Source organism: Urocitellus parryii, chromosome 1 (assembly GCF_045843805.1).
Source record: "Urocitellus parryii isolate mUroPar1 chromosome 1, mUroPar1.hap1, whole genome shotgun sequence".
Classification (NCBI taxonomy): domain Eukaryota; kingdom Metazoa; phylum Chordata; class Mammalia; order Rodentia; family Sciuridae; genus Urocitellus; species Urocitellus parryii.
In genome coordinates, this window is record NC_135531.1 from 150,237,435 (window position 1) to 150,309,523 (window position 72,089).

The following is a 72,089-nucleotide window of genomic DNA, read 5'->3' on the forward strand; positions in this document are numbered from 1 at the left end:
GATTTTCCAAGGTATTTTGTCAAAATGATGAAAAGCTGACAAATACTTATCTCTCACACTATTGTTGAAAAGATACTTCTTCTCAACCTCCTAGTGTGAGTGAATAGGTCTTAAAGAGACAAGTCTTAACATTCCAATCTTCCTAAGACCTTCAATCCCTTCCTCTACATTAAATCAAGGCAGGACTAGCTTTCCAGTTTGCTCACTATGGGTGTCTTAGTCAGCTTTTTCACTGCTGTGACTAAAGGATCTGACCAGTACAATTGTAGGGGAGGAAAAGTTTATTTGAGGGCTTACGGTTTCAGATGTCTTAGTCCAGAGAGGGCCAGCTCCATTACTTGGGGCTCCAGGTAAGGCTGAACATCATGACGGCAGAGGGTGGAGGAGGAAAGCAGCTCACATCATGGCAATCAAGAAGCAAAGAGAGGGCTGGGGATGTGGCTCAAGCGGTAGCGCGCTCCTCTGGCATGCGTGCGGCCCGGGTTCGATCCTCAGCACCACATACCAACAAAGATGTTGTGTCCGCCGAAAACTAAAAAATAAATATTAAAAATTCTCTCTCTCTCTCTCTCTCTCTCTCTCTCTCTCTCTCTCTCTCTCCTCTCTCACTCTCTCTTTAAAAAAAAAAAAAAAAAAAAAAGAAGCAAAGAGAGACTCCAGCTTCAGATACAAAATATATACCCCCATAGCCATGCCCCCCCCAATTAACTACTTCCTCCAGCCACACCCAACCTGCCTCTAGTTACCACTCAATCTCTTCAGAGATTAATTCACTGATGCGGTTAAGACCCTCACAATCCAATCATTTCTCCTCTGAAACTTCCTGCATTGTCTCAAACATGAGCTTTTGGAGGATACCTCATTTCCAAACTATAACAGTAGGCCATTTTTTCTTCATGGTTCACCTATCTAAACTGTAAATTCCTAAATTCCCAAGCAGCAATATGACTGGATCCAACTTTATGTTTCTCCCATCATTTATTCACATCCTTAGTATCCTTCCCTACACATTTTCCCAGATTATTTTCATATAAATGAGAAAATTCAGGTAATTTCTTTTGGAGTATTGTGCACCTTTTCATGGGTAACACTTCCTTATCTTAGGGAGCCTATGAGGCTTGAGTCTAGTTATAGGTCTATTTATCCCAAAGATGGGTGATGAGGATAAGTCCTTCAAAGAGTCAGCATTGTCTACCTTGGCAACTGGCTGGGAGGTGGGGGGGGGAGGCCATTATAGTTTTCACAGACAATATGAGGTTAATTCCCTCAGGCAAGGTTGGAGGGTATTATAACCAAACACAGGGATGCTGCTTCCACTGGGCTTAGGGAAGCCTCTTCTACAGGCAAAGAAGACTTAACCAGAATTTAGTGGTTCTTGTATTTCCAGTTTCATGGAGGTCTTTTCATGTGTTATCACAACTTAAAGGATTCCATTCTTTCCCAATTGGTGCCTTCAGTTTAATAATAGACATCCTGGGGCTGGGGATGTGGCTCAGGCGGTAGCGAACTCACCTGGCATGCATGCGGCCCGGGTTCAATCCTCAGCACCGCATACTGCCGAGAACTAAAAAAATAAATATTAAAAATTCTCTCTCTCTCCTCTCTCACTCTCTCTTAAAAAAAAAAAATAATAGACATCCTGAAAAGTTGGGATTTCAACTTCAGCTGCAAGTCAGCCAGTGGGAAGATGAGATTCTGTGTTTAATTTTCATCAGCCTGAGCTGTGCAGTGAAGCAAAATAAGTCTCTATAAGGGCACACATAAACACTTGTAGATCATGTTTGGTCACTTGAGCTAAAAACTGGAATTCCTGAACTCATCCTTTGTTTGCATCACTTTATCAAGTGATATTAGGAACAATCAGTCTACCTCATTTTACCCAACAGTTTTCCTAAAACATTTGAAATAGTCACCTAGCTCCTTGCCTTTTATAAGTGGTTGATTAGGAATACCCAATGAAAATATTTTATGTATCTCTATTGCCAAACCATGCCATGGACTGTCTTTATTACTGGAAAGAGGATTGTTACATCTATATACATATTCCATCTGGAAAGAGGGCTATTAAGTTTAATAAGAGTGCCAACTTCAGAATCCCTGAAAAGCAATTCAGAAAATTTATCCTTAACATTTTGTTCCTTTTGAATCACTCTAGATACCAAAATCCATATTAGTCAGGGGTTTCTAAAGAAACAGAACCAGTGGGAAATAAATAGAAAAGGTAATTTATTATGAAGAATTTTGGCTCATATGATTTTGAATACTGAGAAGACCCATAATCAGCTATTTTTAGGCTGCAGGCCCGAAAGAGAGACACAATTCAGTCCAAGTTCAAGGGCTTAAGAATCAGAAGAGCAGATGGTGCAAATCTCCATCTAAGGGCAGAAAAAGTCCAATGTTGCACGTTCAAACAGGTAGAAGGGATGAATTCTCTCCACCTCTGCTTTTCTATTTGGGCCTGATTTAGAATCTGCTTTACTCAATCCAGCAATTCAAGTGTTAATCTCATCTGGAAACACAGACACACCCAGAAACAATGTTTAGCCATATATCTGGGCACCCCATGATCCTTTCAGGTTTACACATAAAATTAATCATTACACTGGACATAGGAAACCAGTGCATATCTGGCACAACTCACACCCTATGTATCTACAATATCCTTTAATATAAACATCCCTTAAAATAGGGTGGGGACTCAAGGAAGTCTGGGTTCCTATATGTGGATGGAGCTGGATATTGAGACATCTACCTTGTTACACAGGTTACTTGAGTTCAGCTCACTGAATAGTCCTTTAAATCAGAAGTCATCCAAGCTTCAATCACCAAATTTTGTTAGATTTTTAGAAGGCAGCTAGGAATATAGCTCAGGGTAGAGTTCTTGCCTACAATCTTCAAGGCTCTGAGCAATAGAGTAGCTTGTGCGATAGATAGTTGGGACTTCTTGCAGTGCTTTCTCTTATTCTAAACTGCTTCCTATTCCTAGTTCACTCCTCACTAACATGTCATATAATGGCATCGATGTAACAGACTAGTGTAATATCTTGTAGAAGGAAAAGGCAATCAAAATTAAGTTAATCCCCTTAGAACAGGCTGTATGATGCTATCACCAAGCATGGCAAAGCTGTTTCCACTGGGCTTAGGGAAGCTTCTTTAACTGGCAAAGAAGATTCATCAGAATTTAGCAGGTCATTCTCTCCAGCTTCTTCATTGAAGGCTTTCTACTCATTTCAATCCTTACCAAAGTGTCTGTGCCATGTAAAATTTGTACTTAAATACATGTATATGCTTTTTTTAAAAAACGTGTATTAAATATATATGCATATATATACAATATATTTATGGATTGCAAGGCCAGCCTAAGAAACTTAGCAAGAACCTCAGCAATTTAGTGAGAACCTGTCTCAAAGAATAAAATGGACTGGGGATGTAGCTTAGTGGTAGAGCAACTCTGGGTTCAATCCCCAGTACCAAAATTAATTAATTAAATTAAATTAAAAGAAAATGAATGAATAAACTACAGACTAAGGAAGAGCAATTCCAATACAAATTTATATTCAGAAATATTTAAACAATTCTTTCAACTCAATAATTCAAAAAAAACAATTTTTAAAATGTACAGAAGTTTTTAATAGACACTTCACTAAGGAAGATATTAGAATAGCCAACAAACACAGAAAAAGAGGCTCAACATCTAGGAATTTCAAATTAAAACCATATTGAGGGCTGGGGATGTGGCTCAAGCGGTAGCGCGCTCGCCTGGCATGCGTGCGGCCCAGGTTCGATCCTCAGCACCACATACCAACAAAGATGTTGTGTCCGCCGAGAACTAGAAAATAAATGTTGGAAAATTCTCTCTCTCTCTCTCTCTCTCCTCTCTCACTCTCTCTTTAAAATAAATAAATAAATAAATAAATAAAACCATATTGAGATACTGTTTCTCACCTAATGGAATAGATAAAATTAAAAACACTAATATGAAAGGAAAAATTTTGACTCTACATTTTAGGCTTTTTCAGTTAGACCTGAGACTTAAATTGACATAAGACAAGCATACAAAGACTGGGGATGTGGCTTAGTTGTATATTGCGAGGCCCTGGATTTGATCCTCAGCATCACCACCAAAAAAAAAAAAAAACAGGAAAAAGAAAAGATATTCATATATATATATATATATATATATATATATATATATATATATATATATATATAAAGATATTCCCCTATATTTTCTTCTAAGCTTGATAGGTTAGCTTTTGTACCTTCACAAAGTAAATTTTTAAGATACATATTTACATATAAACACCAGGGGCTGGGGTTGTAGCTCAGTGGTAGAGCACTTACCTAGCACTGTTACTGCTGTTGACCGGTGACAAGTCCTTGCTTCCCCATAACACCAGAGAAGCACACCGAGGCAAGGTCAGAGTGGAAAATAGAAGTTTATTAAAGGACAGCAGAAAAGACTTCTCCAGGAGGAAGAAGGGGATCCGAGAGATGGAATCCGTGGAAGTGCGGTTGCCTCTCCATTTTATAATTTCTTTTTTTTTTAATTTTATTTTTTTATTGGTTGTTCACAACATTACAAAACTCTTGACATATCATATTTCATACATTAGATTGAAGTGGGTTATGAACTCCCAATTTTACCCCAAATGCAGATTGCAGAATCATGTCGGTTACACATCCACAATTTTACATAATGCCCAATTAGTAACAATTTCCATTTTATAATTTCTTTCAGTGATGGAATGTAGGTGGGAAGGCCGGAGAAGTGGGACACAGGTGGGCCAAAGAAGTAATCTGGTCAGGAAGGACTTCTGAGTCAGCACCTTCAAGTTTGCTGGGGGCTGTTCACTAACACTTCTTTGGTATGGGCTATGTTTAAGTTTGCTGGGGGCTGTTCATTAACACTTCTTTGGGATGGACTATCTTCATGTTTGCTGGGGGCTGTTCATTAACACTTCTTTGGGATGGGCTCTGGCCTTGGGCTTTTTCCTGGACTTCATTAACATTCCATGAGTTGTCCTGCATTTCCCTGAATTCATTGGAAACATGGGCTCCATTTTAGGTCTTACTCGATATTAGACCCAATTTACCTAACTACACTGACTACCTAACTTTAAATCTGGCTTCAGCACCACATCCAAATAAACAAATAAAATAAAGGTAATGTGTCCATCTACAACTAAAAAATTAAATTTAAAAATTTTTTTAAAAATAAGAATTAAAATTTTTTTTAAAATGTAAACAACAAAAGTTTATGATATGTAGACACTCTGAATGCCTCCTAGAGTTTGCCATGTGCTGTAAATTCTAAAAGAGCAGAATATAAAGACTTAAGTAATTTTGTTTTCAAGCCCAGTTAAAATGGCAATTTTGGTTGCTTTTTAAATTGGCACAGAGCCATAATCCAAAACAGTTGTTCAAAACTTAACTTTTACAATATAATTATTTTGCTTAACTTCTGGAGAATGATTTTGTTGTATAGGTTTTGTGGTGAACTCAAGTGTGGGAATTTCTGGCTAGAACTCCTTAATGCTTGGCTAGATTTTTATTCTTTTTTTTTTTCTTTTAATTCTTTTTTTTTTATTTTTTATTTTATTTTATTTTTTTTTTATTTTTTATTTTTTTCCTTTTTGCTTGGCTAGATTTAAGGCCACTTCACCTACCATTTTCTCAAACAATAAGAGAGAGGGCCAAAGAATGTTAATGGAAATAACCTGCTGCACTCACACATCCGTGTGCTGTTACCACCAGTGCTTTTTATTATCCCTTGAAATAATTAATTAAAAATCACTGCGGGAAAAGCTTTGGAGAATTTTACAAAACACGTTGTTACAGTAAGATATGACGGTATAACCTATTTTAGGAAAGGAATCATTTACTGGGACTGTGCTTTCCAAAAGCTTGCTTATGCTTTCCTTCTACGAGAGAAAATTTCATCAAGCCTGGACAGGAAGTTGTAGGGTTTTGTTTTCTTTTTAATAGCTGTTTCTGCCATATGGTTTTGATAATGGATTCTAGTTTGTCTGGCAATGAAACATGAAACTTCTCATTGGGTATTTTGGAAACTACCACGGGGAATCAGCTGCCAGCTTACTGCTTTGTGGAAAACTGCACGAGATTCCGGGATTGGAATCAAAATGCTAATATAAAAGGTCAAGTGAAGCTGCGCCTCACGTTTTGAGCGTGCCTACTCTTTCTGAAGGCGGAGGAGACAAAGAGCCAGCCGGAGAAGGCAGTTGCTGAGACCTGTTCCGATTGTTTTCCCGAAATAATTTTGGAATCATGCCTGAAATGCCGGAGGACATGGAACAGGTAAGAGTTAGCAATGAGAGAAATTAAGAGTGTGTTTAAAAGCATTCTGGTGAACGCCTGGTACAAGCAGAATGGGTATGTAAAGAAAATAGAAACTGGCGTCATTCATTTCCTTAAAGCATAATCTTAGGACACTGAGTTACTAACCCAGGAAACCTGGTTATGGAGCCCTCAGCTAACATTAATTGACAAAAATAAATGCAAAACATAACAGCAATTTCATATGCCAAATTAAATGCAATGATAAGTAAAGGTTCTATGTAAACAAGGATTTTATTCATGCATTAGCTTTTGTGTGACTTGAATCTGCTAACATTAACTTTTAGTTTTAGGCTGTTCCCTTTGGGTTTGGCCTCCCTGTGAAGTTGCATATTGTCTGTAAAAGAATAGTTAATGCACACAGAACCTATTATTAAAGGAAATGATTAGAAATGGTACCCGAACATATGTCCCTAGAACTGTACCTAGTTTTCCCTTCCCCCCTCAGTACAGGGGATTGAGCTCAGGGTCTTGGGCTCAACCACTTGCTCTATACCACTGGGCTACATCCACAGGCTCTATACCCAGCTTTTACCTGGCAAACATCAAACCAGATTCTTAAATACAGATAAGTACTTTGTTCCTCACTCAAGTAGGCTCTGAGAATTAAAATGCCAATTACATATGTAAACTCTTGAAATCTCCTAGATGGACCCAGTTCCCCCCGCCCCAGGAAGATTAGATTGCATCACACATTAAAACTAACAACTTTAAACAAAACTCCCACTTTTAAGGAAAGATAATGAAGAAGAGGATCTTGAGTCAGTTGTTTCCTCAGCCGTTTTTATCATCTCCTGATTATGCTTGTTTAGTGCCTAGGCAATCCGCACTAGAATTTCCTAAATAATGCTAAATTCTTGAATTCACAAGCACTAAACTGTCTGGATTTAAAAAAAAAAAAAAAAAAAAACGGTGGGGGGAGGGTGAAGAATCTCAAGCTGCCTTTGGTTACTGTTCCACAAAAACTTTTGTGTTTACGTGAATAAGGAAGTGAGTTATTTGGGAGGTTGGGAGGAGGGAAAGTCACGGGTCTCTGAGGTAGAAAAACTTTCTTAGGGTGTTTGATCTTCAGTTCTACAATAAACCAGGAGGGATCTTAAAAATAAGACCTTTTTAGGGAAATCCAAGCCATGGTCACGTTTGTGGGCAACTTTTAAATCTTTCATTCCGGTGTATGGACTTGCACACTCACAAGGTTCATGGTTCAGTTAAAAGTGGAAGAATCCACTTCATGCTCGGTGTCGGATTCCCCCGCCCCCAACACACGCCTTCCCCTGCGTAATTTCAGAGGCTTGGCTGACAGGGGTCTTTTGAGATTTAGAGCTGGAAGGGAATTCAGTTAAGTGCTTGGTCAGTCTCAATCATGTGTGCTGTTGTTTCTGCTGATTTACTTTGTGTGTGTGTGTGTGTGTGTGTGTGTGTGTGTGTGTGTGTGTGTGTGGTGGTGCTGGGGATTGAATCCAGGGCCTTGTGCTTGCGGGACAAGCACTGACTGACTTTTAAAAAGCGATACAGGTGGGAAAACGTCCAGCTTCGCCCTCCCCATCCTTCTTCAATCTGCGTTCCCCACCAAGGCTTGGTTCCCAGAGACTATCGAGGCACTCTAAGCCAATGCTTCTTAAACATTGGCCTGGACTCCTGTTAAAGAAACTGAGAAGTCAAGTCCAGGGTCTATTACCAATTTTCATTACCAGTTTTACCAGTTATAATTACTATGGATATGGATATGTTTTGAGGAGATATCCAGATGATTCATCTCATCTCCCACACCTTATTTTAAAATTGGTGCAAAATTAATTTTTGAAATTTCACAACTATTTTTTTTCAGGATTCTAGAAAAACAAATGATTCCTAAGATGTTAATAACTCAGATGCTTGCACTTTTTATTCCAGTCTTACTGAATCTCGTAAAGACCACGCCTAATGCCCTAGAGCTATGTCCTTTCGTTGCCTCGCCGGACTTAAAATGTTTTATTCTATTATATATGTTGCATGTTGCTGATTTTGATGTACTGTGCATGTCCTGCAGACCTGAAATTTTAGGCGATTCAATTCTATCCCTGCCCAATTAAGAAGAAAAAATAAGTGGAAAGAGAAAATAGAACAATTTCGGGGCAGCGGCGGGGGGGGGGGACTTGCATTCACTGCTTAGGTCAGAGTCTTTGTTTTGTGTGTCACTTTAAGATTTGGCGCGTGGACTGGGAGCGTCCTTCACGGGCCCGCCCCCTTTCTGGAGCGTCCGCGGAGCGTGGCCAATCAGCAGGCGCGACCATGGCGGCGGAAGTCGGAAGCCGCGAGCGGGGTCGGCCTTGGCCTAGGGGAGGCGGGCCGAGGGCGGCTGAGCTGCTGCCCGCAGTAGTCAGGGGTCGGGGAGGTGGCGGCCGCTCCGGCGGCGGCGCGAAGACGGCGGGCATGGTAGGACGGGAGAAAGAGCTCTCCATCCACTTCGTTCCCGGGAGCTGCCGGCTGGTGGAGGTGAGTGGTACTGGAGTCTCCTGTGGGAACCTGGTCGGCGAGGAGTACTGCTGCCTCCGGGGGCTCGGGTACTTTTCTGGTTGCTGCCCTTTAGATTCGCAGCCTTTGGCTGGAGACGCTCCGGAGCCTCTTCCCTAGTCGCAGAGCCGCTGGAGACGCAGCCAGATTTGTTTACTTCTGCGCGAAGCAGTCACTGCCCGCTTTCCCAGCCGCTGCGGCAGGAAGCTCCGAGGTGGAGGTTTTATTTTCGCTTTTTCTGTCCTCCCCTCCTGGGGACCAGGAGGCGGGGCTTGCAGTTATTTCTGTTTTGATTCTTTATTCTTCATCTTTTGTTTGTGTTCCTTGAAGAGGGGAAGATAGCTTTTCAGAAACATCAGTGTTGGCTGTGACAACTCTGAACTCTTGCTTTTTACAGGCACTTCAGACTGCGCGCTTCGCATACGTTAATCTTTTGAGATTGTTATTCCCTCATTTTACAGAAGGGAAAACTGAGGCATGGCTGGTGGTTTTACGGTCGAGGGCTTTGAGCCACTGCATTTTGCATGGTGGAAAGTGATTAGTGATGTTTCGAAGATCTATCCCTGGCATCCCCTCATCCTCCCTTCCATTCCGTTTTAGGCACCTTAACATTTATCCATGCACAGAATATAGGCAGCACTGAGGATTGGAAGACTGCTAATCCCTGTATCAATATGTTATAGATATGAGAAAGAATATAGGATATGGCTGTTTTTATTAATGAAACATTTTTGTTTCCAAAATGTAATGTATTGTTTTCAACTCACTTTGAGACCAAGGTTTAAGTAGCCCATCTATCAAAACTTTACCAATCTTCCCATGTATCCTAAACTGCTGAGTACCTGTTACCTATTGCTTTGTATTCCTGCATTTATTTTATACATGTATTTATTTGTGTGTATATACAGCTTACTTTGTTTTTAAAGTTTAGTAAAGAAATTAAAAATGGCATTTCATGTTTTCCTCAATTAAAAATGGTACAAGATCTTGGCACCCACTTGTTGCTCTCTCAAAACCTGTAGCAGTAAAATTAACTTGTTCAGAAGGACACTTAGTTGATGTTACAGAAGCAGCTCCTAATGATTCCTATTAAGAATACTATATGTGGTCAGACCTATGTAAGTAGTCATGAGATCTTAGTTTCTAAAATTCCAGGGGTGCGTAGGTAAAGGTCCACTTCTGTAGGAACACTGGGAGAATTAATTAAAAATTCATTGTGAAAATTTGCCAAATTTAAAAATTCCTTAAAGTATTAAGATACTAAATTTCTTAACTCCTTTCAGATATTTATGATATTTCACTTTACTTTTTGAGAAATCACTGCCCCAGAGTATTCTGTTGAACCATTTGGAAAGAGCCATTCATTTCCCAATATCTATTCCTTGAAGTGTTTAGACATTCCTGTGTTTTGCAGGAAGTAAATTAATGATAGTCTAAAGTAATATTTAAAGGAATAGTTATATTCCTATAACAAAAAACAGTGTACTTTTAAAAGCTTCAGGAACAGTTTAGTTTATATAGAAACATAAACTGGAAAATGGAAGAGCTGTTTTTGGTATTTTTAATTTGTAATGTGTATTCTGTTTCTCAATTACCAGTAAACTTGCAATCCATATGGCGAGGGCTGGATTTTGCTCTTATACAGATGACAGAAGGTGCTCTTTGTGTCTTTAGAGAGACCTGAACTATTTGAAAAGGGGGAAAAAGTTACCCTAAGTAAATGAAGCTCTTTTCTCCCTCTTCAGATCCTTTGTAAGAAAGATAATTTAGAAAATGGTAGAATTATAGAACTTAAAGTTGCAAGAGCCTTAGTCCTCTAGTCCACATGCCTCATTTTGCCAAAGAGAAATCGGATCAATAGATATGTAATAATTTCTCAGAATGACAATTTGTAGCATAGCAGATGAAACTTTAATCACTGACCAAACCAAATGTAGGTTCAGAGAGTTGAAACAAGATTCATTGTATTTGGCTTGACCATAGAAACAATAAGACTCAAGTTCAGCTTACAACTTTTTTCTTTTTACCATGGATAAAATCTTTAAAAAAAATCAGGGTCCTCTTTTGGAAATTACGAAAGTGGAACAGCCTACATTTATATAACACTTGAATTATTTCAAATATAAGGTTGTATACTGTTATTCCCATTTCAATAGTGCTTGCATTTTTTCCTAACAGAAAATTCTTAAGCATTAACATTTGATTCCTGAGTAATGTATATTGATATTTTCTTCTTGGGGTCTTACATATTATTCCAAGGTATAAGGTTATAAAGTCCTGTTTTACTCATGAAACCCTTGTTCTTGTTTTTCTTTATTTTTATTCTAACTTGTTACATATGACAGCAGAATGCATTACAATTCATATTACACAATAGAGCACAGTTTTTTATATCTCTAGTTATTCACAAAGTAGAGTCACACCATTTGTGTCTTCATACATGTACTTAGAGTAATGGTGTCCATCTCATTCCACCATCTTTTCTACCCCCATTTCCCCTCCTACACCTTTGCCCAATTTAGAGTTCATCTAATTAGTCCTTGTGTTTAAAGTGTATTCTATTTCAAAGTAAACCTTTAATTTTTTCCCCCTCTGGTACTAGGAATTGAACCCAAGGCCCAATGCATGCCTGAGGCAAGAGCCCTACTACAGTTATACACCCAGCCCCATGTAATTTGCTATAGTGTTATAGTTCCATGAGAACAAAAGTTTTTTTTGTTTGATTTTTTTTTTCCCAAAGGAATGATCAATGGATTTTATACCATGATGTAGTGAGATTTATTCTTGCAATAAATTTCAACATGAGAAAATCAACTAATGGTATACATTGTATTTACAGAATACAGGTAAAAAGAAACAATGAATCAATTGATGCAGATAAACCTTTTACAAAATTCAAGTCCTGTTTGTTTATTTTTTTGTTTTCCTTCTTGGGGATTAAACTCTGGGTACTTTAACACTGAGCCACATCCCCAGCCCCCTTTTTATTTTTTATTTTGAAACAGAAACTCAATAACTTGCTGAGGCTTCACTAAGTTGCTGAGGCAGGTTTGGAATTTGCAACCCTCCTCTCTTTGCCTCCCTGGGCTTTGGGATTACAGGCATGTGCCTTCTCACCGAGCTAGCTGCCTTCTTCTTAAACTTTACCAAATTAAAGATGCTCTTAGATTCATAAGATCATCTGGGCTTTTATTTTAAGATGCTCTAAGATAACGCAAAAAAAAAAAAAAAAGCCTGCCAAACTGTAACACATTCATAAAATTCATCTTTTTCATTCACCAGAAAATGTTCTCCAAAGAAATCAGTCAAGTACCGAGATCCTAAGATTCACTGTTTCATAACCATTGTGGTTTGATTTCTATTTCCAGTTTTCCTTTTTTTGGTGGTGCTGGGGTTTGAACCCAGGGCTTTGTGCATGTGAAGCAAGCACTCTACCTACTGAGCTATATCTCCAGCTCCATCCAGTTTTCCATTTTTAAGGGAAAGATTATCATTTCTAGAAAGGTAATAGCAGTATCTTGTTTGTTTGGATAAAAGAAATGTATCTTTATGAAAAGCTTTGCACTTTCCTGGAGTTTAAGATTACAAATGTTCTCAAAATACAGGCCCCAAGCCAGAATCACCTGGAAAATGGTTAGAACTGCGGAGTATCAGACCTACAGTTCTGAAAGCTCTCCAGTTGATTCTGGACCTCACTGTAATGATGGACTGGGAACTTTGATGTGATGACAGTAGGAATGAAATTGAGTGAGTACAAATACACAGGCAAAGCTTTTACTGGGGCCTCTGTCTGGGAAGGGAGTCACAGCTCCAACAAGTGTCAGCCCTTTTTCACTAGAACAAAAGAAGGGTGGGATAAAGGCCAGGGCTGCTTTACCTCTGAGCCACACCCCCAGTTCTTTTTATTTTTTGGGACGGGGGATATCATTAAGTTCTGAGGCTGATCTCAAACTTGGGCTTCTCTTGCTTGGATTCCTGAGTTCCTAGGATTCAGTATGTGCCTTTTCTCTGAATGAAATGGTACCTGAGAACTGTTAACTATTCATTTGCTTCTCTAGAGTGAAGAAAAAAATGAGAAACTTGGAATACACTAAGTCATCTCTTTTCAGGGGAAGGGATTTAATCCACGGACAGTTTACCACTAAGCTGTATTTTCAGCCCTTTTTATTTTGTATTTTGAGACAGGAGTCTAAGTTGCTGAGAGCCTTGCTAAGCAGCTGAGGCTGGCCTTGAACTTGAAATTCTCCTGTCTCAGCCCCTGAGCTGTTGGGATTATAGGGCTGCCCCACCTATGTCTTTCATAGTATCTTCCCAGGAGTTTGGAAAATTTATTCTGCCTAAGTTGTTTTCTGAATCTTATTTTTACTAGACTTGGAATATTTTTTCCTCTTTACAGTTAAATCTTTGTAGAACTGTTTCCTTGCCAAAATTCAAAGAAAATGTTTTGCTGACTGACATCCGTTTTGCATAAATCAACTGGTTTAGAGCCAAATGTCGCAACAGAGAACATGGATGAAATTGCTTTAAACTTTTTAAATGTTTTGAAATTGGCGGAACTAAACAATAATAATGATTCTTAAGAATTTATCTCGGGGGCTGGGGATGTGGCTCAAGTGGTAGCACGCTCGTCTGGCATGCGTGCGGCCCTCAGCACCACATACAAAGATGTTGTGTCCACCGAGAACAAAAAAAATAAATATTAGGGGCTGGGGATGTGGCTCAAGCGGTAGCGCGCTCGCCTTGTATGCGTGTGACCCGGGTTCTATCCTCAGCACCACATACCAACAAAGATGTTGTGTGTGCCGAGAACTAAAGAATAAATATTAAAAATTCTCTCTCTCTCTCTCTCTCTCCTCTCTCACTCTCTCTTTAAAAAATAAATAAATAAATAAATATTAAAAAATTCTCTCTCTCTCTCTCTCTTTAAAAAAAAAAAAAGAATTTATCCTCTACTGGTTTTTCTTGTCGGCCCTTTCATTTCAGGTTCTTCGTAAGCTAGAAATATCTGACTTTTGTGTTTTTTTTTTTAAAGTGTATAAGTAATATAACTGAAGTAAGGTTTTAAAAAATGTCTTTGGTTATTGTATACATAGTTTTTGACAGCTCAGACTTAGATGTCTAAAATAACACTTGAAGTAAAAAGGCTTCAAGTTGATAAAACTTAATTAAGTCTTTAAAGTATCTTACTGTTAACTTACATGTATGTATATATATTTTTTGTTTAGTTTTTGCACTTCTGGGAATTGAGCCCACTAAGCTATATCCCCTACCCTCTTTTATTTTTTATTTTGAAACAGGGTCTTGCTAAAATTGCTGGGGCTGGCCTCAAATTTGCAGATTCTTCTGCCTCAGCCTCCTGACTTGCTGGGTTTACTGGTGTATATCACCAGTCACAGCCAATTACATCTTTTGCCAGATGGCAAAAGTTGATTTTATTCTGGAATCTCAGAGGAAATTTAATGTTACTCATCTTGAGAAGAGAGAAATTTTGAAACTTTGTCTTGGATATCCAGAATTTACATTTTATTAAATAGTGTTTCTCTTAAATGTCTGTGTATAATTGTTTTTAAATCTAGGAACATAGGTCAATTTAAAATATTTTTTTTCCATCACTGTTTACTGAAGCTATTTCATATAGGCAAATATAAAGTTAACTCGGCATTTTCCAATCCGGTAAAATTTAGGAAACATGTTGTGTTGTGAAGACTCAATTTATTTTTTCACATAAGCTCTTTTGAAATGTTGGCTAATTCTCAGAACCATCAAAATGTGATAAATAAATTGAGGTTTGAAGGAAAGTTTGGGATTAAAAACTGAAAAGTAGAAATGTCATCTTATATAAATGTATTGGTAGTTATAATCTAAATACTTAATCAGACCATAAAAAAGATTAAGACTTGTATATTTTTATAAACTGTACATAAAGTTTGTTTATTATTCATGGGGGGGGCATCATCAATCAAATGTAAAACCTGCCTTTGTTACCATGAAATCTAAATCAAATAAGATGATCATTTTCTGTTTTCCTTTAAAACTTTGAAGTGATAAAGTTGTTGATGCATTTTGATGAATTTTTATTCTTTGTATTGACTTGTAGATATGACAGAAGGTTAAAAAGCAGTCGACTTGAGGTATTTAGTGAATATGGCAACTCATTTCTTTGAGGGAATTATTTTCAAAGTGAATAATCACATTTTCTCTTTTTTAGGAGGAAGTAAACATCCCGAGTAGGCGGGTTCTAATTACTGGTGCCACTGGACTCCTTGGCAGAGCTGTATACAAAGAATTTCACCAGAATAATTGGCATGCTGTTGGTTGTGGTTTTAGAAGAGCAAGACCAAAATTTGAACAGGTTAATCTGTTGGATACTAATGCAGTTCATCACATCATTCATGAATTTCAGGTATGGTTGTCTGTTTATTTAAATACACACATGAATTATTAAGGATTTTCTAGATGACATAGAAAATGTGCTTGTCGAGAGGGAAAATAATATATTTAAAAGCACCCACAATATTCAGTACTGTTTATTGTAGCATGACAAAGGTATATGTAATCATTAAAAAGCTTAGGGTGATACAGGTTGGCAAAGACAAAAACTTAAGCTTTTCATAAAATCCTTCATATTTGTGAATGACTTCTAAGTTAAAAACATTTTTCAAAAATTACATAGTTTATCTATATATCTGAAACACCTACATCAGAATCATTTTGAAAACATGTTCTCAGGTCTCATTCCCTGAGATTGTAACTCGGGAAATCATCCCTCTTGGGGTCCAGAATGTTGCATTTTAAGAAGCACTCCAGATTATATACTTACAGTCTTGGAAGCACTCAATGATTATGTCTCCTTAATTGATTGTTGAGAAGGAGTAAACTTGGTATATGATACACTGCCTCTGTCAGTCGTCTTGTTAGATCTTAGCTATCGCTCAGCTCCTCTGGCAACTAGGTGCCTTTTGTCTAAGAGGACCTTTTATAGACCTTTATCTTGCTGTCTGTCACATCAGTGAAATTCTCTTTACATTCGTCTTTTCCACTAGATTATGAAATTCTTGGTCTTCCCAAAATAACTGTTTTATAGGTGGCAGTCTGGATGCTCAACTAGGAATATGTACTTGCGCATACTTGATTTTCATTAAGCAATTGATCAAAAAATTTTTGATTTAAATTTGCAATTGATAATACTTCCCCTTTGTCATAAATATATTAAATATTAGGTCTCCCATTCAAATCGGGAGATTAAAATTTATTTTGATACTTAAATTCTATTTCTACATAGTTGGGAGAGTTTTTTCTGATTTTTTTCTAAGGATTACAAAATTTTTCTTTGGGCGGGCTTATTATATATATTTGAGGAAATTTGAACCTTCGGGGCAATGAAGAAATGTGACAAGACTACATTAAAGATTAACAGTGATCAATTTATTCTTAGTTGAAGAAATATTGATTTAAGGAACATTTTTCTCTGAATTAATTTACTCTGGAAAAGCTGTAATTCCTCTAATTTATTCCATTTTGGATTAAAAATACATTAATGCTTACCTTCCAGCCTCATGTCATAGTACATTGTGCAGCAGAGAGAAGACCAGATGTTGTAGAGAATCAGCCAGATGCTGCTTCTCAACTTAATGTGGATGCGTCTGGGAATTTAGCTAAGGAAGCAGGTAATGATGACTTCATAAAATCTTCATAAAATATTAAATCATCCCTGAGTTTTTAAAGATTAAAGTTTTATAGATGAGTTATAAGAGATTTGTAATATTGCACAGAACACACTGTTCTAAATTCCACTGAAGAGTAATGTCTTGTAAAAGACTTAATAGATTCATTTTTTTCTTTTGTAGCTGCAATTGGAGCATTTCTCATTTATATTAGCTCAGATTATGTATTTGATGGAACAGATCCACCTTACAGTGAGGAAGACATACCAAGTCCCCTAAATTTGTATGGTAAAACAAAATTAGAAGGAGAAAAGGCAGTCCTGGAGAATAACTTGGGTAAGACATTCCTCTTTAGCCCCTGATTAAAGTTTTGCAGAAATTTTATTTAGGAGAGATATGGTTTTGTTTTGGGTTTTTTAATCAAGGAATATAAATCATTGGAGAAAAATTAGAGAATATAGTTAATAAAAAAGAAAAAACAAGGATTTTTTAAAATCCTGAAGGATTTGTACATTCTAGAGTTTTTCCCGCACTATCAATATATGCATATACATCTTTGCAACTTTCTTTTTTTTTTTTTTCCTTCTTTTGAGGTACTGGGGATTGAACCCTGGGACATTCTACATGAATTACATCCCCAGTCATCCCTCCCCCTCCACTTTTTTTTTTTTCTTTTTTTGAGCAGGGTTTCACTAAATTGTTGGGGCTGGCCTATATCTTATCTTCTTACCTTAGTCTCCCAAGTCACTGGTAATATAAGTGTGCACCATCATGCCTAACTCATCTTTATAATTGCTATGTTCTACTTTGAATAAAATGTTCTTTATTGTTTTTTCTTTTAATCTGGCATCCAATCAGCATTATTTATTGTATTTGTTGTCCTATAGGTTTTATTTTTAATGATTATAATATAGAAATTGGGGGCCAGGTGTAGGGGTAGACAACTTGTAATCCTAGCAATTTAGCAAAACTTCTCTCAAAATAAAATATAATAAAGGACTGGGGATGTAGCTCAGTGGTAAAAGCATTCTGGATTCAAACCCTAGTACCGATTAAAAAATAATAATAATAATAATGTTAAAGTTACATGTAAACACATCCCAAGTGACAAAAGATGTTTATCGTATTCAAGATCATGTTTATTAAGTTGGCATGATAACAGGTGAGCTGTGTTATTTTGGTATATTTTTGTTAAAAGGCAAGTTTTTTATTGTGATACTCCTTAAATCCACATATTGTTCTTTTATCAAAACCTAGGAAACAATAGGTTTTAAAACGTCTGTTTATATTAATCTCTAGGAGCTGCTGTTTTGAGAATTCCTGTTCTGTATGGAGAAGTTGAAAAGCTTGAAGAAAGTGCTGTGACGGTCATGTTTGATAAAGTGCAGTTCAGCAACAAGTCAGCAAACATGGACCATTGGCAGCAGAGGTTTCCCACACATGTCAAAGATGTGGCTACTGTGTGTCGACAACTGGCAGAAAAGAGAATGCTGGTGAGTCTTTGGCAGGAATGGTTCCTAGCTTCCATCTTAATAAAGATTCACTTGTCTTTTCCATGCTTAAACTTTCATAGCTACACTTGGAGTGTCAGAGAAAGTTAAAAATGCCTTTTTGAAACTAGGAAACCAAACAAAAATAGTTTTTAGGTAATACACTATATTCATAAAGGATAAAAACATTCCCATGTTTGTTTATTTCTTACATATTTACAGACCCCATCTTTTTTTTTCTTCTTTTTTTTTTTGCAGAGTGACAGAAAATTTGTAGTTGTTGTTTAGGTAATAAACTAATTACCTAATATCTTTTCGAACCCAGGGCCTTGTGCATGTAAGGCAGGCACTCTACCAACTGAGCTATGTCCCCAGCCACTAATGTCTTTTTTGTTTGTTTGGTACTGGGAACTGAACCCAGGGGTCCTTAATCTCTGAGCCACATCAATGGCTTTTTTAATATTTTATTTTGAAACAGGATCCCGCCGAGTTGTTTTAGGGCCTTGCTAAATTTCTGAGGCTTGCTTTGAACTCACGATTCTCCTGCCTCAGCCTCCTGAACCACTGGGATTACAGGTGTTCACCACTGCACCCAGCATCACCTGATGACTTAGAAGTTTTGTTGATTGATATATGTAGTACCAGCCAGGCTAGGTGGTGCACACCTATAATCCTAGTGACTTGGGAAGCTGAGGTAGGAGAATTGCAAGTTCAAGGCCCACCTCAGCAATTTAGTAAGGCTCCAAGCAACTTAACAACCTATCTCAAAATTAAAAAGGCAGCTGGGGGGTGTAGCTCAATGGTTAAGTTCCCCTGGTTCAATCCCTGGTACCCCCCCCAGAAAATTGTAGTGCCAAAGAAGAATCTAAGTAGGAATTTAGTCATTTTATCCACATTGAGAATAATTGATGGGGCATGGTGGTGCATGTCTGTAATCCCTGTGACTTGGGAAGCTGAGGCAGGCATATTGAAAGTTTGAGGTCAGTGATGATTTTTGTTTATAAAAGGCTATGGATGTAGCTCAGTGATAAAGCACCCCATAGATTTAGTCCCCAGTACTGCCAAAAGAAAAAAAAAAGTTTGTATTTTGTTTTGAATAAGAGTTAATTTTAAATATTTGAGAAAGTTGGCACTAAATAGAAGGTCTATAGAATTAGGGACAGATTTAAAGTTTTGTTAATAGCACGGTTCAAAATATATATATATATATATATATATATATATATATATATATATATATATATATATATATATATATATATATATATATATATATATATATATATATATATATATTTGATTTTTTCCCCCCCTGTTACCAGGGATTGAACTGGGGGCACTTGACCACCGAGACATGTCCCAGCCCTATTTTGTATATTATTGAGAGACAGGATCTCACTGATTTGCCTAAGACCTCAGCCTCCTAGCCTCTGGGATTACAGGTGTGACCACCACACCTGGCTGTATTTTGATTTTTTTTTTTTGAGTAGTATATTATTTATAATAAGAATATTTAATTATCTTGGAAAAAATGCTTATTTGGTTTTAGCCTTTTAGAATAATTTGAAGTATTCATTAACTTAGTCTATTTCCATGAAAATGTCTTAATTTTCAGGGTTATTATTATGTAAAATTAGAGGCATTTACATTTTTATTTCAAAAAAGTTCTTCACAATGAATTTTAGAAAAATATTTTGTGTGTGTGCTTAACTGGTAAGAGTAATAGGAATTGTATTTTTAGATAATTGTGGAAAGTATTCCAGAAAATGAATGTTGCATTTTAATTCTTGGATCTTTTATAAATTAGCTTTCTTGTCAAATCTATCATTCCATTCAACCCAAAAGTTTGAAACTATTTTGAATTTTTTGTGTCCTTATTCATAGGACCCATCAATTAAGGGAACCTTTCACTGGTCTGGTAATGAACAGATGACCAAGTATGAAATGGCATGTGCAATTGCAGATGCCTTCAACCTCCCCAGCAGTCACTTAAGACCTGTAAGTACATGGCATTTAAAAACTCCTGACTTCTTAAAAAGTCTAGATCCTTCACTGTAGTGTGTATTATTGTTTGTTGCTTTTGGATAACATTATTTCCTGGTACTAATCAGAGTGAACTTTGCTCATATGTTTTCAGTTTGTAGTGATACTTTTCTCTAAATTATTATCTGTTTAAAAAAAAAAAAAAGTCCATGAGTATTGATGAAGTTAAATGTCTGCCATCAAAATAATACTTTACTTCCAGGGATGATACAAATCAGTTTTCTGGAACTATATGCAAAATGATATAAGAATAAAATCCTGAAGGTGTGGTCCTTCATTGACTTGCAATTTTTTTTTTCTCCCTTAAAGATCACTGACAGCCCAGTCATAGGAGCACAACGTCCACATAATGCTCAGCTTGACTGTTCCAAATTGGAGACCTTGGGCATTGGCCAGCGAACACCATTTCGAATTGGAATCAAGGAATCACTCTGGCCTTTCCTCATTGACAAGAGATGGAGACAGACAGTCTTTCACTAGTTTGTGTTTTTTTTTTTTTTTTAAATGAAAAGTATATAGTATGTGGCACTTTTTAAAGAAAAAAGGAAATAGTTTTGTATGGGTACTCTTTAATTGTGACTCTTAAATAAATCTTTCAGGTAAATGATGCTCTTGCACTAGTGAAATTGTCTAAAGAAACTATAGGGCAGTGATGCTTTATTTAGTGATGATTTTTGTTTATCATATTTGTTCTGGCTTAATTTGCAATTTGAAATAAAATTATGATTCTTAAATATTTCAAGCCAGGATGAATCAATCTGCTGTAGACTTATTTTGTATGAAATGCATTGTTCATTTCTACGAGTTCTGTATTTTCAGGTTTTTTTTTTTTTTTTTAAGCTGTTGACTGGTATGTTGATTGTTTAAAGTGTGAAGTCATACAAAAATCATTGGTGTTCATTATGTGCTTTGCTTGAGCTCAGATCAAAATATTTGAAGAAAGAAACTTTATTTTTGCAACTTAAGTACAGTTTTTATGCTTGAGATACTTCAATATGTTATGTATATGGGAACTTCTGCAGCTTGATGCCTCCTGCTTTCCTAGCAGTGTATGGTGAGCATTTGAGAGAGTGTGTATGTGTATTTTTAAATATAAATATAGAACTGTTCTTTTCATCCCATGTTGCTAAGTAATATTTCATATGTGTGGTTATAATAATAATAATAATAATAATAATAGATCTTGTAATTCTTTTGACCACTCATGAATAATAAATATGTACTGCTGGCATGTAATGCTTAGTTTTCCTGTATTCTTTTTAAATGTAATGCCTAAACAATTGTTCTTTTTTTTTTTTAAAAGAAAATTATATTGTTATGTAATATCTGATGCATACAAAAAGTAGTTTATGTATGTTGAGAGAAAGCACACCAATAAATTGAACACTGAAGAACTCACCACTGGAATCTACAGTGTGACTTTATCTGCTTGTACTAACTGAATAAAAATAACTAATCATGTGTATTATGCATTTACAAAGATTTACAAAGAATATACCTTCTTAAAAATGCAGAGTATTTGAATATGTTGCAAATTGCTATGTAATTTTCAGGTGACCTTGGCTGGGACAGTACTTGAGTTCTTAGTAAGGGAAGCCAGGAAGGTAAATTGACTCCTATGACTTGGCTGCTTCTATTCAGTAGTCATTGCAAATATTCTAATTTCACTTTTGAAGTGTTCTTTTCCCAGATTATGTTTTATTTCTGTCATTGGACACAGTATTTCTAATTTCCTAATATACTTAAAATTTGGGGATTAGAGTGGATCATACTTGGGTAATTTGGTTAAAACAGCAATTCCCAGGTGCCATATAACCCTGGACCTGCTGAAATGGAACTTTGGAAATTGAGGCCTACTCATCTAGGAGGTTTTTTTGTTTTTTATTTTGTTTTTAATTATGGATTGAACCTATAGGAACTTAACCACTGAGCCACATCCCCAGCCCTTGCTATAATTTTGAGAGGGGATCTTCCTAAATTGCTTAGGGCCTTGCTAAATAGCCGAGGTTGGGTTTGAAATCACAATCATCCTGCTTCAGCCACTGGGATTACATGCATGTGCCGCCACCACCCCCAGTCTCATCTAGTTTTAAATACTTCCTGAGTGTTTCTAAGGTAGCCAGTGTGACACTTGCATTTGGCAAATGCTTTAAAAAAAAAAAAGTGTATTTAAGTTGCTACATATCATATAGCCCCAAATTAAAAAACTTCAGAGAATAGAAACCTCATTCTTTTCTAGCCACCCATTTTCCATCTGTGCAAGAAACCAATATAGATCATGTTTCTAGAGGTATTTTGCATATACAAGAATATACTCAAAGACTGGGGTTGTGGCTCAGTGGTACAGTGCCTGCCTAACACATGTGAGGCACTGGGTTTAATCCTCAACACCACATAAAAATAGATTGTGTCCATCTACAACTAAAGAAATATATAAAAATGTGTGTCCATACTCTCCCTATCACTCTTACACAAAGAGTGGTATGATATACATTTTGCCACCTTAGTTTTCACTTAGGTTGTTCTATATAGAGAGAGTCTTTGAAATTTCAAAATGAAGTTTTAAATCTTACAGAAAAGTTGCCCTAAGTACAGGGACCTTTATTCCCTTTTCCAGGGCCTCCATTTGTCAGCTGTTATATACATGTATATTTTCTGTGTTTTTTTTAAATACACACATATGCTATATTTTCCCTGAACTATTTAAGTTGAAGTCATGGTGCCTTGTCACTTCAGTGTGTTTTATAAGAATAGAATTGCACTTACACATGACTCATTAAAAATTCAATAAGGTATGGACCCCCATTCAAATTTCATTAGGTAACCCAGTAATGTCCTTAATAGGGCTGCCAGTTCCAGAAGTACTCATGGCATTTGTTGCCATGTTGCTTAAGCTTCAATCTGGAAGAGTTCCTTGATCTTGACATCTCCCTACATAAGAAGCCAGAAAATTCACATTGGTAACTTCCAATCCAGTTTTATCATCAGGGTTTATTTTAGCTTCTCTCTTTGCGTATTTGTAGCTCCTTTCTCTTACAGAAACCTATCTCCCGTTATTCTAAATAAGAGAAACCTATCTCTCATTATTCTTAATATATTTTCCCAATTCATTTATAAAATCCAACTGATCAAAAGTCCACCCACTCATCACACAAGTCTCCATGAGACAGCTGAGCGTTTCCAGACTACTGCCCCTCCCTCATGCCAGTGGCTAAGCAGACCCCTGTAGTGGGCCCAAAGCCCACAGCATACTGCAGTAACAGCCACACAGGCCAACAGGTACCAGCAAACCACCAAAAGGAGGAGCTAAGTATTCCTTTCATTATTCCATTATGTCAATGAATAAAACCAATTTAATCATTCTGTAACTGATGTGCTTAGACTATAAACTCCTAATAGCATTCTTTGAATGAGCTGTGTAAAGCTTTCACGTTTGTCAGATTTCATTCTGTGTCCACAAGTATCCATATATGCTACACATCCCAAATGTGTATCTGCGGAATAAGATCAGAAGAAAAGGCGTGGACACACCTATAAATAATCCCAGCAATTTGGCTGAGGAGGGAGGACACAAGTTCAAGTTGAACCTTTGCAATTCAGTGAGATCCTGACTAAAAATGAAAAGAGCTGAGGAGGTAGCTCAGTAGTAAGGTTTCTCTGGGTTCAATCCCCAGTACCAAGGGAAAACATTTTTTTTTTCCAGGAAAAAAGTCATTATTAGAATGACTGCTGAAGGTTTCCTCATCCTTTGTTTTGCTCCTGTTTTTGAAGGGCTGTTGGGAAAGAGTGGGAGGAAATTAAATTTTCTTTTGAGTCAGAATGAGGGCTTTAAATCAAGGACAAGCAGCTCGAGATATGGTGTGTCTCAATATGTGAGAGGTACATCTTGAACATATCTCAGTCTGTATACTTAAGACACTTTCATGTCGTAAAGTTGTTACTTCACATGGGTTTTAATACAGACTAGTAATCACTTCAGCCATTGTCAAAAAGTGGGAAATACACTGCTGTCCAGTAGCAAAACCTTTCAAAAAACTACTGGAGTTTAAATTAAATCTTTGAAAAATAATCTCATTAACAATATGACAGGTTTTAAATCAAAGTCAAGCAGGTCATGAGCTTTTTGACTTAAAGGCAGCATTATATATATAGTAAAAAGAAATGACCAAATTTGGATTTGAATGTGATTCTGCCAGGTGCTAGTGGCAAATGTATAAGTCAGCTTCATGTTGTTATAACAAAATGCCTGCGGCAGTACACTTGAGAGGTCTATTTTGACTCACTGTTCTCAAGGTTCTAGTCCAGGATGAAGTGGTGCCATTTCTTTGGTCCTCTAGCAAGAGCAGCACATCATGTCAAGAGAGCATGTGGAATAAATCACTTCTACCGTGAGCCAGGAAGCAGAAATGAAAACAGAAAACATTATGGGACATCATAGTCCGTCCCTGTAAGGGCTTGTCCCCAATGACCTAAGGACCTCCGACTCGTCCCAACCTCCTAAAAATCCCACCAACCTACCTACCAAGCCTTTTAAATATGGACCGTTGGGGGATATTCATCATCCAAACTATACCACCAAGTTACTTTTACTTTATGAACTTCAAGTCTTTTTTAGAATTAAATGAATATCCCCCTTTTTTCAGACCTATTATAGAAATTCTTGGAAAAGAGATATTTGCAAATATGGCTGCAAAATTCCCAAATGGTTAAAGGTTGAGATTTGGGGGAGAGGTGCTGTACTTGTTATTGTCAATATTACCTTCACTTTTAGTCAAAAGATATTAAGAATTTCAAAAATAATATTACTAGTGGTTTTTATTTGTGACTTAAAAACTAATTTTCCAAGTTTTCTGCAATAAAATTATATGAAATAAAATAAAATTATATATGGTAGGTAGGTTGGTGGGATTTTTAGGAGTTGGGGACTAGTGGGAGATCCTTAGGTCATTGGGGACAAGCCTTTACAGGGACTATGAGGTCCCATAATGCTTTCTGTTTTCATTTCTGCTTCCTGGCTCATGATAGAAGTGTACTTGTAATATTCTGGAAATAAACTTTGAGAGATTTCAAAGATAAATTATTTTTGCAATGTCTTTTGCCTAATGACTTCTGAAACTTCTGTATTTTGCCACAGAAATGGTAAAATACTTGAATTTATATGCACATAATTTTATCTCTGGAAATTGGATACATTCAAATTCATGTATTTACTTGCAAATGATTTATATAGAAAGATGGCTATGAAATTGCTCAGCTCTACTTACAATCGTTCTGCTTTCCATAGTCCCCACCTTGATTCTAATTTATAACATACATTCTAATTTATAACATTAAACAATTCTGATTTTTTGCCAGTTTGTTATAGAACTCAAAATATGTTGCCTTAAAAATGTAAATTTGATATAAAGGCCTCAAAATATTCTAATGTGAGATGCTAAAACTTATCCATGATAAGTCAAACACCTTGGCAGTATGGAGGGCTGGGAATGATTTTTTTTTTCCTCCTACAGTATTATCCCCCAGGCTTTAAGTCCTCCGAAAATTAAAAATGTGTTTATGGTTCTGGCTTTCAGAGGTGTTCTTCCATAGTTAGAATTCACACTGAAAAGAGAAGATGAGGATTAATGATGGAAAAAATGCATGCTATATGACAAAATTTCATATATGACATAAAATTTTCTGACACCATTTATCTCATTGGATAACATGTCTTCTCAGAAGCACCAGGGATTTTGATCATTCCTAATGTCAACTTAAAAAAAAACACTCAATTTCTCTAGATGACCCATTACAGATCCATCCTGTGTGATTTACATAATTCTGCCAAACCTAAGTTAGTAAGTTTAATATGATTTCTATCTACAGATGAGTTTATCAGGCTTGGGCTATTTCTTTTATTTAAAATCTTAAAGGGAGTTGTTTGTAAGCTGGCGAGAATGTTCGTGAGAATTAGTACAACCACTTTGGAAAATAGGAGATTCCTTAAAGACTAGGAATGAAAACTACCGTATGACCCAGTATCCCACTCAGTATTTATATAAAAGAACTAAAATCAACATAATGTATTGATACATGCATAGCAATATTGATAGCAGCAGAATTTACAATGGCCACATTATAGAACCAGATTAGGTGTCCTCAGTGACAGCTGGATGTAGAAAATGTTGTCTACATATGCAGTGGAGTTTTACTCAGTCACAAAGAAAAATGAAATCACAGCGTTTGCTGGTAAATGGATGAAACTGGACAACATTGTGATGAGTGAAATAAATCATACTAAAAAAGTCAAAGGTTGAAGATTTCATAAGCAGAAGATAGAAATAAGGAATTTTTTAAAAGGTTGGAGTGAAGGGAGAACAATAGAGTAAAGGAAGGGGAATGAGAGAGAGGAAGAAGAGATGAGAAAGGGGAGGCACACAGAATGAAATTAACCAAAATATGTCATGTGCATGCATGAAGCTGTCACAGAAAGTTCTACTTTCATGTATGACTATAAAGCACTGATGAAAAATAGATCAGTAGGGCTGGGGTTGTGGCTAAGTGGTAGAGCACTTGCCTAGCATGTGTGAGGCCCTGGGTTTGATTCTCAGCACCACCTATAAATAAATGAATAAAATAAAGACCCATCAACATCTAAAAAAAAAAAAATAGATCAGTACAAAAAGTGTTCCTAATAATATGTGAACTGTGGTGAATGGATTGGTTGTATTTCAACTTTAGACTCTTTTAAAAAGAAAGTTTTTATTTTGAAAAGAATACTACATACAAAAAAATTGCATAAAATATAGATACAATTTAAAGAATAATGATAAATTTTCATACCTAACACCCACGTTAAGAAATACAACTTCATGAATACCTTAGAAGCTCTCTAAATACTTTTCCCCTATTGTGTGTGTATTAGGATTTTCTAGAGAGAGAAAAAAAAAATAGTGTGTGTGTGTGTGTGTGTGTGTGTGTGTTATAAGGTGTTGGGAGCCATTCTCACACGTGATCGGGTGCCTCCCGTTGAGGGTCTGAGGCACTTTGGCAAAAGTCGAAGTTTTTCCCGGCCCTCTCCTGATGAGAGAGCCCATCCGTGTGGGGGTGTGCCTGACCACTGACCCCGGGGACCCAATCGCTGACCCTGACCTTGGAGTGCAGCCCCCCCTCAACCTTCATTGGATGGAATTCTCCCCTGAATCTCTGGTTCCCTAATAAAAGGCTTGCTCGCTCTCTCTCTCCTGCTAGCCCTGAGTAATCCTTGCTGCCCTGCTGGGCGGCTAGAGGAGCGAACCAGAGAGGGGAGCCGTCTCGGACCTAGCAATAGAATTAAGGTAATTGAGTCTTGTGTTTTTATTTCGATCTCGTCTAACTAACTTTATGCCTAGAACATCATTAATGAAACCACTGCGCAGGCCGCGTGGTAGAATAAGGAATTGGCTCAGATGATTATGGAGGCTAGCAAGTCTAAAATCTGCAGGGTTGGCCAACAGCCTGCAGAGTTAGGGGATCTTTTTCCAGCTCAAGTTAAAAACTGCTGTTGAATGTGATATCCAAAGGCAGTCTGCTGGGGGAATTCTTTCTTCCCTAAGGAAGGCCAGACTTTTTGTTCTACATAGGCCTGTAATTGATGAGGCCCACCCACACTTTAGAGGGCAGTTTGCATTACTCAAAGTCCATTGATTAAAATGTCAACATCCAAAACACACAGAAACACCCAGAATAACATTTGATCCAATATTCGGATATACCTTGACCCAAACAAATTGTCAAATGTGGCATAAAATTAACCATCATAATGCCTCATTCTTCCTAGAGGTGACCATTTCTTCCCTTCCTCATCTTATACTTTTGAAAAAATGTGGTAAACCATATCTAACATGACCTTTACCATCTTGATGACTTCAGAATGTACAGTTCAGTATGGTTAGATACATTTACATTTTTATGCAACCAATTTTCAGAATTCTTAATCTCATAAATCCAAATCTTCATAATCATTAACAAGAACCATTACTTTCTTAATTCTCTCCCCTGCCACTGACAGCTACCATCTATCTGTCTCTACTAATTGACTATTATAAATACCTCATATCTACATACAAAGTCTCAAACTGGTTTATTTCACTTAGCTTAATGTTCTAAAGTTTCATTTATGTTGTAGCATATTTCAGAATTTCCTTCCAAGGCCCCAATAATATTCCATTCTATGTATTTATCACATTTTGTTAATAAATCTGTTGATGGACATTTGAGTTGCTTCCACCTCTTGGCCATTGTGAATAATGTTGAAATTAATCGGGATGTCAAATGCCTCTTTGAAACTGTGCTTTCAGTTTTTCTGGGTAATGCCCATCAATGGAGTTGCTGGATCCTATGGCGATCTATTTCTGATTCTTTTGTGGAATTGCCATATTGTTTTCCATGATAGTTGTACCATTTTACATTTTCACCAAAGGGGCCACAAGCATTCCAGTATCTCTGTGTCTTCACCAATACTGGTTATTTTCTTGTTTTTCTGATAGTAGCCATCCTAACAGGTGTGAGGCAGTATTCAGACTTTTGTATCAGTATCCTTATTAATTTTACAGTTGTTTATAATCTACATCTGTGTTTTCCAGTATACATTATTTAGTTCAAAATAGCACACATATAGCCAAGGGGGAAAAGTGCAGTATTTCCACTGCTAAGTGACAGCTCCGAGAAGACTGACTGCTTTGTCTGTGGTTTCGATTTTCCTGAAAGTTTTTAGAGTTCCTTGGGATTCCAAGGGCAAGGGCATCAATGAGTCTTGGGAAAACGAGGCCTACTACAAGATAGTACTTTGTGAAGGGATTGGGTAGGCAGTAAGAGTACTGCAAAGGGAATTGGGTTGCTGTGTATCTTCGGCTTTCAAGCTAATTGTTACCTACCTCTGACTTTCAGGTGTGTCAGTGGTGAAGTAAGAATCTTATTCCGGGTATCACAGCATGGAGAAAAAAAAGAGAAAGAAAAGTGGTGTTATTGTTTGGATCTGGAATGTTCCACAAAGGTTCCGCATGTGTTGAAGGCTTGGTCCCCAATACAGCAGTGTCCAGATATGGGACTTTGGGGCAGTAATTAGATCATGAGGGTATTTACTGTCTCCAGGCCCACTCCTCCACCCACACCTGCAGACTCCTGGCTCCTGTGAGCAGAGTAGCTTTCTCCTTTCTTTGGCCACTCCCTACCACCATGATGTTCTGCCTCACCTCAGGCCCCATGGATCCAGCCAAGCATGGACAGAAACCTTTGAAACCGTGAGCCAAAATAAAGCATTCCTCCTTTATTTTAAGTTGTCATGTATTTTTTCATAGGCACCAACAGCCTATGACCGACGGTGGTACCACGGCAAAAGCTCTTCATTTCGTTCTCTAGTCATTTTGTTCCAGCCTCTACTGGTTGCTATATATTTGTGATCTCCCTTCACAGCTGTCCCCAAATGTCCTTTCTCTCTCTTTGCTGGGTCTCCTATTACCCACATTTTCTCTCTCTCAGTCTATTGTGTTTTAGTTGCTCATCCTTCAGTAGCTTCTTGAGGAAGGATGCATATGAGATAAAAATGTTAAGATTTAACTGAGTGCCTGGCTATCAAAGTTGAGCTGGGAAATAATTTTTTTTTCACCGAATTTTCAAGACACTGCCCTATTGTTTGTGCTTCTAGTGTGGCTAAATTGAAACTCTGGAGCCACCAAGAATCCTTACCCTTGAATGTTTTCCTCCCCTTCTCTCTGCCTTCAGTATTCTGGAATCCCACAGTGGAGGGCTCTGCTGTGGTTCTGTTTTTACCCATATTGCCCTGCTATTGGTAGGCCCTTTCAACCTTTCCACTTAAATCCTTCACTATTAAATGGCTATTTTCCACCTTATAAATATAACATCCATTCAGATTGTGGTAGGCTCAAAAAGGCCCTCTTTTCAAGAAGTCCTTGTCTAAATCCCCACAACTGAGACTGTAATTATATATAGCAAGAGGGACTTTGCCCATGTATCAATTTAAAAATCTTGAAATAAGATTTACCTGAATTATCTTGATATATCCAAGGGTCCTTTTAAGAGGAATACAGGAAATTGAAGAGGAAGTAGGAAATGTGTTGAACTCTAGATAAATTTTTTAAATGTTTATTTATTTATTTTAATTAGGTATATATGACAGCAGAATGCATTTTGATTCATTCTACACAATTGCAGCACAACTTTTCATTTCTCTTATTGTATACGATGTAGCATCGCATCATAGGTGCAGTCATACATGTACCTAGGGTAATGATGTCTAACTCATTCCACTATCATTCCTGCCCCCCTCCCATTTCTTTCCTCCCTGCCTTTGCCCAAATTTCCTCCATTTTTCCTATTGCCTCCCCCACCCCATTATGGATCAGCATTCACTTATCAGAGAGAACATTTGGGCTTTGGTGTTTTGGGGATTTGCTGATTTCGTTTAGCATAACATTCTCCAACTCCATCCATTCATCTGCAAATACTGCAACTTTATTCTTTTTTTAATGCTGAGTAATATTCCATTGTGTATATATACCACAGTTTCTTTATCCATTGATCTGTTGAAGGGCATCTAGGTTGGTTCCACAGTTTAGCTATTGTGAATTGATGTGCTATAAACATTGATGTGACTGCATTACTATAGTATGCTGATTTTAAGTCATTTGGATATAGACCTGGGAGTGAGATAGCTGGTCAAATGATGGTTCCATTCCAAGTCTTCTAAGGAATCTCCATACTGCTTTCCAGAGTGGTTGCACTAATTTGTAGCCCCATCAGCAAGGTATGAGTGTGCCTTTCCCCCACTTATTGTTGTTTGTATTCTTGATAACTCCATTCTGACTGGAGTGAGATGAAATCTTAGTTTTGATTTGCATTTCTCTAATTACTAGAGATGTTGAACATTTTTTTAATATATTTGTTGATCAATTGTATATCTTCTTCTGAGAAGTGTCTGTTTAGCTCCTTAGCCCATTTATTGATTTTTTTTTTTTTGGTGTTAAGTTTTTTGAGTTCTTTATATATCCTGGAGATTATTGCTCTGTCTGATGTGTGCATGACAAAAATTTACTTACAAATGTAGGCTCTCTTTTCACCTCTTTGATTGTTTCTTTTGCTGAGAAGAAGCTTTTTAGTTTGAATCCATCCCATTTATTAATTCTTGATTTTATTTCTTGTGCTTTAGGAGTCTTATTAAGGAAGTCAAGGACTAATCTGACATGATGAAGATTTGGGCCTGCTTTTTCCTCTATTAGGTGCAAGGTCTAGATAATTTATTTTTTGTGGGGGGAATTGTTTTGGGGTGTTTTTAGTTTGTGAGATATCTGTTTTTGCTAAGTTGCTTTTGCTTGGTTTTGGTCAGTTTTCTTTTTGGTTAGAGGCTTTCCATAGCTATCTGTTAATTTTCAGTTTGTGATCATAATTGAGATGAGACAAAAAAAATTTCTGAGTCTAAGGTATTGTTCTGTGTTGATGGCAAAAGGGAGGTGGTCCTGTGCACAGTGAGATGACTAGCAGCATCCTTGGCCTCTCCTCCCTCTGCTGAGGTATGTCCTGTCTTCCAGCCCCAACAATCAAAACGTTGCCCCATTTCCTGCGAGCAAAATCACCCTGGATAAGAACCACTATTCTAGGACAGTCTGAGCAGTTACCTTTAGAGAACCAACAGCGTAGATTTTAGTTTTCTCTCTTAGGATCAGATTTCCAGGTTTCCTCCAGTGACCTACCTAGAGGGCAAAGTTCTGACTGTCCAGGATCTAAAGAGAGTGCAAGAAGGTGGACATTGACCACAGCAAAGTGATGCTGGAAGGAAGTAGGGCTGAGCACATCAGCATCCCACTGTCATTCCTTTAAGCTTCTGGGACAGACAGGAGATTGCTGGTCTAGGCGGGTAACCACCCAGTGCTTCTAACAAACCCTTGTCTTCCTGCTTTGGCTGATTATACCATGGAGATTCCATAATTAATACTGTAGAAGGCGATTGTTAGAACGAATCTTATCTTTTCCTTAATAGGCTTTCTTCCTGAAGAGTGTACAGTTCATCCAGCGGAGGCCTAGTCCCATGATACAGGATAAACAATGTTGGGCTTCTTGCTGAATAATGGCCAAGGATGCTGTGATTAGCATTCAGCCTTCACATGTTCGCTTCATCTGTTCTCACTGCAGTACCTCCAACATCATCCTGGCTGTCTACCCGTCACCTCACCCCAGTCCAGGCCTCATTGGTGTTGGTCTCTCCAGAGGATAGAAGCCTGTCATCTGGAGGTGTAGGAGAGGAGCTCTGGGAATCTAATTTGACTCCTTTCTCTTTATCACTTCCCAACATTTACCCAACATTAAGAAGTGTATTTCTGAGTTTTTGATACTTTTTAGAGGAAGTTTAGTCAGCTAACTCTCCACACTGGCTAAAGTTCAGCTTTGGGGGCCTGGGTCAGCTAAGTCCTCTACCATTAATCTCCTTGCCTTTCTGCTCCCTGCATTTTGTTACTTTTGCCTCCTTTCCTGCTCTCTCTGTGCTTGTTATTTTATCTTTAAACAAACAAACAAACAAACAAAAAAAAAAACTTCCCCACTGCAGTTTTGGAAGGACACAAAATTTGATACATGTATTCAATCCACCATGTTAATGTGGGACGCTATGCCACTATTGATTTTAGGGGCTTGGGTCCTGAATGTCCTCCTGACCTGCTTTAGGAGCTGAAACTCTTGTTTTCTTTAGTTTGATACTTTACATAGCAATTTGTGATCCTCCGGCTCCCTTGAATTACTATTCTTTGCCATTATGTCTTTGGGAAAGTTAATTAACTACCACCGGAACATTAAGTATCTCGGATAAGGTCATCCTTTAATACAAAAGAAGCCCTGAACCCGACATTTTATTTTGGTCTATTAATATTGGCTGCCTTCACCTGGGTAAAGAGATGCTGTTATTACTCATGATTCCTATGGTTTCTGGAGTATCTTTGGTTGAAAAGATCTGAACCTTCCTTGAACTCCTGTGGACTTCTCATTACAGACTCTCAAAGCTAAGCTTTGAACTAGAGAACAATCAATTCTCTGATTCCTGCCAAGAGCACCTCTTGGAGGATGATTAAGGGTCAGCATGCATATTAACAATGTGGGTCTAAAACAAAGTTATTAATTTTCATCCTTTACCCAATGTCCCAATCATTGTTCTTAATAATGGAGGTTTTCTGACATGAGAGTACAGTCTATTTTCCATTTATAAAATATGGTTTAATTTGATTTTAGCAAGTGGTATTTGAATGACCACTGCATAGGGTCGTGGAACTAGATGCCAGATGCAATAAAATTAATATTCTATCTCTTCTGTTTGAGCACTTCATGGATGATCAGGGTATGAGAACAGGATATTATGGTGTGGATAGCATATTAGTTTTCTACATGGCTTTAATTAGTCACTACAAACATGGATTACAAAATTCATATGTGTTATTTTATGGTTCTGTTGATCAAAAGTCTGATACCAGTTGGTATTGGTGTTGGAATTCAGTTCCTTGATTCTATGGGAGTGAGGTCATAAGCTGGCTGGTCATAAGCTGAGGAAAGTGCCCACCTTCAGCTTCTAGAGGCCACCACACTCCTTGGTTGGTAGCCCCTTTCCTCCCTTTTAAAATACATGGCAGCAGGTTGAATCCCCATGTCAACACTCTCCAATGCTTCTGTGTCACCTCTCTCTGGCCACCGCCAGGGAAGTCTCTCTAATTCTCAAGAGGTGTGTGATTCGATTGGGCCCCCTGATAATCCAGAATCATTTCCCCATTTTAAGGAATTTGCTTGCATCTACTAGATTACATCTACAAAGTCCATTTTGCCATGCCAGTTCCTGGGGATGAGGTATGGACAAGTAGGATGTGAGGGACCATCGTCTGCCTACCGTGTACAGTAAATGCAATTTATCCTGCAATTAAAATATAAAATTATTTAAAATTAGCACCTTCAAAGCCCAACGCAAAAAAAAAAAGTTCTTCTAAAATGAATAAATTTACTATCATTAGTTTAAATGTGTTCACAGAAGATGGCAGAGACACAACCAGTTTTTAAAACAGATGTCTATTTGTTTTTAATTGATACACAGTAGTTATGTTTGGGGGGTATGTGTGACATTTCAGCACATCACAAGCAGCTTTTAATAATATTCCTTCTCCTCTCAAAATTTGGTTATTTTATTTTTTGATTAATATTTATTTAATCTTTGATTAAAATTCTTTGAAAATGACAAAACTTATACTTTTATCTTTTTGTAAACATTGACTACCTGTCCCCAAAGCTGGAGCCATTGCCATAGGGTAGATACAAATAGGGCAATTTCTTTTTGTTATTTTTTAATTTTTTTTTTTTTTTTTGTGAGTGGTGCTAGGGATCAAACCCAGGGCCTTGTGGATGGGAGGCAAGCACTCTACCAACTAAGCTACATCCCCAGCCTCTCTCTTTGTTATTCTTAGGCACCAACAAAGTCATTTAAAGGGGAAACAAATTAAAACGGAGATACTGCATAGTTTCAGAGGCAAATACTGCCTTTCTTTTCCTCTTACCTCGAAACTTCAGCGTATGATCCTAAGACAGACTGGCAATATTGTCTACTGTCTTTTATCATGCTCCAAAAAGCAGTTGATTATCTTGGAAGGGCTTCAAAAGCAATTAAGAAAATCCCTTATGTCAAGTTACATTTCAGACAGGACAAATTAGATGTATGGGGAAATGTCCTGATGAAGTACTCTAGAAATAATGAATCTGTGTACAATTTGTAATTGCTCCTGCAAAAAAATTTACAACATAAAAGGGCCTGTTAACCTGAGACTGGAAGTGCAATGATGGATTTTTTTTTCCTTTCATTACAAATGCAAATGTCTTATGAAATTGAGCCCAGAGCATTTTTAAATGTCCAAAATGTAATTCAAAACATTGTTTATTACATTTCTGTCTGGGCTCTTCACTGGATCACAAGCTGTTTTGTAAATGCTGATTTTTCAGCCAGCAGGACTGCAGTGAAAAATGGCTGACCTGGCTCACAAATGTAGTCTGTCCGAAAGGGCAGCTCTGGGCCAGAATGAAGGGCCGGGTTAACACGAAGGCCACTGGAGGATGGTGATGGATGGCAACCAGAGAGATGTTTTAGTTTTAAGGTGTCCCTGAGATTATTGCATTTGATTTCAACTCAATGCCCCAGAGACAGACAGATGCTCTTCAGTGTGCATAATCCCATTCTTCTCACTGCAGAAGGAGGCCGACTCCATGGATCATGGATAATGGGTTGGTGGGGGCATGATTTGGTGGATTGGGTGCTACAGGCTAGGGATCCTCAGTTAGAAAGAGGTATCATCTAGATAGGGTACCTTTATCACAATGCTGGGAAATTCAGCTGTAATTTTCTTATGAACTGCTATTTCCCCTCTGAGTCAAATGATTTCAACTCTTCCAAGCGACTTGGCTTTTATCCTCAGTTTTCTAACTTTTGAAGGATGGGTGTGCCCATTGCTACTCCCCCTCCCCATGATAAACATTAGAAAGTGGGACGTTATTATAGGGTTATTATACAATATTTATAGTCCACTTTTTTTTTTTATTTGGGAAGTGTTTGAAGGTCTCTTAAATATGAACTGTTTCCAAATAACCTTGGGCTCATTTTTCATCTTGATCCAAATCCCATGGAAGCAAACCAATCATGAAGCTCTCTGAAAAGTCATTGGGAGCCCGAGGCTCAGAACCCAGCTGTGTAGCATGAACTATTAGGCCCAGTGCTGCTGGAAGCTTTCAGTAACCGAACCGCAGGGACGGATGCTCATTTAGGAATCAAAGTTGGTGCTTTGTTTCCCGAAGCCTTTGCCTGAGCAGAGCAAGTGGAATAAATCCCTCACAGGAGTTTAAATTGTACAGACTTTATTTTATACACAATTCCTTTTGAGATGGTTCAACAAAGTGATGTCTTTTTTTTTTTTTTTTTGTTAAAAGACTCGGAAGCAACAACAAAGCCAGTAAGAACACTGACTTCGGGGTCTTCTCATCCACAGGACGACTCTGATTTCTTAGTTTGCCTTCCTTAATGTTCTGTTCCAATTTCATTGGCCCAGCTTTTTTTTTTTCTTTTTTCTCGGCAAGCTTTTCCTCTCTCCTCCCTCTCAGGTGCATACATAAACCCCGCCCCCCCCATGTCTCTACCTCAATCTCAGATTACAACTTGATTGTATATCTTTCTCTTAACAAAATGTTTTTCTCTGTTTCTCTCCAGATTCATCAGTGGACACTATGCTAGTGCTTACTAAATATCTAAGTTCTTATCTAGGTCCAGTTTTTGTTTAATACAACCCCACTGGATAGTTCACTAATGTTGTGCCCATTTTACAAGCTCAGGAACCTGAGCCTCATGACAGTAAAGGTGAAGACATTGTTGAAATCTCAGTTTGCATGTCTGGGTGATCGGTTGCAGAGCTCCACTGGTATGCTGCTTGGAGCTGGCTCTGGAGTGGGGGAGCCTCAGCTTTCAGTGCATAGAGGACTTTGTTGAAATGCAGATCCTGCTGTTGATACATAGTATATCAAAGATGTTTGACCTTGAGCTTTAGTTTCCTCAGCAGTAGAAAAGTGATACTTGTGTGTAGAAAACAGAAATCACCCTCATAAAAGTTGCTGTATTTTGGATATGAAATGTTCTACTAAGTCCCATGTATTAAAAACTTGGTCTCCAGCTTGTTGTGTTATCAGGAATGGTGAAATCTTTAAGAGGTGGGGCCTTGTGGGAGGAAATTAGGTCATTCCCAGTGTCTCTTAAAGGTAATATTGAGACCTTATCACACCCTCCCGCCATAATACACTGTGTCTCCATGAGCCCAAAGGCAACAAGGACAAGGGACTATGGACTGAAACCTCTGAAACCGAAACCGTGAGTCAAATCAAGCCTCTTATTATCTCTGGTATTTTGTTATAGTAACAGAAGGTTAATAAATGTCTATGGCCGTAACAGGTAGCTTGGTAAAGTTAAGGTGTTAGGTAACCTTGACTCCTCTGTGTTCTCCCCTCAGCTACATAACTTGCAAATGAAATCAGCTGATTTGTCTGGGCGGATGAGGAAAGTGGTTTATTATGTTGCCTTTTTCTGAGTTAACTTCAAGCATCACGTATTTTCAGGTTGGTAGACTTCTCAGTGTTCTAATCCATCCTGGCAAAGGCTCTAATCTTCTCTGAAATTGTACCCAATCACGTTTCCGGGCGTATTTATTTTTGATCTGGAACTTTTATGTTTCACTTACGTGTGCTCATTAATGTGATCTTCGGAAAAATGTTTTGAATGAAGAAATGAAGTGAAGCTGCAACCACCTGCTTCTGCTTTGCATCACATCATGAAGAGCTGGTGGGCCGGTTTGGTACTCTGAGAAGGGCAATGACCCATAGCAAATGCTTCGGCAGCCGTCACAATCCTCCCTGGCCGTGAGGCCAGCTGTTTCTAACCACACCGCACCGTGTGGTGGGAAGTTCCCTTTCCAAGATGCATCTTTCCTGGGAACCACACAGTCTATTAATTTTACAGTGGCAGATATAACTGCAGATGGCAGTGGCGCAAGACTGGGTTGCAAGATGAGCTGAGGAGTTTGCACACTTTCTGGGAACAAAATGGAAAGTTTTTAATTTTTCTGTTACAGTTGTCACAGTAGCAATTAGCATTACAGCTCTTACCATATTTCCCTTGTATTTACTTATATGAGATATTAAGTATATGAAAAGCTTGTCCTATGCTAACCAAATACTTCCTCAAATGAGCCCTAACATTATTTACATGATCAGTTCAGATGTATCTTTTCCTCTACATCCCTTGCTTTACTTGGCTTTCCCGTGTGTAAATCAGAACATCTTAATTCACATTTATTGAGTATCTCCCACGTGGAATTTCCTGTGCATGTGGGAATATCAAGAAGAATAAAACACCACCCATGTCTTTAGGTCCTGAAATCTATTAAGAGCTAAGTATCTAACATGTAAAAGTCCTAGGCAAATGAATAATTCATATTTTTTAACAGAAGCTATTTGCAAACTACCAATTTTTTTTGATATCCTTCCAACAGTAGTCTCTGCAGAGATTAAGCATAGGCTAATAAGCATATTCATTTTCAAAATACAGCAAGAAAGATGCTGTACATGCTTTAGTGTTCTTTGATTTTTGGCATTGGACAATATATTTTGAAGGTCATGTTGTAGCTAGACAGATATATCTGCTCTGTTATTCGTAGTAGCTTCCTAGTATCCATTATATGCAAACCAGTTATGTTATTGCCTTTCTGTCTTAACCCCAAACAAGTACACCAAACTTGATCATTTATTTATCTATGTTAATTGATTAAAATGCTCTTATGGGAGAAAGTTTTAGTAACAGTGAAGATTTTGACAGAGAACTTTGGCACATTATTGAAACTAGTTATGTAGCCTGGTGCAGTGATGCACATAGTAATTCCAGTGACTCAGGAGACTAGGGCAGGAGGGTCACAAGTTTGAGGCCAGCCTCAGCAACTTAGCAAGCCCCTGTTTCAAAATAAAATAAAAAGAGCAGAGGATGCAGCTCAGTGATAGAGTACTTACCTAGCATGTGCTAGTGTTCAATCATCAGGACCCCTTCTCCCACACACAATTATATGTTGTCTCTGTGACTATTTTGAAAGAAATGGCACTTATTGTATATTTCAGGCTCTATTCCCGTTGACAAGCCGTTCTCCATTTCCCCCTCCTGCCAGAGCCTGGCAACTATCATTCCACTCTGTTTCTGTTTGGCTTTAGGCATGCCAGTATGAAACGTATAGATTTTCCTTCAGACTTTTTATGTCAGGTAATGTTCTCTGGGTTCATCTGTGTTGATACATATGGCGGGATTCCTCCTTGTTTAAGGCTGAATAAAATTCCTTTGTCTTTTTTTAATCTGCTATTGAACAGTTGTTTTCACATCTTGACTATTGCAAATAATGCTGAAATGTAAATGAGAGTGCTAATCTCTATTTGAGAGTCTGATATCAGTTCTTTCGGAAAAATACCAAGATGGGAACTTGCTGGATCTTACCCGAGTTCTATTTTTATTTATTTATTTATTTATTGAAGTGTCTCTATATTATTTTTTCATAGTCCTTGTATCATTTTGCATTCCTATCAATAATGTAAAAGGATTCCAATTTTCTACATTCTTGTCAACACTCGGCACCTTTTTTTTTTTTCTTTTTAAATATTTGCCACCCTAATAGGTGTGAGGAAATAATTCACTGTGGTTTTGACTTGGATTTTCCTGATGTTTAATAATAGTAAACATCTTTTTATATACCAGCTAGTGATTTGTAGGTCTTCTTTGGAGAATTTTTTTATTCAACTTCTTAGTCCATTTTTAAGTTAGGTAATTTGTTTTGTTTTTGTTTTTGCTGTTGAGTTGTAGGAGTTCTTTATGTACTTTGGAAATTAACCCTTTATGTCTTTATGGTTTGCAAATATTTTTTCCCATTATCTAGAATATCTTTTCACTCTGTTGACTCTTTACTTGCCCAGATAGTCTTGTTTTTGCTGTTGTTATTGTTTATTTGCTTAAGACAACATAAAAAAGAAATAACAAGCTCAGCAAATTTTAACTATTTTCTTTTCATCTTTAGCACAGTAAGAGCTAATGCTTATAATGCTGTTTTAGAAATTCAGAGATGTCTGTATTATTGTTGAAGAAAGATGAAATCCATGCTATTTTCACACCTATGTTTAATTCTATTTTTTTAGTGCTCTTACTGCTGTGTCAAATGATTTACATGCATTATGTCATTGAATCCTCACATGTACAGTAAATTTTATTCTTTACAGATGAAATAAACTTGGGAAAACTAAGTAACTCACCATAGTTTTACAGCAAGTTGCATAGTTGGAACTGAGATCTGGTTTTATGTTAAGCCCTTTCATTTCTGTCTTGCCACGCTGCCTTTCAATCTTTGAAAACTGTATATCTGAATGTTATTCTCATACATGCACCACATATACATCCACAGCCCTCCATGTACATTAACTAAAATAGTAGCCCTGAGCCACTTGCAGTCACCTTTAATTATAGAGAGGAGGTAACATGTGTACATTATAACATCATACTCATCTTTTCATCTTAAAAAGAGCTGGAGGTTCACCCATGTCATGTGCAATCTTACTCTTCTTTTTTTTTCTGGGGGGCAGGGAGGTGGCTACCAGGGATTGAACTCAAGGATACTCAACCACTGAGCCATATCCCCAGCCCTGTTTTGTATTTTATTTAGAGACAGGGTCTCGCCGAGTTGCTTAGCACCTCACCATGGCTGAGGTTAGCTTTGAACTTGCAATCCTCCCCTTAGCCTCCTGAACTGCTGGGATTACAGGCATGTGCCAGAGTGCTTAGCCAGAATCCCACTCCTCTTGAGGAAAACAATTCTGTGTGGTACTCATGGGCTGAACTTCTCCTCCCTGTCAAGGGATAGTCATATCTCCTGAGCAGCTTACCTGTTTTTCTGGTACCCAGTTTTTGGATCAGGGGTAGGCCTCTGGCCTCATTTGACCTCTCTGGGGAATTTTTGCCATGACTCTCTGGAAAGGAATTTTTTCTTTTTTTCTTGGGAACACTAGCTACAAAGAAAGCATTAGTGACCAGCTTAGCCACAACGTGTACCATTTTAGCCACCACCTCATGTCTAAAAATGAATCTGAGAAAGGCAGGGCTCAGTGTTTGCAAGGAAGCTTTGAACCCTTAATGACCTCAGCTGAATCCTTAATTTGCAGTTCATGAAACCAGCTTTACTGCTTTGAACTTTTTGATGACGTCAGTGTCCTTGAAGAAATGGCTCATCCCAGGGCTGGAAACACGTGATGAACATAGATGAAGGAAAATGAGGAGGTGCTCAGAAATAAAGGGCATGTCAAAAGGACACAGAAACTAACTTAAAAAAAAAATCTCCCAATGGCCAAATATGGGGCACTTTTAGCAAAATATAAATAATAATAGTGATGGATTATAGCTCATCAAATAAATATCTGAGTCCATACTGATAAAAATAAACAAGTGAGTGAACAAACCAGGGAAATGGGACAGCTCTTCCCTATGGTAGAATTCCAATTAATAAACAACGTAAACTGCATGGTAGAATTAGAAATCCACCATTTGTTTGTGCTAAATACCACTGTGAACATTGTTTCAGGCAATATCTATTGATGGACACTAACATTAGCAGGTGAAAGCATGACAGATAGTATATTTGCCTTACCTCAACATATCACTCCACAAAATAGTTATTATTTAAAAAGGAAAAAATAGTAATCGCACAGCAAGGAAAGCATCTCAATCAAGTGATCAAACTTAACACAACCAGCAATGAGACCTGTGTCTTGCTATGATGCACTGGGAAGGACATATCATTTTTGTGGTATTCTTACCCCAAAATGCATGTCCAAGTTCATATCATGAGAAAATATCAGACAAACTCAAATTGAGATTTTTCTATAAAGCAACTGTTCAATATTTTTCAGACTTTTCAAGGTTAAGAAAAAGGGGAAATTTCTCAGGCTAGAGGAGTCTTAGGAGATATGAAACCTAAATTCAATGTGGTATGCTGAACCAGAAAAGGACATTATTCGGACAATTGCCAAAATTGAAATCATGTCTTTAAGAGTATTTTATCAAGGTGGGAGTATATCTCAGTGCATTGAGCACTTGCCCTGGGTTTGATCCCTAGCACCACACAGAAAAAGACAATTATGAAAAAAAGTATTTCACCAATGTTAATTTCATAGATTTTAATAATAATATGGCAGTTATCAAGCTGTTTGTATTTGGGGAATCTGGACGAAGAGTATGTAGAAACTGTACAATATTTTTGAAAAATTTTTAATTCTAAAATTATTGTAAATTAAAAAAAGCCCATTTCCCTATTCTGTTATCACTTTAAGTGATTTTTTTAAATGCTGTTTTTCTAGTCTGAAACTCAAAATATCATTATTTATTTATTGGTACTGAGGACTGAACCCAAGGGCACTCTACCACGGAACTAGGTCCCCAGCCCTTTTTATTTTTATTTTTTAAATTTTTATTTTGAGACAGGGTCTTATTAATTTGCCAAGGCTGGCTAGGAACTTGCTATCCTCCTACCTCAGCATCCCAAGTTGCTGGGATTAGAGGCCTGTGGGACTGCACCCAGCTAAAAAGACTCTAATTTAATAAGGTACACTTATCTTGTCTAATTTTTACCACAAATTTTTAATCTTAGGTTTATTATCCCTCAATTACCGATTGTGAAACCAAGTCTTAGGTAGTTTGAATAACTTTTCCAAGATCACATAGAGTGAGGATTTAAACTTATGCCTGCTAGACTTCAGAATATGAATATTATAAAAGCAATCAGCAGGCTGGATAAATAATTCTTCTTACTTTTAAAGTTTACTGTACTTCCCAAATCTGCTTTGTTCTGGAGAGGACTGGAGAGGCAGACTACTTGAGAATTGACTGCAGGTTGGGAGAAATAATGGTACAGTATTAGGAAACGTTTTTGGTACTTTTGTCTCAGACGCATACAGTAGAACTCAGTAATTACATGGTGCAGGAGGGCAGGCCAATTAGCCTCAATTTGGACTTCTAAAAATAATTAACATTTGACAAACAGTATGATCAAATAAACCTGATAGCAGAAGCATTTTTTCCCCAACGGAACATATACTTGGTTTAAACCTTTGATGAGCTGTTTTTCTATATTGAAGTAGTTTAAATTTAAAGAAAAGCAAACAGTAGGGCATGTTAAAATATCCATTAACTAAACATCCTGAAAGGGTATAAAACGCCTCCAGCTGCCAAAAAAACAATTAGGCTGCAAATATGCCTTTGGTTACCTAACCACACATTCCCTAAACGTTTAGTTCTAATTAATTTTCTTCATTACACAACAATGCCTCTCCTAATTACACTAGAGAAATTCTATAAACCTACTAGCTATTCAAAGTCTTTATTGCACAAATTATTCTGGTAGGTCCCTCTTATAAGCAAATCCTCACTCTCTAATTTATACATTCCTCATCTCTGTGGACACGAGCTACTTAGTAAACCCTTGACAGCCAGGCAAACTAATCCTGTATGTGACCATATTTCAAATTAGCAATTTTAGTGAGATGGAACATCAAGGATGAATAATTTAAAACCTATCAAGGTAAAGGTGAAAAGTACAAGCCCAGGAAGCATGTAGCTTCTGAATTCCTACACGTGTCGCCAAGGCTTGTGGATGCCCGAATCCGCAACAGAAGCAAACTCCAGGGAGCAGAATCCCTTGCTTTCACTTTACTCCTAAGTGCAAAGGGTGGCAATGTGGCAACCTTCAGGCATTGGGAGCAATGGAGCAAGTGTAATAATAGAAAGGACCGAAGGGTCATAGGACCAGGCTGTTCAGGGCAGGCAAAGACCATCACTCAATAAGTGAGGAAAACAGAACCTGGTAATGTGATGTGATGTGACATGCTCCTAGTTGGCAGAGCTGGGAGCAGACATGTCCACATAGCACAGTGTCCCTTACTGATAGTTTGGAACGGAACCTGTAAGCTGGTAACTGACATATTTGTACATTGGGCAAAAGGCAGACTTTGCTCCCTGCTCAGCCACTTTTAGTTTCCTTTCCCAGGCCCATAAAACTATATGATCTCAGTTGTCAGGGTTTTGGAAGATGGAGTATGGGCCAATCTGCATGAATGTATCCTTCATACTTAAAACTCAAAGCCAGTGGAGGGATCTCAGCATCTACACAACTATGCCTCCAGTATGTTTAGTAACCAGCCACTTCAGCCCATGACATTCATTGTATTAGGTCAAAGATTAACCTAGAGTTTGGATACTTGAAGTGTAGTCTATGAATTAGTAACATCAATGTTCCTTGGGACAGTATCACTTAATTCTTAAACTTCTCAAAATAATTTGCATTTCGGCAGATGATTCACTTTGCATAAAAGTGTGTGCAACCTGGGTCTGCAGCAGTGTTCCTGAACCTTCAGTTTGCAGAGTCATCCCTAAGTACCCAGGCCATGGAGTTTTGGTAGCACTGAGCTGAGGCTGAAAATTTGCATTTCCAGCAAGTGTTTCCAGAGGCTTCTGGGACAGAGCCTTCCTGGCTTCAGTCACAGACTCTTTGCTCTATCTAAAGTTTGGGGGTTTGGGGGATTTGATTGATTGAAAGATATAACCAAAGTTATTGTTCACAGAATATGTATGGATTTCTGCAGTCTTTTTGGATGATCTTAGAAATTCTATATTCCTAAGGATACTTTAATAGTTCCATTTTAAAGGCAGGTTATGAAATGATGCATATTCCTGGTTCCCATTACCATCACAAACAAACAAACAAACAAGAGTAATGCAAATTAGTGGGTCTTGAAAGTTGTTCAGAAGTCTGAATTTTTCATAAACATCCAGATGATTCTGAGACAGGGGACCAACAAATACACTCTGAGAAGCATTGATTTGAAGCATCATCATAGGGAAAGAGCTGAACTTGTGTTCTCTCAGCAGCAGAGTGTCAACATTCCTCCTATATGGCAGCAAATGTGTCTCAAAATTTAGAAAATGAAGCAGCTTTAGGACATCAGTCGACTGGGACTTTCCTCACTGATGCTCCAGTGGAACTTACAAACTCCACTTTTCTTAATTATGTCTGGCCAGCAGCGAGCACTCCAGCCACTGAGCTCTTTAATCTGTTTATCCACCTACAGCTCCATCTAGCCAGGTGCATCCGTCCATCTGTCTCATATGAGACAAGCTGTTAATTTGCAAGTGAAGGAAAAGGTCTGCAGACAACAAGCAAATTAGCAAGGGGCTCTTGGAAAGTATCAGTGACCCAAATCTATGCGAAGCAGAATGAGAGGACAGGAGAATTCATTTATCTTAATAAAAAAGGAAATATTCTTTGGGGATGGGAAGGGAATACTGAAGGCGGGCAGATTTTGGTGTCCATGTGAGGTCCCCCGCTCATCTCTGAAGTTCATATTTCTAACTATATATTAGGAAGATAATCATACTTAGTCTTCGTTTCAGGGAAGTTAGGAGACTCCATGAGACCAAATTATATAAGACACTTTGTAAAATGCATCAGAAATAGTTTATTGATTTTTGGGCCACATTTCTTTTGATTTCTTTTCTGTGAGTATACAGGGGAATGTGCTCATGTTTCATGCACACCTCACAGTTTAAAATCGGTGTTTCTAGTAAGCAGATTGTAAACATTGATTACAGGGTAGCTTTACTATGTTTAGTCTTCCACATACATTTTGTTTTGCTTTCAGTTTCTAAAGTAAAAACAGAATGAATAGATTTCCTGGGTCACATCCAACCTATTCATAAACATTAACCTGCATTGCAATTACCTGGAGAACTTGTTGATCCCATATAGCTGGGCTTCATCCCCAGCATTTCTGATTCAGTAAGTTTGGGAGGGGCCTGAGAATTTTTTTTTTTTTTTTTTTGTACAGGGGTGTGAACCCAGCTTAATCACCCCAGCCCTTAAAAAGTATTTTATTTAGAGACAGGTTCTCACTGAATTGCTTAGGGCCTCACTAAGTTGCCTCATTAAGAGACAACTCTGTGTGTAGTCACTGATAAACCAGGAGCTGGCTTTAAACTCCAGATCTTCCTGCCTCAGCCTCCCTGGGATTATAGGCATGTGCCACCGTGCCTGGATGAGCATTTGCATTTTTGACTAGTTTTCTTTCTTTCTTAATTACGCTTGTTGCAGATCACATTTGAGAACAATTGTATTTAAACAACCCTTCCCCTGATTATAAAATACAAAATAGTCATGCCTAATCTGAAATCTGAAATGCTCCCAAATCTGAAGCTTTTTTTTTTTTTGAATGTAGACATGGTGCCATAAGAAGACACTTCCACACCTGACGGTTGCACTAAATATATTATACAAATCAACATCCAGGCTATGTATAAAAGGGGGTCTGTGAAACAAAGAATGTTGTGCTTAGAATTGAATCCCATTCCCAAAATATCTCATCCTGTATATGCAAATATCCCAAATCTGAAAAAAACTTTTGGCCCCCAACATTTTGGTTAAGAGATACTCAACTTTTATAAGCTTTCCTTACTTTAAAAAGTTAATATCCTCCACCTCAAATTAGTACTCCTGGGGGTCAATTTGAAAAGAGTAATTCTCCAGATTTAGAGCTGAATGAGAGAGCAGAAAACTAGCACCTGTGACCTTGGGTGCACTTCTGTAAACAACACTGCACTAAGCATTTCTCTCTTTCCGTGGTTTCTTTTAATTTTTAAAAGGTTGCTAACTACCCCAGGAGTTTATGATCAAACTGGGGAGACCAAATAGACCCTATAAAACACCTTGTGAATAATTACTGAGCAAAATAAGCTATAAATGTAAAACAGCACTGCCTGAAGTTCCCAGGTGAGATTGCAGTCACATTCCTAGAAGGAGGAATTGGGATTTAAATCCCAAATGCTGAGAAAAGCTACTTCATCACTTTGACCTTTTTACAGCCAACTAGAGGCAAACATCCTGACTTCATTTCAATCAGAGATAAGGTAAAATTTAGATCTCAGTATCTGCATGGTGTAATTACATAAAGTTTGAAAGCAGTGTGATCTGTGCACCGTTTGTAGCAGAATTGCTTTTGAAAGCTATTCAGTGTGCATATTAATGATGACCTACCATTTTTTCTGTCTGCCAGAAAAACATTCCAGTGTACTGTGGCTGCCTTGACCTGTTGGGGAGTTGCACCTACCCAGGGACACAGAAAAGAAAACAAAACATTATGCACCAAAATAGAATCTTGAGATCAAGGTCTTGGAAAATCATGTGACCATTGCCTTAGATACATCTTGTTTGTTTTGTTTAGTTTGAGAGGGTGTCCTCTGGAAACTTCTCCCCAAGCCATTGAACTTTGAGATTAACACATTATCTTTGAGGCAACTCTGTGTGTAGGCATTGATAAGCCAGGAGCTGTCAAGAGATACCTGGTTTTCAGTAGATCCTCAATTTCTCTGTAGCTATAAGGTCCCATCAAGGACTTGATGTTACTGTTGTTGTCCTTGTCCCCATGCCAATCTAATAACGAGGACACGGTTTTGAGAAAAAAGGAAAAAAGATGGTTTATTGCTTTGAAAGCAAAGGAAAAACATATGGAACTCCTGTCCCAAAGGCTGTGATTCTCTCCATCAACAGGAACAGGGGTTTTTATAAGGGGTGATTCAGAGAAATGAGATTAGGGAGGAGAGATCAGGAAGGAGAAGATCAGGGAAAAGAAGATCAGGAAGGAGAAAGGGAAAAGAAGATTGGGAAAAGGAAAACAGTGTAAGTTTCAAAGCCACAGGGGATATAGGCAAAGCATCCAGTGAACTCCTGTTACACTACCTGTGACAGGCACTGGACTTTGGCACCTGCAAGGAGCACAGAGATCCATACTGGATGAATGGGAGACATCAAGGAAAGACTGTAATAAGTACATTTGAGAAGAGTAGTCTAAAGGGCAAGAAATGGATCAGGATCTGAGGGCAATAGGAAGAGCCAAGTTGCTGTTGGTGGTGTCCTAGGGAGATTAAGAGACTAAGTTAAGAGGTAAACTTGCTTTTGTTTGTTTTCTTAAATGATTTAATTACTAAAAAGAAATTTTTTAAAATACTTATTTTTTAGTTGTAGTTTGACACAATACCTTTATTCCACTCATTCATTTGTATACGGCACTGAGGATTGAACCCAGGGCCTCGCATGTGCTGGGCGAGTGCTCTACCACTGAGCCACAGCCCCAACCCACTAAGAAGGAATATGCTTTCATTAACCCATGCTATCTCCAAAGAGTAGAGGATATGACATGAGGGCAGTAAATGTGGTCAGTCCTGTGGTCTAATTTTGAGTTGCAGCATGGGGCAATCTTTGTCTCTCTTTTTGAATTCTACTGAGTTTAAAAACCACTTAAATTTTCATTTCATTCTTAGAGATTTACTGAAAGCAAATACAACGAAAATCCCAACCCCAAGAATTTCATAATTAATTCATTCAGTATATATTAATAAAAGGTGGTGCCTGAGTCACAAGTCCTGTCTTCCATGGGTTCCATTTTGGAGAAGCCCATGGGTAATATCCAAGTAAAAATAAATATATAATATAATGTGAAGTACTGATAAGAATCCTTTACATAGGTCTAGATTTATTACTATTAATTAGAAGGACATTTGTCCTATTGCAAACCCTGTAATTCCCACAATGTCACAGCAGCGGGATGAGGTCAGGCATGGTAGCTCAAGGACTCCTACCCTCTGACAGGTAGCACTTCTTGATTAGACCCTGATGATCTTCCCCTCTTTTGGAACATATCAAGAGGCTGATGATAGCTTGATGCATGACAATTTTTAAATTGGATGGAGGATACAAGTTCTATTTTTTCCTTTATTTTTTACTGGGAGGTTAGCTAGTAGTGGGATTCATTATGCCATATTCATACATGCACATAACACTATTCGGTCAATCTCCTTTCCCAGTATTCTCCCTTTTCCTCCTCTTCTTCCTCCCACTGGTCCATTTGTTCTACTCTAGTGATCTCTGTTCTACTACTATTAATATGACTATTATTATTTTAATTAGCGCATTATCAGTGTAATTGTGATCTATTTATACGCGGACACTGAATAATTTAGTAGATCTTGTTCCCCAGTACTTTCCTATGTTCTCCTCTCTCTTCTCCCTCTTGATCCCATTCTTCTATTGGTCTCCCTTCTATTTTCATGAGTCCCCTTTGTTCTCCCCTCTCATTTTCTAGCTTCTGCATATAAGAGAAAACATTTGACCCTTGATTTAAGTGTGGCTTATTTCACTCTTCATGATGTTCTTCAGTTCTATCCACTTACCAGCAAATGACACAAGTTCACTCTTTCTGGCTGAGTAAAACTCCATTGTCTGTGTAAACCACATTTTCTTTATCCATTCATTTGTTGATGGGCACTTGGGCTGGTTCCATGACTTGGCTGTTGTGAATTGTGCTGCTATGAACATTGGTAGGCCTGTGTCACTGCAGTATGTTGATTTTTTTCTTTTGGATAAATTATTAAGAAGTGAGATTGCTGAGTCGTATTGTGGTTCCAGTCCTAGTCTTTTGAGGAATTTCCATACTGCTTTCCAAAGTAGTCGTACTAACTTGCAGTCCCGCCAACAATGTATGAATGTAGTCCTTTTCCCTATATCCTTGCCAGCATTTATTGCTATTTACATTTTTGATGATTGTCATTCTAACTAGAGTGAGATGAAATCTCAGTGTAGTTTTGATTTGCATTTCCCTGACTGCTAAGGATGTTGGAATTTTTTTCATATATTTGTTTGTGATTTGTATTTCTTCTTTTGAGAAAATGTCTATTTAGCTCATTGTGACTTTCTGGTCATGTTAGAGAGGACTGAAACAGTTTGCTTTCCTATGATTAGAGTATTATTATTATTTCTGGTGTTAAGTTTTTTGAGCTCTTTTATATATTCTAAGTATTAATTCCTCTGTTGGAGGAAGTAGCTGGCAAAGATTTTCTCCCATTCAATAGGCTCTTTCTTCACATTATTTTTTTCCTTTGCTGTGCAAAAGGCTTTTAATTTGATGACTAGGCCTATTTTCTAAAGTAGATCATTTCATTCACAATGTCCTTGCCATTGATTACCTGTTTTTTTTTTTATGTTTTTTTTCTTTTGTTGTAACTTCTTCATTCTTTATTTGTTCTAAATCAATGAAGGGCTTACATTGGGATAGGTAATATCAGGAGTTTAATTTCTCCTTTCAAGTTGAACACATGCTATTTACCGTGTATTTCTGGGGTCAAGCAAATCAATAAAAGAGGCCACCGAAAGCCAGCCCTTCAAGAGGCACAGATGCACTGTCAGCGAATTGTGGCAAAAGCTGGACCTTTAGATCTCAAGAGAAAGGGACAGATCCTACTAGTATATGCTCTGTGGCAACATACGAAGGGAAAAAGTGTCCAAAAAGTGGCTCTGGTACCTCATTGGACTTCAAATGACTATTTATAGATAGAACTTCTACTTAGCTAGTAGTCTGGCTCCGTGAGGTCATTAAAGACTGATGTTTTCAGAAATAAATTTAAGTGTGACTTTCTGGTAAGGTGAGAGAACACTGAAACAGTTTGCTTTCCAATGAAGTTCTTTTCTGTTAATGCTAAAGATGAAATCTCCGTGATCTCTTATATGTTTATAAGCATCATAGCTAAACATTACCAAGGATTTTCTCATCATTATTTTCTGTAATTCAAACCTACACAAGCTTAAAAGGAATGATAATGATATCTAGGATTGGTTTGATAGGCCCAGATGGCTTTTGCATATTTTCATTACACTCTACTTTCATTTGGTAATCAGAAAAATATATAAATATTTCCTCTGAAAAACAAAGTCAGAGTAAAGTGAGAACTGGCATGCATCATGAATGTTCCTATATTAGAAGAAAATATAATTTTTGGCCCTATCTATGGAAAAGGAGTTAGGAAGTCCATGTTCAAAACCTGGTTAGTCTGATGATTGTAGAATTTATTTCCTTAATGTGGCATGATCAAAGTTTTATGGGTTAAAAAAAAAAGCTTGGACCAATTCTGAGGAAACTTGCATGGGATCTTTCTGGAAGAGATTGTCCCAAGTGTGAAAACTTTCCATGGTCTGTCTTTTAAACAGACAGGGAAGGAAATGATAAACTGAAATGAGAGCTTTCAGAAGTTCTGACGGAGCCTCAGACCTGACTATCATACTGACACAGGACACTTGCTCCCTGTTCAGGAGCTTGATGATGCTTCTCAAGCCAGAAACATGAGGTGGTCTTTCTCATCATCATTGTTATTTTTTTTTAAGAAAGCTTCTAGTTTCTTATTGCAGAACACAGGGGGAAAAGAAAACAAAGAAAAATAAAACCATACACACAAAGAAAAATAAGCTCACAATCTTACCAGGTAGAAATAACCATTGTAAACATTTGGGCTTTGTAATTCACTCTTTGTTTTAATAATGAATTAATAGAGTATTGGCCACATATTAGGTACTTGGAAGTCACTGAAAAACAGCTATTGTTATCCTCCATTCTTAGAAATTAGCATGTCATGTACAGATCAAAGGAAAATTCTTACCGGATTTCCTACATGCCGTAATCAATGTGGATACACAAACATACACAAGGCTGAGTCCTGTGTATTGGTTTCTCTGCACTTGATGTTACTCAACACACTATCATGAACATTTACCCATGAAAATGGATAACTTTAGAAATGCCTTTTAGGAAGGCATGTGGTTCAAGATATGGCTGGACCACAGTGTATTCAAGCACATCCCTCTTCTTGGCTTCTTAGATTGCAGATCTTACTCTTTTCCACTGCTTTCAACACACTTGCATGTCCTAACATATGAGAACCAAAATGTTTATTTTCTGAGAATTGGGTATTTCCAACTGGGGCTGGAGTAATTCTTTGACAGACTGAATTGTTTATGGGATTATGAGCAAGCCAATGTTGAATAGGAGCATTCCCCAGAAAGGTGTCTTTAACACAATGCTCCTTGATAGACTCTTTCACAGAGAAGTCACCCTGCAGGGACACTCACAGTTGACAATCCCTCCCTTCATTCAGGTTTCAGTTTTGTTGTACAGTGACATTCAAGACAAAGCAAAACCAGGAAGACTGGAGAGATGGATGGTCACCAGGAGCTAGGAGGGAAGAAGGGAGGGAAGGATAGAGAAGAGTCCAGAGGCCAGGCCAGAGTCTTAAAACAATTCTCCAGGGTTAAAAGCCCATCTCAGAATCCCTAGCCATCTCACACCGCAACCTTTTATCTCTCCTGACCCTTCCATCAATTCCATACACATCTTTTTTGGGAGGTGAATAATTTTTTATTTTGATGAAATCACAAACTTCCAAAAATATTTTCAAGAATAATACAAAGAACTCCCATGTAGTCAAAATCACCGATGGTGAAAATTTTGTGCCATTTGCTTCCTCAATTTTATATCTTTAAACATGATTTCCCCCTGAATTACTTAAGAGGAAGTTATAAACCTCTTCCACCTATACCCCATGAGCAAACAGTATGTTTCCTGAGAACAAAGATGTTTTCACAGTACTATGATCAAAAGCAGGAGATTTAACATAGATAAAATATTCCTATCTAACCCAGTCTCTGCTCAAATTTTAACAAGTTTTCCAATAATGTTCTTTATAATTTGGGGAAGGGGGGGGCAGGATCCAGTGAGATATTTCATTGCATTTAGTTGTCATGTATCTTTATTTAAAACTTAGTTAACCGTTCTTTCTTTTTCTTTCTTGATGTCAACGTTGTTTAAGCATCTATTTTGTAGAATGTGCCTCTGTCTGTGTTTATCCAGAGCTTCCTCACAATTAGATTCAGTTTATGCACTTTTTTTTTTTTTTGGTGAGAAACCAAATCACATTTGCCTTTGTCAGTACACACTATCAGGAGAAGTTGGGTAGCTATTTTTTGTATTACTAGTGATGTTATCTTTGATCCCTTAGTGAAAGTTAAAGGGTAGCTGCCAGATTTCTCACAGGGAGGTTATTTTCTCCATGTTATTGATACTTTGTTAGGAAGTACTCTCAGATTATGTAAACAACCCATTTCTCCTTGACCTTCCAATATCATTTTAGCATCTCTTTTTTTAAAATTTTTTATTTTTTAGTTGTAGGTGGACACAATACCTTTATTTTATTTATTTTTATGTGGTGCTGAGGATCAATCCAGGGCCTTGCACAGTGCTAGGCGAGCACCCTGCCACTGAGCCATAACTCCAGACCCAGCCTCTCTTTTTTGAAGGCTGCAGAATGGTGATTTTCTAACTCCATGATTCATCTATGTTGTTAGCTGGCATTCTACCTTAGGAAGACCTTTTCATTGTTCCTAATTTAATTATTTGCTCATTTGTTAATACCAGTATGGGTTCATGGCTTGTTTCATTCACTTATTTAAAATACATTACTATTATAGTTAAATTTGATGATCAATTTTTGACTCATTTTTTTTTTTAATAATTAAATTGTTACCCAGATTTGGTCAGTGGCACGCCTTCAGGCTGGCTTTGTTTGTTTTGGTATGTCCATGATGTGTCTTAAACACTTCCAAACTTTCTGATCTAGCACATTCTCTGTTCATTTTGACTTTTCCTGCCTCAGCCCTAGAATATGCTTTAGCGCCTGTTGCTGGAGAAGGGTGTTTAGAAATCAGGGTGTTTCTAATAAATTCCTCAATGCTAAAGTAATTTTGATTGCCCCATGGAGTTTGTGTTCTGGTAGACAGTAAGAGAGGCCTTTGGTAAAATTCCCTTTTCATTCATTTTGCTTGCTATTTGATAAGCCCCCTCCATCTGGAAACTTATGGCCTTTTGTTCTGGAGAATAATATAAGACATAAATTTTAGTTTTCTTTTGAATGGGTCTTCTAATTTTCTTATCTTCCTTTCTCTCTCTCTCTCTTTGCATTTCTTTGTCTTCTTTTTCTTGTTTCTGGGAGATTTTCTAAACTTTATCTTTCCACCCTTCTGTTTATGTTTTTATTTCTGTTTTTAGTAACTTTATTTATTGGTTTTAAATTAAAAGTGACCCATTTTTTTTAATGAAAAATTCTCATAGTTTGCTGAGGATGCCAATGAAAATGATTAACTTGAATTTTTCATTTTTCTTCCTATTACATATGCAAATACAAGTGTGTTTTATTTATTTGCTTGTTTTCCTCTTTCATGTAGATTTCCTTAAATGTCTGGTCATCCTTGAATGTCTCCTCATTTTTTTAAATGGATATTTTTAGGGCAGTTTTAGGTTCATAGTAAAACAGCAGAAAATACAGAGCTTTCCCATGTCTCCTTACCCTCACATACATAGCTTCTCCCGCTATGGATGGGCACCAAGAAGATGTGATCACTACAATTAATAAACTTACATTAAGATGTTGTTATTATTGTAAATGATAATAATTATCACCAAAGTTTACATTAAGTTTTACTTTTGGCATTGCACATTCTTTGGGTTTTGACAAATGCATAATAACATGTATCCACCAATCTAGTATCATTAAGAATGGTTTCACTGCCCTAAAAATCCTCTGATTCTGTCTCTCTCTCTCTCTGTTTTTTTGATATTAGGGATTGAACTCATGGTCACACAACCACTGAGCCACATTCCCAGCCCCATTTTGTATTTTATTTAGAGACAGGGTCCCACTGAGTTGCTTAGCACTTCACTTTTTCTGAGGCTGGCTTTGAACCTGCAATCCTCCTGCCCCAGCCTCCTGAGCCACTGGGATTATAGGTGCTGCCGTGCTCAGCCTCTGAACTCTTCTCTATCCTTTCCTTCCTTCTTCCCTTCTAGCTCCTGGTGACCATTGATTTTCCAGTCTTCCTGGTTTTGCTTTGTCCTGAATGTTACAGTACAACAAAATGGAACTTGAGTGAAGGGAGGAATTGTCAACTGTGAGTGTCACTGCAGGTGACTTCTCTAGCTATATCACCAGGCTACCCTAAATATAGTGAGGCTTTTCCTGTGGCTGACCTGATTCCCTAGAGAAGTCTGTTGCGGTGTTCTGCTTGGAGGACTTATTCAAGGTGCCAGCAACCTGGGTTGAGGTGGAGGAGGAGGGATGTGGGAGGCGGGCCTCAAGTTTTGCTGTATAAACTTTCAGTCTCTGCCTTTGGTGGAAGATGCCTGCCTGGGACTAGGTCTGACTCTCACTGGCTCTCTGGGCCTAGTGGAGGAGGCAGTCTGTACCTAACTGATTACAAAACAGCCTGTCAATTTTCTAGTGTTTTAATGCCATTCTTTCTTTATTCTTCTTAAGGTATCCAAGGCCACAGACACCTGTGCATTTGGGGCCTGGATGTGTCAATGGGTTGCTCTTTGGCTCTCCCTACTGCCAGCTTAGGAGTCTGTTTCCCCAGGTTTTCTAGATCAATTACCGCTTTGTCCTTATGAGTATAGGACTTTTTCTTTTTAAATTCCTTTACTATAGATACAGTGAGGCTTCAGGATGGAGAGGATATGAAATGTATATTCCATCTGCTGAATTTCATTGAACATCTCCCAATACTTTGTGTTATGCTTTTATTCCCTTGTTAATGATGCATACTATTGATTAAGAAGCCTCCCTCCCCATTTATCTTTCCACACTATTCTTACAAGATCCAGAGGGAGTGAGATTTCTATTCAGTGTTATCGTTTAGATATGAGGTATCCCCTAAATTTGTAGAGGTGAAATGGTTAGATTATGAGAATTGTAACCCAATCAGTGGTTTAGTCCACTATAGATTAATTTTGTGGTACCTGTAGGCAGGTAGAGTGTGGCTGGAGGAACTGTCACTGGGGCATGCCTTTGGGATTTATATTTTGTCTTTGGTAAGCACAGTCCTCTCTCTGATTCTTGGTGGCCATGTCCTGAGCTGCTTTCCTCCTCCACACCCTTCTGCCATGATGTTCTGCCTCTCCTCGGGCCCAGATCTATGGAGTTGGCCAACCATGAATCGAACCTCTGAAACCATGAGCCAAAATAAACATTTCCTCTTCTATATTGTTCTTGTCAGGTCTTTTGGACACCCTGATAAAAAAGCTGACTAAAACACCTAGTCCTGTCTTGTGACACTGGGCAAGTCACTCCATCTCCCCAAGCCACAATTTCTCCACTTGCAAAATGGAAATTGAAGCCATCCTTATCTCATGTGGATATCTTCAGGATTGGCTGAGACAACAGTTGTTAGTGTGCCATCATGAGTGCCTGACACCTAGTAGGTTCTAAGAAGGTGACTTCTCTTTTACTTGTGCTCATCTTCACTCCTTTACAATGTCAGTACCAAATGGTCCAAAAGAGCTATGACATTTTCAGTAATTGAATCTGTTTCTGAAATACTGATCTCAACTGAACGTGGTCTTTTGACATCCAAAGTAGAGTGAACCAACCCACAGGTGAGAGGCATAGGAGCCCTGAGTCATTCATTTCTTTACTTACTCATGCAACACAGGATGTGTGTGTGTGTGTGTGTGTGTGTGTGTGTAAAACACTTAAAAGTAAATAATGTATGCCTTTTAGCAAAACATTAAGTACTTCAGAATCTCACAAAGAAACATGTTTTTAAAATAAGACTTTAGGTAAGTAAGAAAATGTTCTTAATATTATCTAATACTCAATGCATATGAACATAGCTTTGATTATTATAAACTTTTTATCCAAATGATTTTCTCTTTATTAAATTGACTTCCAAATTTGTTCTGCTTGTTGCTTTTTGATTCTTAAATCTTGGCTCTCTTTTAACTCCTTTTTTAATTCCCCCAGAACATTTCCTGTTCTTTTTTTCCCCATATGTCTTTGCTTATTAAAGAAACAAGGTAATTGTCCCACAGAACATTCCACATGCTGTACTTGGCTGGTGCTTCCCCATGGTGCAGGTTGACTTACCCACTCATGTCCAGTGTTCTTTATGAGTATAGAAGAGAGAACTAAAGGCACATTATTTTCCACATTTGTTAATTATTTTATTTGTTATAGTGGGGTCATATAGTTTATGCTTCATTCCTTTATCTAATAAATAAGCTTGTTTAGCTTAGTGATTCTAAGGTGGTCACGATTTTATTCCTTCGTGTAAGATTTCCCATAACTTTCAATAATCTTTTTATCTTTGAGTTGAATTATATCCTCCAAAAAGACAGGTTGAAACTCTAAATCCTGGTGCCTATGAAAGTAATCTTTATTTGGAAATGAAGTCTTTGCAGAGATACTCAAGTTTAAATGAGGTCATTACAATGGGCCTAAGTCCAACATGACTGGTAGTTCTACTGATTTATTTATTTTTGTGCTACTAGAGATTGAACCCAGGGTCTTGGGCACTGAGTTTTATATCCCCTGACCTTTTTAAAAATTTTATTTTAAGATAGTCTCTCACTATATTTTCCAGGCCAGCCTTGACATTGTGATCCTCTTGCCACAGCCTCCAGAGTATCTGGGATTACTGTGCCTGGCACCTGACTGATATCTTTATAAACAGGAAAATATGAGGAACACCAAGGACTGACAGGGCTATCAACAGAAGCAAGAAAGAGACAAGAGGATTCTGTCTAGATTCTCAGAGGGAGCCCAGTCCTGCTGATACCTTGATTTTGGACTTCCAGCTTTCAGAACTGTGGAGAGAATACATTTCTGTTGTTCCAGGCCTCCCAGTTGTAGGTAGCTAGTTATAGAAGTACCACAAAATTAAATCAAAGACCATTGCTTGGATTGATTATTTTGTTAATGTTTAAGAAATGGTGATTTTTGATTTCTATCATTTCTTCTACATTTATTGGCTGGAATACTTTTGGATAGAAGAACTTTTTTTTCACTAAGACTATTTTCATTTCACTAAAATTTATTTACCTCTTAGAAAGGTGTAGCATATGCTGACCTTTTTTCCTTTTTTATTATCACATTTCAAAATAATGAATTGGTGTCTAGGTGTCTAGAAACTTTCGTGAGACCAGTATGTTTATTTAATTCCACTCTTTCCTTTTTGAATGCATTATGGGCTTATGAAGAGAACTTATTTAAGGAAAATATTCTTAATAAATCATTCTGAGCCCGTGGGCTTCTCTCAGTTGTAAATGAAATGTAGGATTGGTATCTTACTCTTGAGTAAAATCTTCACCAAGAAAAAATGACCTTGTAAGGATGTCTAAGAAAGTGACTTTAAGAAAGTGACTTTTGGTACCCCAATGGGAGCCTGTTGATGTTTTAGTAGAGTCAAAGATGATTATGGTTCAGAAAATTCTCTGAATACCAGCATGCAGTTTGGTACAATTATATTACTATTTCTTTTCCAGCTTGGTAAGTCTTGTATCTTGGCAAGTCTTATATAAATTTGGAACTATAACCATTTTATCTGGAAGGAATTAAACTTACATGTACTCTCAGAATGTCTTTTTATCTCAAAGCCATTATGAACTATTAATAGAATTCCCCCTTTTTATGGGGCAGATGAGCAGCAGGATAAAGACTTGCTTGAAAGCAACTGAATGGAGATCTGTGATTATTGTGACCTTGTCTTCAAAAACAAAAATCTGAGCTTGAGAATTAGTGTATTTGAGAGAAAAGGACAGATTACTTAAAATTGGAAACGTTTGGGAAAATTCAATGGAATAGTTTCAGCTTTGTCTCATCTCTCCCCAATAAATTCCAACTCCTCTGGTGCAAGACTATGTCTAACTTATCATTATATCCCCCAAATATTCAGTATAATGTTTTCAGAGAGTAGGTGCTCAATAAATAAATGACTTTAATTAGAATTCAGAGCAATTAAAGTTCCTCAACAGACCAATAACTTTAGACAAATTTAGAGCAATGAACAACATCATGTGAGAGGAGGCAATGAATCCAATTACCATAAAAAGGATATATGAGCTGTATATAAAATGATGTGGAAGTGCATTGATAAAGATGCTTATAATATGAAGCAGGTTATGCCATGACATAATATCCCATTATATGAAGAAAAATGATAGGTAATATTACAATATGAATGTTAAAATATTAGAATAATGTGATATATATATACACACACATACATATATATGTGATAAATATATGACCCCTTTTATCAGTCAGGATGCAATTAGGCAAAAGAAACCATACAAATATTTCAACATAAGAAATTCAACATGGGAGAATGCTTACATGGTTAGATTGCTAAATGAACGAGAAGGGAATACTGAGGCATCAAGAAACAGTCACTGTGGGAAGCAAGAACTTAGGAATGAGGAGCAAAGGATGTGACGGGGTGAATCTGGGGAGGGCGGACCTCTGAGGAGGAAGCACTGCCTGGCTGTTCTGGTGCCTTCCAGAGGAGCATCATGGGAATGGTCCTGTGGGTGCTGGCAGAAGCTGGGGGCTGGGAGCAGAGCCAGCTGTGCTTTGGGACCCAGTGCCATTGCTGTGGTGGCACTTCTGGGACTCAGTGTCATTCCTGGGGGGGACACTGACAGAACAAGAAGTAAGTTGAAAGTGGAATTTTCCTTTTTCCTGCCTCCCAGTCTCCCTCTAGTGAGAAATGTGAGGCATGAAGTCCCAGTGGGAGCATCACGTAGCAGAACCTGGAAGAGGGGGCTGGGCTGAGAGTCCAGAGCTTAGTGGTCACAGGAGGGGAAGGGGGTGCACAGCACGCTCTCTCCCCATGCCCTTCTTCACTGAATTGAATTCACAAAAGAACAAGCCTTCCTTGTTTTTTGTTAAGATATGAGTTGCATACCCTTTTAAAATCTCCAACTCAGTGTAGCTTTTGTTTAGTCTACTTATAATGCTGTGAAATTATTATCCTTATCTAATTCTAGAATATTTTCATTGGTCCCCAAAGAAACCATCACTTTTCATCCCCAGCCCTAGGCAATCATTAGCCTACTTTATGCATCTGTGGATTTGTTTATTTTGGACATTTTATATAAATGGAACCATACAATCAGTGGTCTTCTTTGACTCGTTTCATTTAACAAAATATTTTCAAGGTTTGGCCATGTTGTGACATGTATCAGTATTACCTTCCTTTTTATGACTGAATAATATTTTGTTGTATGGACATATCATATTTTGCTAATCAATTTATCAGTTGGGATGTCATCTGGGGTGTTTCTAACATTAAGCTATTATCAGTGAAGTTGGTATGAATATCTGTGAAAAAGTTTTGATGTGACATGTGTTTTCAGTACTAATACCAAGTAGTGGAATTGCTGGTATCTCTATGCTCATGGTAACTCTATGCTAAACATTTTGAGGAACTAATAAACAGTTTGCCGCAGTGGCGACACCATTTTACGTCTCTGTGAATGATGTGCAGCAATGTATGAAGGTTCCAATTCTCTATGTCCTTGTATTTCCATATGAATATTAGGATTAGCTTGTCAATTTTTCCAAAAAATGGAAGTTGGGATTTTCATACAAATTGTCCTGAATATCATATCATACTTTTAGCAAAAACAACATTATTTTAATTTTCATTAGAAAGTTTATTTTCTTTTTTTTTTTTTAAATTTTTATTGGTTGTTCACAACATTACAAAGCTCTTGACATATCATATTTCATACATTAGATTGAAGTGGGTTATGAACTCCCAATTTTACCCCAAATGCAGATTGCAGAATCACGTCGGTTACACATCCACAATTTTACATAATGCCCAATTAGTAATTGTTGTATTCTGCTACCTTTCCTATCCCCTACTATCCCCCCTCCCCTCCCCTCCCATCTTCTCTCTCTACCCCATCTACTGTAATTCATTTCTCTCCTTGTTTATTTTCCCATTCCCCTCACAACCTCTTATATGTAATTTTGTATAGCAATGAGGGTCTCCCTTCATTTCCATGCAATTTCCCTTTTCTCTCCCTTTCCCTCCCATCTCATGTCTCTGTTTAATGTTAATCTTTTCTTCCTGCTCCTCCTCTCTCTCTGTTCATAGTTGCTCTCATTATATCAAAGACGACATTTGGTATTTGTTTTTTTAGGGATTGACTAGCTTCACTAAGCATAATCTGCTCTAGTGCCATCCATTTCCCTCCAAATTCTATGATTTTGTCATTTTTTACTGCTGCATAGTACTCCATTGTGTATAGATGCCACTTTTTTTTTATCCATTCATCTATTGAAGGGCATCTGGGTTGGTTCCACAGTCTTGCTATTGTGAATTGTGCTGCTATGAACATCGATGTGGCAGCATCCCTGTAGCATGCTCTTTTAAGGTCTTCAGGGAATAGTCCGAGAAGGGCAATAGCAGGGTCAAATGGTGGTTCCATTCCCAGCTTTCTCAGGAATCTCCAAACTGCTTTCCAAATTGGCCGCACCAATTTGCAGTCCCACCAGCAATGTACAAGAGAACCCTTTTCTCCACATCCTCGCCAGCACTTGTTGTTGTTTGACTTCATAGTGGCTGCCAATCTTACTGGAGTGAGATGGTATCTTAGGGTGGTTTTGATTTGCATTTCTCTGACTGCTAGAGATGGTGAGCATTTTTTCATGTACTTGTTGATTGATTGTATATCCTCCTCTGAGAAGTGTCTGTTCAGGTCCTTGGCCCATTTGTTGATTGGGTTATTTGTTATCTTATTGTCTAATTTTTTGAGTTCTTTGTATACTCTGGATATTAGGGCTCTATCTGAAGTGTGAGGAGTAAAAATTTGTTCCCAGGATGTAGGCTCCCTATTTACCTCTCTTATTGTTTCTCTTGCTGAGAAAAAACTGTTTAGTTTGAGTAAGTCCCATTTGTTGATTCTTGTTGTTAACTCTTGTGCTATGGGTGTCCTATTAAGGAATTTGGAGCCTGACCCCACAATATGTAGATCGGAGCCAACTTTTTCTTCTATCAGACGCAGAGTCTCTGATTTGATATCAAGCTCCTTGATCCATTTTGAGTTAACTTTTGTGCATGGCGAGAGAAAGGGATTCAGTTTCATTTTGTTGCATATGGATTTCCAGTTTTCCCAACACCATTTGTTGAAGATGCTATCCTTCCTCCATTGCATGCTTTTAGCCCCTTTATCAAATATAAGATAGTTGTAACTTTGTGGATTAGTCTCTGTGTCCTCTATTCTATACCATTGGTCCACCTGCCTGTTTTGGTACCAGTACCATGCTGTTTTTGTCACTATTGCTCTGTAATATAGTTTGAAATCTGGTATCGCTATACTGCCTGATTCACACTTCCTGCTTAGAATTGCTTTTGCTATTCTGGGTCTTTTATTTTTCCATATGAATTTCATGATTGCTTTATCTATTTCTACAAGAAATGCCGTTGGGATTTTGATTGGCATTGCATTAAACCTATAGAGAACTTTTGGTAATATAGCCATTTTGATAATGTTAGTTCTGCCTATCCATGAACAGGGTATATTTTTCCATCTTCTAAGATTTTCTTCTACTTCTCTCTTTAGGGTTCTGTAGTTTTCATTGTATAAATCTTTCACCTCTTTTGTTAGGTTGATTCCCAAGTATTTTATTGTTTTGGAGGATATTGTGAATGGAGTGTTTTTCCTCATTTCCATTTCAGAAGTTTTGTCGCTGATATACAGAAATGCCTTTGATTTATGCGTGTTAATTTTATATCCTGCCACTTTGCTGAATTCATTTATTAGTTCTAGTAGTTTCTTTGTAGACCCTTTTGGGTTTTCTAGGTATAGAATCATGTCATCTGCAAATAGTGATAATTTAAGTTTTTCTTTTCCTATTTTTATGCCTTTAATTTCTTTCGTCTGTCTAATTGCTCTGGCCAGTATTTCGAGAACTATATTGAATAGAAGTGGTGATAGAGGGCATCCCTGTCTTGTTCCAGATTTTAGAGGGAATGCCTTTAACTTTTGTCCATTCAGAATGATGCTAGCCTGAGGCTTAGCATAGATAGCTTTTACAATGTCAAGGTAAGTTCCTGTTATCCCTAGTTTTTCTAATGTTTTGAACATAAAGGGATGCTGTACTTTGTCGAATGCTTTCTCTGCATCTATCGAGATGATCATATGGTTCTTATCTTTAAGTCTATTGATGTGGTGAATAACATTTATTGATTTCCGTATATTGAACCATCCTTGCATCCCAGGGATGAATCCTACTTGATCATGGTGCACAATTTTTTTGATGTGTTTTTGTATTCGATTTGCCAGAATTTTATTGAGGATTTTTGCATCTAGGTTCATTAGAGATATTGGTCTGTAGTTTTCTTTCTTTGAGGTGTCTTTGTCTGGTTTCGGAATCAGGGTGATGTTGGCCTCATAGAATGAATTTGGAAGATCTCCCTCTTTTTCTATTTCCTGAAATAACTTGAGAAGTATTGGTATTAATTCTTCTTTAAAGGTTTTGTAAAATTCCGCTGTATACCCATCTGGTCCTGGGCTTTTCTTGGTTGGTAGTCTTTTGATGGCTTCTTCAATTTCATCCATTGATATTGGTCTGTTCAAATTGTGTGTATCCTCCTGACTCAGTCTGGGCAAATCATAAGACTTAAGAAATTTATTGATGTCTTCACTATCTTCTATTTTATTGGAATATAGGTTTTCAAAATAATTTCTAATTGTCTTCTGTATTTCTGTAGCATCTGTTGTGATATTGCCTTTTTCATCCCGTATGTTAGTAATTTGAGTTCTCTGTCTTCTTCTCTTCGTTAGCATGGCTAAAGGTCTGTCGATCTTATTTATTTTTTCGAAGAACCAACTTTTAATTTGTTAATTTTTTCAATAGTTTCTTTTGTTTCAATTTCATTGATTTCTGCTCTGATTTTAATTATTTCTTGCCTTCTGCTACATTTGCTGTTGTTTTGCTCTTCCTTTTCTAGGGCTTTGAGATGAAGTGTGAGCTCATTTATTTGTTGGTTTTTTCTTTTTTTGAGGAATGACCACCAGGCGATGAATTTTCCTCTTAAAACTGCTTTCATTGTGTCCCATAGATTCCGATATGTTGTGTCTGTAGTTTCATTTATCTCTAAGAATTTTTTGATTTCCTCCTTTATGTCTTCTGTAACCCATTGATCATTCAGTAACATATTGTTCATTTTCCATGTGACGTAGGATTTTTCCTTCCTTCTTTTATCATTGATTTCCAGTTTCATTCCATTATGATCAGATAAAATGCATGGTATTATCTCCACCCCTTTATATTTACTGAGGGTTGCCCTATGGCATAATATATTATCTATTTTTGAGAAGGATCCATGTACTGCCGAGAAAAAAGTATATCCATTTGATGATGGTTGATATATTCTATATATGTCAGTTAAGTCTAGGTTATTGATTGTGGTATTGAGTTCTATAGTTTCTTTATTCAACTTTTGTTTGGAGGATCTGTCCATTGGTGAGAGAGGTGTGTTGAAGTCACCCATAATTATTGTGTTGTGGTCTATTTGATTCTTGAACTTGAGGAGTATTTGTTTTATGAATGCTGCAGCGCCATTATTTGGTGCATAGATATTGATAATTGTTATGTCTTGTTGGTGAATGGTTCCTTTTAACAGTATATAATGTCCTTCTTTATCCCTTTTGATTAACTTAGTCATGAAGTCGATTTTATTCGATATGAGGATGGCCACCCCTGCTTGCTTACGAGGACCGTGTGCGTGGTATATTTTTTCCCATCCTTTCACCTTCAGCCTGTGTATGTCTTTTCCAATCAGATGTGTCTCCTGGAGGCAGCATATTGTTGGATTTGTTTTTTTAATCCATGATACCAGCCTATGTCGCTTTATTGGAGAGTTTAAGCCATTAACATTCAGAGTTACTATTGATATATGGTTTGTACTTCCAACCATGTTTGATTATTTATCCTTTTTAAAAAAAATTTAGTTTGTTTCTCCATGATTATCTTTCCCCTCGCCCTCTGTCTTTACTGAGGCTCTTCCCTCTGATGGTTTTGGTTATTGTTTTTCATTTCTTCCTCGTGTAGTGTTTTGCTCAAAATGCTTTGCAATGCTGGTTTTCTGGCTGCAAATTCTTTTAACTTTTGTTTATCATGAAAGATTTTTATTTCGTTGTCATACCTGAAGCTTAATTTTGCTGGATACAGAATCCTTGGTTGGCATCCATTGTCTTTCAGTGTTTGAAAAACATTGTTCCATGACCTTCTTGCTTTCAGCGTCTGTGATGAAAAATCCGTTGTTAACCTAATTGGTTTACCCCTGAATGTAATCTGCCTCCTTTCTCTTGTAGCTTTTAATATTTTCTCTTTGTTCTGTATATTGGATATCTTCATAACAATGTGTCTTGGCCTTGGTCTACTGTGATTTTGTGTGCTCGGTGTCCTGTATGCATCTTCAATTTGTATATCTGTTTCCTTTTTTATTTCTGGAAAGTTTTCAGTAATTATTTCATTCAGCAGGTTTCTCATTCCCTTGGTTTGAATCTCTGTACCTTCTTCTATCCCGATGACTCGTAAGTTTGGTTTTTTTATGTTATCCCATAACTCTTGGATGTTTTTCTCGTGATTTTTTACCAGCCTTTCTGAGTTGGCTAGACTCTTTTCAAGATGATATATTTTGTCTTCATTATCTGACGTTCTGGCTTCTACTTGATCCACTCTGTTAGTGATACTCTCAATTGAGTTTTTAATTTGGTTTATCGTTTCCTTCATTTCTAGAATTACTGTTTGATTATTTTTTATAATCTCTATCTCCTGATAAAGATGCTTAACTTCTTCTTTTATCTGTTTATGTAACTCATTCTCAATGTGTTCTTTTGCTGCTTGAATTTGCTGTCTCGTATCCTCTTTAAGGTTCCATTCCATCTGTCTAAGGTGTTCCATGAGTTCTTTATATGACCATTTTTCTGATGACTCTAGGTCCTCCTGAATATTTATGCTGTCCTGCATTGTTTGTACTCCTTTTCTTCCTTGCTTTTTGAAGCTGCTCATGTTACTTCTTGTTCTGTTTGACTGCTGAGTTACTGTTTACTCCTGTAGCCGCAGGATTCAATGAAGTTATCTCCTCCGCCGCAGTCTGATGACGTCAGTTCTCTGCCATGGTGGTATCTCTTGCAAATGGCGACAGTTTGTTTCCCTTTGCCAGGTGACCAATGCAACGGGTGGGTCCTTACTGTCTCTCCCAAGCCCCGTTTCAAACCTGTGGCCGCTACCTATGAAGGCTCGGTAGGCATTTACCTCCGTAGGATCAGAAGGGCCGACCAGTTGTTTCAGCCGGATGGATCAGTGCTGAGTCGCAGCTGTTTGTCTGCGGGAAGCAGGCGAACGGGAGCTTGAATTCAGCCGATCTGGGCTCGGTGTGTGTTCTAGAAAGTTTATTTTCAAGATACTCTCTTTTAAAATTTTTTTAATTGATTTTATTTTTTTTAAATACACGACAGCAGAATGTATTATAATTCTTATTACACATATAGAGCACAATTTTTCATATCTTTGTATAAAGTATGTTCACTCCAATTCATGTCTTTATACATGTACTTGTTTTTTTTTGCATTACAATTCTTATTACACATATATACCGCAATTTTTCATATCTCTGTTTGTATATAAAGTAGGTTGACACCCAATTTGAGTCTTCATACGTGTACTTTGGATAATGATGAAGATACTAACTCTCTCTTTTGTTTTTAAAGAGAGAGAGAGAGAGAGAGAGGGAGAATTTTTTTTTAAAAAATATATATTTTTAGTTTTGGGTGGACACAACATCTTTGTATGTGGTGCTGAGGATCGAACTCGGGCTGCACGCATGCCAGGCGAGCATGCTACCGCTTGCGCCACATCCCAGCCCCGATACTAACTCTCTTGATAACAGGGAAATATTTTAAATTGCATTAAGCTAACTCAGGTTAAAATTGTTTTTCTTCTCCCTTTTATAAAACATATGACATTGCTAGTTTTAAATTTATTTAGATGACATAAATACTTTTATAGCACTGTGAGGAAGGGACTTTGTCTAGATTTGCTGAACACTGTACTGCCAGGCTAAGACCAGCAGCTTGTAAGCGGAGAGTATTTAAAGAGTTGTCAAGAAGTGCAGACACCCTCTCCAACAGGCCAGGAGCCAGAGCAGGGGGTGTGTGGGCCTGAGCTGTCCAAGGTAATGTCCAGGGTTCCAGGATAGGTAAAAGGACAGAGTCCATTGACACAAAAGTGCATGCAGTTTATACTTCCGCTTGAAATGATTCCGGGTGAAATGTTCAGAGTCTTGGGGGTGGAAATATGAAGTGAACAGGAGCTCCTTTCTCAGGTTGCAGTACATAATCTAAAATTAGATCATGGTGATGATTGTACTCTGTAATTTTCCTATAATTCATTTATTTATATACTTAAATACAGTAAATATTATGATACCTAAATTATATCACAATAAAGCTATCTGAAAAAGAACTCCAGCTTAAGACTGGGGCCTTAGGCCATGTCAGGTTTTAGAAGGGGAAAAGAATGCAGTCAAGCCATGGAGTCAAAATGGAAAAAAAACCTCAAACAAAACCAAAAGTGGAAGTAGAGGGCTGGAGTTGTGGATCAGTGGTAGAGCGCTTGCCTAGCATGTGTGAGGCACTGAGTTTGATTCTCAGCATCATATAAAAATAAATAAAATAAAAGTATTGTGTCCATCTACAACTAAAAAATATTAAGAAAAAAGTGGAAGTGTAATGATTGAAAGGAATAGTGGATTGTTCAGAATGGTTGTGCCTGAGGCTCATAATAAAGGTGATAAGGGTTCAAGGATCAAAATTTCTGTCAGAAATGGATCTATACCAGGGCCTGGAATACTAAGCAGGAAATGGACACTAGTTTGAAGGGAGACTGGGGACTGGAAGCTTAACCTATCTTCCCAGTTCTTCTTTTTTTTTTTTTTTAAATATATATTTTTTAGTTTTAGATGGATACAATACCTTTATTTATTTATTTTTATGTGGTGCTGAGGATCGAACCCAGTGCCTCATATATGCAAGGCAAGTACTCTGCCATTGAGCCACAATCCCAGCCCATATCTTCCCAGTTCTTGACAGTAAAGAAATAAAGGTCATGGGCTTGCTTTTCAGCAGTCCTAGGGGGACCACCTTTACAACACTCCAGGGAAGGGCTGATGACCCTGGTGTGAATAGACAAGACCAGTCACTTGGTGTGAAAGCCTTCCCTTTGTGAGGAGCCATCCCTTTGCCATTCACCCTCATCAGGCCAGCCACTAGGGTGGCTCAGAAAGGAAAGGAAACATCCATCATGGCCCTGACAGTTTCCGAGGAAAGAAGTAAATGTTCGACAAATGGCTAGGGGTCATGTTGTCAGGCTCTCTGACTCCCAATCCTGCCCTTTGATCCTGACATTGGGGAGTGTGCATCCCTCATGGTCTCCAAGTCGAAATCACATGCAGGAGCTTTCCTGCCTGGAGACTCTGCTCACCCCAGGAAAACATGACCCGGCCTTCAAACTGGCTTTAACTATTTTCAGTGGCAGCACTCTTATCATCCTCTAGCATGTGTCATGGGCCAGGGGCCGAGCTAAAATCACGGCAAGCATGTGCTCATTCTCATTTTAGCTCAAGGAATTGGGGCATTATGCAGATTGGGTGAAAGCTCAGACTTGGATTAATTTGCTGAAATCATACAGCTAATAACTGGGAGAGGTGAGGCTTCAATTTAGGTGTGTCTGATGCCAAAGCCTATTTCCTCAGACACTGTGTCCCCTCTTTCAAAATGTTCACCTTTGATGTGAATCTTCACACAGAACAGCCGACATACTGATATCTATAAAACAAAGCGAGCTATGATGCTCTCGGTCCACCAGTGGGGCAGAGGGCTCTACTCCCCCTTGTGGCAGGACAGGGGAAGTGCAGAGAGTGGGGCTGGGCCTCGCCACAGAAGCCAGCAGCCCAGCAGGGCGTTAGGTTCATCTGGTTAGTACCTTGCATGACCTGCTCCTGGTCACAGACCTGGAGCTATGTCAGGCTCCCCCGCAGAGGGGTCAAAGAGTCCTTTCTTTTCTGACCAGATGGCCTGTTTTTGACCCGTAGGGGAAGCAACTTTGCATAATGTGTTGAGTGACACAAGCTGAGGTTAATCACTAAGGTTTCAGATTATCACATGAGCAATCATGTCCATGGAATTTAAATCAAACATTTGCACTTCAATTCAAATTGCAATATTATGATATAGCTTACAGGTTTTGGCCAATCTTGGGAAAATTTAGGTACCCAAGAGAATAAATTTTTATTACATCTTAACTTTCCATAGGGTGATTGTAAGGATTAAATAGATGGAATTTCCCCCATTTTACAGGTAAACTGGATTGGAAGCATTTTGATCCTGAATGAGCGTGGTACCTTATTTTTGTCAATAGACACTCCATTTGAAATTGTGTTCATTGCCTGAGTCACTCTATAGTTGGGGTTGGGGTGGAGAAACAAGAGATATAATTGATGTAGAGAGGCTGGGTTTGTGCGTGCCTTGCATGTGAGAGGCACTGGGTTCAATCCTCAACACCACATACAAATATGTAAATAAATAAACTAAAGATATTGTGTCCATCTTCAACTTAAAATTACAAAAAAATTATGTTGTTTGCTACCATTCTATCTGCTTCTCCTTGATGGGGAAATTTTTCTTTGTGCTCTGTTGAACCATGGAGTTCCTGAGAGCCCTTCAGAGAATGCCCATCCAGGAATAACCTCTGGGATTGTCTTGCCACCATGGTGTGTTGTGTTGTTGATGATTGAACCCAGGGACTTGCTCATGCTATACCACTATGCTGCATCTCCAATCCATATCCAGCAGTTTTCTAATGATCTCTCCCTTCTATGAGAAAACTCAGTGTGGAATGAAGCTCAGTATCCAGTGTATGATTTGAATAGATTTTATTACAAGTGATATTTGTGTTATTTAAAATGAAAGTTTCTTCATATACTGCTTTATGCTATAAATGATTTATATCTGTGAAGAGTGTTGTTTTTGGTCATATAACCTTCAGAGCTTCTTTGGAAAGTAGATGCATTATTATTTCTGAACACAGGAGGGCAGTGGTGTCACATGAAAAAAAATGCCCGTCTCCTGCTTTCTGAACAGATGGCACATTTGTTAGACTTCATTAGATGTATTTTTCCTTTATTGAAGCACAGGGGAATTTCAAATTTGCAGGTAGGATGGGGAAAGATAGTTAAAATTTTATACTGTATTTTTATCTCTTTGTTTATGTTGATAAAGGTAGCAAAGACAGTTGATTTATCCTCCTTTTTGCTGTTTTGAGGGACTGGTGTGCTAACAAGCTGAGGCGAGTGTTCAGTATAACTTGTGACCCTGACAGAAGATGTTCTGCTGATTTTACATTTAATTGGAAATGTCACAAAGATAATGCATAAACCCATCCTTCCCCCAAACCATCCAGTACCCTTTAGATATGACTCAATCTTGTTGTTCCCAGGAAATCCTTGCATGAAATCTTCTTCTGCATTCAACAAGCTTTCTCTGAGAATGGAACTGGGTGTTCTTTCTTAAACCCATGATCCTAGGAACTCCCAAGTGGCCCCTTTCACCAATGGCCCAGTCCAGGTTTCTCATGTCTTTTGTCCCCCTGTGCTTTCTGCAGGTCTTAAAGCTAATCGGCTCACTCTTCCAAAGGTGGGTTGAGACACAGCTTTCAGGATAAAGGTGGGCAGTTCTAGCACTATTCTCTGTGCATTTTTGGTTTGTCATGTTATATTGATCTGTACAGTTTTTCTAAAAATGAGTTGTCAACACTTAAATGCAAAGAGCTCTCATTAAAGATCCAGATTTTGAAACACTAGACACTGTGGTATTGCTAGCCTGATAGTTCCCTGGTAACAGCCAGGTCACCTCCTTCCTTGTGGCTTTATGTTGCCACCACATATACACAAGTCCCCCTTTTGTTTCCTTGACACAAAGGGAGGAGCCTTTGTAATTGCCTTTGTATGGTTTTTGTCACAATAAAAAAAGGAAATGAGAATTTAATACTCATGCCTGCCTCAAAGTAGAACAAATGAAAGATATAGTGTTAGAGCAGCATGTCTGAAGAAAAATGAGCTTGAATGTAGACTTGTGTGCCCTGAATTTGGAAATATTGCCTGCCCCGGCTGGAGTTTGAATTTCAGCACCTGGGAGAGCTCCTTTGCTGGTAGGCTGGCTTCAGGTTGACCTTGCACCTCACTAGCCTCATTTAACTTCACAATCATCCTCCTATGGTCACACTGCTTACCAGGATGTGGGGCACACATTGAGAGATGGGCTATGCCCTGGCTTTTTTGTACCTTCCTCTAAGGCTGCTTCATGAGCCTCCCAACTAGTACTGCTTTGCCAATTTGCAGATCCATTGGCTGAGTAGGCTGGGGAAGAAAGGGTTAAAGAGGCGGGAGCCAGAGAGGAATTGCCTTTGGATCCTGAGTTCTGACCTGGGTGTCTCCTCAAACCTACTCTCCAGCCTCAAGGTGTTGTCAGAGCTGAGCATGGCTAGAGGAGGCTGCAGGAACAGACTGGAAATCCATTCTTGTTCTGTGGATACATCAGCAAAATGCCCAAAGCAAACAGCAGAGAAAGTTTGCTTTGGTGGAGACAAACTCACAACTTTGTTCTCTCAAAGCTTCTGTTTACAAGTCAAAGCCCAGGCTCAGATTCACCTCTACAGGTATTGGTTCTGGGGCTTTGGCTACCTGAAGCTGTGACAGCTGCTGGCTATGGATAACCCAGTAGCTATGACTGGGATGGAGACCAGGGATCTCTCTGTTGAAGAGCTGGGATGCTTACCTCAGGCCTCCAGGGGTTTAAATTTGGAAAATGGGGAAATGAGGAAAAAAAAGCCCTTTGTTCTGGAGTACAGCTTCCCCCTTACAGTGAGGTGACTCAAAATGGAAATTGACAATTGCTGACCTTGGGTAATTGCTTCAGTGCAGGAAGGTGCTAAACCAGCTGCGCAAAGAATAGAGGCCAACAAGACATCTCTAAGTGCTGGTGGGGGCTGAGTTACCTAACAGTTCCCACTGTTACACTTGAGTGTATCTGTTACTTTGAAATAAAATAACTGTAAGATCAACTAGCACTTGGAATAAAAAATATGTTGCCTAAAGGTGGAGTTTGGTGAATTTTTAACAACAGCACAGATCTTATGTAACTTTATATTCCAATAAAATCTTTCCTGGGGGTGGTGGTGAGCAAAGGTAATGCTTTTAGCTTACTAATAAGGGGACAGAGACCCAGAGGGACCAGTGGGGGACCATGAGGATTGTTTGAGTGACTGGATTCCTTGTCCTGGAAGGGCTGAATTCAAAGGGCTGAAGTCTTAGATATGGTATTTTACTATATGGCCCAGGACAGGAATGCCAGAGGAAGCTATATCTGGCTTCGAGTCTTAACTGATATTTTCTACCTATGTGCTATTGGGCAAGGTATATCATTTCTTTAAAATTAAGTTTCCCCTTTGCTAGAAAGGGGATGAAGAGAGATTAAGCACCCAAAGTTACACAGGGGGTAAATGACAGGCTGACATTCAAATGAGGACATCTGATTTCAGAACCCTGGCACTTTTACTTTATATACTGTCAGAGAGCTGAAAACAGCTCACCTCCCCACTACCTCCTGG

At 38.0% G+C, this 72,089-nt stretch overlaps 1 protein-coding gene across 3 annotated transcripts; it reads left to right on the forward strand.

The window, feature by feature from the left end:
• Positions 1–5,899: 5,899 nt before the first annotated feature.
• On the forward strand, positions 5,900–21,445 carry Mat2b (methionine adenosyltransferase 2 non-catalytic beta subunit). Of its 3 annotated transcripts, none has more exons than XM_026395365.2 (7): positions 5,900–6,318; positions 15,059–15,253; positions 16,403–16,517; positions 16,698–16,850; positions 17,814–18,007; positions 19,889–20,002; positions 20,357–21,445. In XM_026395365.2, exons 1-7 carry the CDS (start codon positions 6,289–6,291, stop codon positions 20,525–20,527), a joined length of 972 nt encoding a protein of 323 aa, XP_026251150.1. In that variant the 5' UTR covers positions 5,900–6,288; the 3' UTR covers positions 20,528–21,445. The 3 variants fall into 3 exon arrangements, with proteins under 3 accessions (XP_026251150.1, XP_026251148.1, XP_026251149.1); XM_026395363.2 differs by lacking the exon at positions 5,900–6,318 and adding an exon at positions 8,643–8,832; XM_026395364.2 differs by lacking the exons at positions 5,900–6,318; positions 16,698–16,850 and adding an exon at positions 8,643–8,832.
• The last annotated feature ends 50,644 nt before the right edge of the window (positions 21,446–72,089 follow it).

Excerpts from the sequence above, each read along its gene's own strand:
- Mat2b (XM_026395363.2), top strand. The coding sequence starts at position 8,770 with ATGGTAGGACGGGAGAAAGAGCTCTCCATCCACTTCGTTCCCGGGAGC. Across the intron at positions 8,833-15,058 it reads GGAGCTGCCGGCTGGTGGAG|GAGGAAGTAAACATCCCGAG; the intron begins GTGAGTGGTACT and ends TCTCTTTTTTAG. Across the intron at positions 16,518-16,697 it reads GAATTTAGCTAAGGAAGCAG|CTGCAATTGGAGCATTTCTC; the intron begins GTAATGATGACT and ends TTTCTTTTGTAG.